General features: G+C 49.8%; 1 protein-coding gene, 1 long non-coding RNA gene and 1 other non-coding gene across 6 annotated transcripts; 1 reads left to right on the top strand and 2 right to left on the bottom strand.

The window, feature by feature from the left end:
* Positions 1 to 1,270: 1,270 nt before the first annotated feature.
* Positions 1,271 to 10,154, bottom strand: Zc3h12a (zinc finger CCCH-type containing 12A). 2 transcript variants are annotated; one of them, XM_005084370.4, is made up of 6 exons: positions 10,020 to 10,154; positions 8,859 to 9,326; positions 4,629 to 4,768; positions 3,536 to 3,770; positions 2,975 to 3,081; positions 1,271 to 2,786 (listed from the first exon to the last, which is right to left on the bottom strand). In XM_005084370.4, the coding sequence occupies exons 2-6, from the start codon at positions 9,290 to 9,292 to the stop codon at positions 1,924 to 1,926; spliced, it is 1,779 nt and encodes a 592-aa protein (XP_005084427.1). In that variant the 5' UTR covers positions 9,293 to 9,326; positions 10,020 to 10,154; the 3' UTR covers positions 1,271 to 1,923. The 2 variants fall into 2 exon arrangements, with proteins under 2 accessions (XP_005084427.1, XP_040612600.1); XM_040756666.1 differs by lacking the exons at positions 4,629 to 4,768; positions 10,020 to 10,154 and having other exon boundaries at positions 8,859 to 8,991.
* Positions 10,155 to 40,905: 30,751 nt separating this feature from the next.
* Positions 40,906 to 50,947, top strand: LOC121143938. 3 transcript variants are annotated; one of them, XR_005881256.1, is made up of 6 exons: positions 40,906 to 41,318; positions 41,463 to 41,640; positions 42,158 to 42,325; positions 47,422 to 47,508; positions 47,973 to 48,098; positions 50,424 to 50,947. It is a non-coding gene; the product is annotated as an uncharacterized LOC121143938 (long non-coding RNA). The 3 variants fall into 3 exon arrangements; XR_005881254.1 differs by having other exon boundaries at positions 40,909 to 41,318; positions 47,311 to 47,508; XR_005881255.1 differs by lacking the exon at positions 42,158 to 42,325 and having other exon boundaries at positions 40,916 to 41,318; positions 47,311 to 47,508.
* Positions 47,228 to 47,334, bottom strand: LOC121144221. The gene has a single exon (XR_005881540.1). It is a non-coding gene; the product is annotated as a U6 spliceosomal RNA (small nuclear RNA).
* Positions 50,948 to 60,948: the final 10,001 nt, after the last annotated feature.

Raw genomic sequence — 60,948 nt, 5'->3', positions numbered from 1 at the left:
GGCACCAGGTGTTGAGCAGTGAACTCCATGCGCGATTGGCTACATTCCCAGCTGCCCGAACTGCAAGTGTAGTTTGATTGTTAAGTGTAAGTCAGGCTTTACCGTCTCCTCATGCTGGTATAACCTCTTGAGGAGGCTGGGAGAAACCAGCTTGGGACAGCCACCTTGAATGCCTGTGGGAGGGAGGCTCTCAGGTCACACCTGACAAGGTACCTGATGCCTGCTTTCAGCAGGGACTTCGGAAAGGCTGGTCAGGAGCTGGTGGGCAGGGCCCCTGGGGTGACACTCTCACAGCATCACCGCTGTTCTGTACTGAAGTAGTTTTTAAAACAGAAAACAGCTGCACCGACCATTAAGTACAAATCAGAGGAATTGTTCAAAGGAAGGATTATTAAAGCTGTATTTTTTTTTTCATTTTCCCTGGCTGATAGTATTTGTTTGAGGACTGCGTGACAGGTAGCCTTTCATTTAAACTACTTAATACTCATGTTCATTTCTGAGGTTGGAGCAGGGAGGAGGAGGAAGGGCAGTATCATCTTGCCTGGGCTTGCCTAGGCTGGTGAGCAGTCTGACATGGCGGATGGGGTCATTCCTGTGAACCCACCCACAGGAGTCACACTTATGGAGGCCTCTTAATGAGCAGTTCTTGTGTGGCAGGCAGGAGGCAGGTCACACACCCAGCACGAATTATCTCACTGAGTCCTTGTGACAAACCTGTAAGGTAGCTGCCATTAGTATTCCCATTTCATAGCTGAGGAAACTGAGGTCCGGGAGGGGCAGTCCCTTTGCTCCAGCTGGCAGAGTCAGTGGCAGGGTTCTCCATGGTGCTGCCCCTACCCCAGCTCTTCCCAGCCCTGCTCTGCCACCCCCATTCTTTGGACACAGCAGATCAGAGAGGAGGGCCCGGAGTACAACACCCAAGACTTCTCACAGCCACTGAGACACCAACCCTCTAAGGCCATAATCTGGCAGGTCGTCTCCCCATTTCCTACCCTCAGGTCTCTCAGCACAGAAAAGGGGAACAACTCTGTCCTGCCACCACCCTCACCCTATCCGCTGAAGCCCGGGTCCTGTGCTGTTACACTTCTGCTTCCTGCACCTGTCACCTGCCGGGATCCAGGCTCCGCCCCCAGGGACCAACCAATTCTGGACACCCTCCTTTCTGAGGACATGGAGTAACATCAGATGGTTCCCCCAGGGCGAAGGCTTGATGGCACCCGCCCTGCCGACCCCTTGTCACTCCCTCAAGCATGTCAGAGACAACTACCTCTTCAAGGACTTACGATAGCCTTTATTTTCTGTCACTCGTTCCACTTAAACTTTTTTAATTTTGTATCTGTACACAGCATACATGTGTCCTCCCACCCATGGGGAAAGGTAACAGGTATGGGAACAGAGGGCTTGGGAGCCCTGGAGGGGGGACGGGGTAGACGGACAGAGCGGGCGGGTGGGTTATAAGAAGCATCTTGCTTACTGACATGAAGCCTCACGCCCTGTGAACAGGGATGAAGCCGCATTGGCTTGAGGGGGGCCTCGGAGGGCAGGCACATGGTGCCCAACTAGCCGGTGGTACCGGCGTCCCAGGGACAGGGTGGAGGGTGGGGTCTAGTTCAGGCCTCTGCTCCCCCAGGCCTCCCTCCCCGCCCTCTGAGATAAAAAGGGTTTGGGCATCAGCCACGGATGGACGGCCTGACCGGCAACGTCTCCTTAAATGACAGAGATACAATGTGTATCAACAGGGTGATCGCTTCTGACCCATGTGGGATAGACAGAGTTGCCACAGGGCCAGAACCAATCCTATGGTATCTTTGGTTTGAGGATTCTCTTGCCTGTTCTTCCCAGCCCTCTGTCCAGCTTCAAGGGTGGGCCAGGGGCTGGGGACTGATCTGTGATGCCTGATAGCCCCTTGGGCCACCTTCTGGCTTACTCACTGAGGTGCTGGGACTTATAAGAAAGGATCTCAGCGGCCAGCTGCTGGGGGTCCAGGACCTGCGGGAAGCGCCCCATCACAGCTTCAACCAGGTGTGGGTGGAAGACCCCACACAACTTGGTGTACACACCAGCCCTTTCTTTGGCCCTTTCGTTCACCCTGCCCCAGGGGTTCCTGCTAGCCCCTGGGCTGGGCCTCTGGGGCTCTTGCAGGACTGGGGTAGGTGAGGGCAAAGGGTATGGCTCAGACCAGTACTCTCTGGCTGGAAAGGTGGCAGGCTGGGGCACATAGTCGCTGGGGACACTGAAGTGGCCTGCACCCATGGGCTGTCTAAAAGTATAGGCGGGTGCTGCTGGGAGTTCAGACCCATAGGTATTATAACCAGCATAAGGGCCCCGAGCAGGGCCTGTCTCCCCAGGGCTGCCTCCTCGCACCCCCCATAATTCTGACATCTGGCTCTCCAGGGAGCCAATGCCTGAATCAAGGCACTCCTGGGAAGTGTATGGGAGTGAGTCCAGGGTGTGTGGGAGCCACTCTGTGGGTCCAAAGTTGCTCCCACTAACAGGGAGGCTTCTGCCGGCTGCAGTAAAGGACTGTGTTGACCCTTCTTGGTGGGGGCCTGGGGATGATCTAGCCCCCAGTTTTTTCCCATCCAGGCTGCCTTGCTCAGCTTCTGGAGACACAGAGCTGGGCTGAGAGGCAGGGGAAGGTCTCTGACTACTTTTGTCCTTGACTGGGGTCCTGGGGGGCGAGAGGAGGGCATTAGCACGGAGCTCATCAGCCACAGAGCGCTGGGGGCGGCTTGGCCTCTCAGGGTGGAAGAATCGGCACTTGATTCCGTAGGTACACTTCCTCCCTGCAAGAAGGACAAAGAGTGTCTCTAAATGGTGCCAGAGAGGAGAGGACGAACAGGGACTTGGGGTCTAGGTGGTCTACTACAGGTGGTCCCCACAAGGAAGCCACCAGGGCATGCAGGCCTAGGTGGATGGGCACATAAGAGGCAGGTGGGGTGTAAAGACTCCTGAAGACGGGGCAGGGTCTCACCATAGGGACATGGCTGTTTCCTGTGCTCAGAAGGCAGCGACTTCTTACGAAGGAAGTTGTCCAGGCTAGGCCCATGCCGTCCCAAAGGGTCATCAGGGGGCATGAACCTGTGGGAGATGAAAGGAACGATAGGAGAAGGAAGAGGGACCAAGGAAAGGGCTAGATAGCCACTTTCCTGGGGAGAGTAGGTGAGCCCCCAAACTGCCTGTCTGCAGGAGGCCCCCAAATCTTCTGAGTCTGCATTGGGTCACCCCAAAGGAACAGGGGATCCCTCAGTTCTGAGGGTATAGCTCAGTGTTACCTTTAGGGCATTCCCCGGGCTGGGAGCGCTCAGGCGATCAAGAGGCCACAAGCTAACTGCATCTTGGGATGTACACTGCCATAGACTTGAGAGAACCATCTAGGAACTCAAGCTAGCTTCGAGACCCAGCCCCCAATCGCAAGCTCCCCTGGCCCCAGCCTTCTCCCCGCTACTCACGCCACTCCCGAAGCTGCAATGCAGGCCCTGGGCCCAGCAGAGTCCACCCCAGCATCTCTCCCAGTCCTCCAGCAGTAACGTACTTGTCATTGACGAAGGAGTACATGAGCAGCCGCTCCTCAATGAAGCGCTTCCACTCCTGCCTCTCGCCTTGGAGGTCCCGGTACGTGTCGTTGGAGACTACCACCCCATCGGACTCATAGGCCAGCTTCACAATGAATCGGTCATCATAGCACACCACGCGCTTGCCACCTACACGCCTGGATGGCGTGAACACCAGGATCTTCTTCTTCTCTAGTTCCCGCAGAATGTGCTGGTCTGGGGGATGACAGAGGTGCAGGTCAGGGGCCACTGGGGACCCTGAGACACCCACAGGGCTCCATGGCTCACAGTGGCCGGGCTCAGAGGCTGTTCATACCAGTTTCAAGAGGACAGAAACCAGCCAGCCATGTGGAAACCAAGTGCAGGACCAACCCTTTCAGCGACAGTGCTGAGCCTGCAGGGCTCCTCCTGCTTCCCTCTGGCTTGTGTGCCCTGCCTGTACCACAGGGGTCCTGGAAGAAGTGGCGTGGCCATGTCCCTTGCCCACTCAGAACAATGCTCCCAGCCTTGTTCAGAAGAGGCCCAGGTGTCCCCAGCCTGGCTCAGACTCGCAGACTTCTAAAGAGGTTGTTCTGTCACCCCTCCTCCTCAAGGAGGTTTTCGTGAGGGTGGTGGCCACAGCTCAGCCATACCAAGCATTCACACTGCGCTGGGGTAAACACTCCGTACCGTCTCTACTGCTCCTTCAGCGGTGTTGGGTGGATGGTGTCTGCACACCTCCACCCTGCCCCGTTTCATAGCTTAAGAGTCCATGGCTAGAGCATAGCTACTTAAGACCCTTACCTGGGTTACTCGGGCCAAGCCTCTCACCCTGTCCTCTTGGCCCAGAACCCACAGTCTCAATTATGAAGCTACACTGCCCCTCTGTTACTGGGGTTGCTGAACCAGTAGGATGAGGGAGACACCCAAGGCTACACGAGGTGACTTTTGGCCATTCACATCTGAGCTGGTATTGGAAAAAGACAGGCTGGTCGTTGGTTATAATCTAGAGGGTGCTGGCCCTACTCAAGAACTCTTTTGTGGAGCCCCAGGGTCATCGGTACAGTGAGGCCATCTCACTTCCAGCATATATACCTGTGATGGGCACATCTGGCCGAGGCTGTTCTTTCCTCCAAGATGGAACAAACACAGTGATGTCTGTGTGGCCTCGCTCCAGAAACCAGTTCACAGCCAGCAGAATGCCTCGACAAGAGAAGACTTCCTTGTTCCCGTGGCTGGCAGACGAGAGACACATTAGCTCACAGAGTAGCCAGTCTGTGGTCACCCAGGCTGGAGCACAAGTAGGAAGTGGGCTACGCTCTAGCCGTGCTGGCCTTGTCGGGTAGCTGCAGGACTCAGCCCTTGGTCCTCTGCCAGTAGGGCCTAAGGCCTTGTCCCTGGGCTGGTTCCCACAGCGCCTGGTGGCCAGCTCCAGATGGGACTTTCCCTGAGATTCCCATCTCCTCAAAGTGTGGATCCACCCAGGAATCTGGCCACACTGGCTCCCCATGTAGAGGGGGAGGGTCAGGCCACTTGCAACATACCTGGGGGTGGGGAAAGGTGATGGGAGACTTGGGGCTCCTGCCCTACCCAGGAGTTACAGGGACCACGGGGACACAGATGTACACTTGTAGGCTGAGTCACCTCAACACTACATAGCAAGGAGGTACCCTCGGAGGAGGTGGGGGAGGCACCAGCCATGTTAAACAGGAGAAAAACCAGACTGTTCCAGATTAAAGTTCAGTTTGTGCGCAAGCTCTCAGCTTGGGTCTCCAAAGGGTGAGGGGAGGGAGCACTGGGAGTCACCCTTCCACAGGGGTCAGGAAATAACAGCCTGGAGGTACTCCAGGCCCTTTTCAGGGTGAAAGTGAAAAGCTACCTCTTTTCCTCTCAAGAGGCCAGTTCCCTGAAGCCTGCCCCTCCCTGCATGTCTGCCTGCCGCTCCCCGCTCCCTCACAACCCTAGGGAGGGTGTGGCTCCTGGCAGAAAGATGGGCAGGAAATTGCCGGGGAACTCTGCTTGCTCACAAGGAGGGCTGGGGCATCAGGGCCTTGCCTCTGCTCTACCTAAACAGGGCTCTCAGAAGCAGCCTAGCTGGCTTGTCCTAGTCTGTCTCTCTGCCCATGAGCTTGGCGGACAGCACTTTTCTAGACAAGTCACTTCATACCAGGGTACAAACTTCCCTAAGGCTTGAAGCTGAAGACAGCTGGGAAGGTGGAGTTCCTGGAAGTGCTCAAGGGGGACTCTGGTTAGCCCCAGAGTGAGCAACTCAGACTGATATTTGGCCAATAAAACAGAATAAATGTTACGCAAAAGAGGCAAGTCCACGGCAGACCACATCCTGTGTGTAGCTTTGGGGGAGTGATGACTGGAGACCCAGGAGAGTGCAGAGTGGGAAGTGGGGCGACTGTGGGCATGGAGGCTATCTGGGGGTGAGGCTCCAAAGTCTAGAAGTCTCTGAATTGTTCATCTCCAAGGTAGCACCCCTCCTTCCCTGTCTCCCATGTAGCCTGCTCGTAAGAGCTAAAATTCACTGGAGCTGCAAACCTGGCCATTCTGTGCTCTCCCTGGAATCCTAGCAAGCCCACAAGAAGTACACTGCTATGACCCTCCCTTCCCCTCTGTTCAGGTGGTCCAGAGAGGGTAACTTAGTCACCAGGGTCACACAGCAGCCAGTGAGCAGAACCATTTCCATCAGTGTTTAGGTACCAACAGCCCTGAAGGTTGGGAAGGGCACAGAGTTCACCTAGACCATCACTCTCCGTGCTGGGAAGGAAGACTCCACATGTACAAGTTACCTGGCTAGTGCTAAGAGGTGAAAACCAAACTGGGTTGTGGGGCTGCTGGATTGCCATCCTGTCCCTTACAGAAGACCCAAAGTTTATGTGAGAGATAAGCAGTTTCTGAACTCAAGCATCAACGATGTGTATTCTGCATATGAACAGGAAGGAGCAAGCCTGGAATCAAGAGAGATGATGGACTCGGCAAATTCTTACACTTCCTCTGGAAGCCATGTGAAACAAAACCTCAGAAACCCTCCCTCACCTTCCAGGGCAGGTCCCAGTCTGTGGTTTCACAACGCCCAGGGCTGCCACATCATACTGTCTGTCTCCTTCCCTGGGCAATCTGTTGTTGCCCCCAGATGTGAGGTACTCAACTGCTCCATGGCTCACTGTCCTGAGTGTGCAGTGCTCTCTGTGGATTCAGGGGCTCCTCCAGGACCAGCAAAGTCAAGCTTGAGGATCACCATGCCAGGGATCTTAGGTCGTGTACTGCTTCTGGGTATTTAAAACCCTGGCTGGGGACAAGTCTACTCTCAGCAGTGCTGGCACTGGAATGTTCCCTCAGCAGGTAGTCAGAGCCTAATTCTTGGCAGGGAGAGCACTTGAGGCCTGAGGCCCAGAACAGCTCATTCAGCTCACTGCAATGCAGGAAGCTTGGTTGGCCCAGGAAAACCAACTTCCTCCCACTCTCAGAGTCCCGTAGGCCCACAGGTCAGGGCCCCTAGCCTGATGGGCTGTGTATGTGGAAGACTCCAGCTCCTGCCCAAGGACAAGGCAGGGCTGGCCTCCCCAGGTGAAAAGAACTGCCTGGGCTGGGCCTAATGAGCGGAGGAAAATTCCCTTAGAAGGAAACAGAGGTGAATTTCCCCACGATTTGCATATGGTGGGGGCTAGCTGGCCTGCCCTTGTGTGTGTGGGGAGCAACAGGGTAGGAACCAAGCAGCTGCTGAGACAGGAAGTGTGAGGCTGGAATTCCCCTTCCGTGGCCACCCCAGCTCAGAAACCCCCACCAGATAGGCAGGCGGGAGGCCCGCAGACAGTAGCTGTCTGCCTGAACCCCTCCACTACTGCCCCTCCTCCCGTGCAGGCCCCTCCCTCCCCTGCCCAGGATACAAATACACATAGCACATGGCTGCCCACGAGACTCAACCCCCAGCCCGTGACGCCTAGGGGAAGTCAGACCCCTCTAATGCCTACCCTATTTCAGAACCTCAGAGACAACTCTAGACTCTGAGAGTGTTAAGTCTGACCTGCTGCCCTCTGGCACGGAAGCAGTGTTTCTCAGCCTCACACCTAAGATCAGCCCATTTTAAAGATGTGAAGATGGGCCCAAAGGCGTACAAGAGGGCTGCACCCATGTACCAGCTAAGTAGGGCCAGGACCAGCCGGACAGCTCACTTGACCCAGCTGGGCTGAGAGTAGGTGGGGCCAAATGCCAGGTAGGGACGAGGCTGACATCATGACTAGGTCGGCAGTCCACTTGGAAGAGCCCTCAAGGCATCTAGGAAGACTCCCCTCTCTCTGCTCTCTTGCTGGGTCCCCTCTAGGAAGACTCCCCTCTCCCTGCTCTCTTGCGGGGTCCCCCCTGGTCCCTGCCAACAGGAACTTTTCCTTGTGTACGATCCACCCAGTCCTGACTCACCAGCCCGTTGTGCAGGGAACTGGGAGACAGCAGGGTTGGAGGGTGCGGCCTGGATGGAAGGGAGAAGTCAAGGGCTCCTTAAGGTCAGAGGCAGCCTGGCTCATATTCTGCCTCCACCCCACTCCAATCCCTGAGAGATCGGCAAATCGGACAAGCACTGAGGTCTGGGAACCCCCAGGGATCAGTCCAGCCCAAGCAGCGTTAGTTCAGTCAACACAGATTCTATCAGGGCTCAAATGAGCCCAGAGCATCAGGCCACCTGCACACACCCATCGAGAGCCAGATTGGGCCAACAGTTCACACCTGGTTAGGGCTAGGAAGTTCTCAATAGCTAACCAAGCCTTGTTTCTGTGGGAGCACAACTCCAGGACAAGGAGGTCCCAGAGGAGTCGGCCACTGAATGACAGCTGCTTACTTAGTACTTGCAACTCCCTACATTCTATGCATTCTCTCCCCACCAGGGCCACTTGAGAGGCAAGACTGACAAGAGTGTGAAGAAATGGCTCAGCTGGTTAAGTGACTGACTCCCCAAAAGCTCAAGCCCATGGGCTAATCCCCTGCATTGTCCTGCCTCATGTGATACGCAAGGAGAGGACTGGTCTCAGGAGAGACCATGGTACAAGGCACGCTCCGGGCACAGAAGGCTGAGTTTGAAGCCCCGCTTCCCATTTATCAAGGAGTGTGACTCTGGGCAAGGGTTTGAGCTATTTTCCTTCTTAGGACAGTCATGAAATACCCCAAGGAAGTCTTAAGGCTTCGGGGAGCCTCCTAGCACATGGTGGGGCCTCCCAGAGAGTGTTTGCATTCTGTCACCAGTCCACAAGGAAAGCAAGGCTTTCTTCCCAAAGGAAGAGCCGCAGACACTTCTCCACAGGCCCTGTCCACAGAAGTGACACATACCTCATGGCCACATTGCTTCCATCGATGACCACAGGCCTCAGGTCACTGCCGTCCTTGTCCTCCTCTGGGAGTGAGGGTTCAGAAGGCCTGGGGGTGCTTCCACCCCGGGGCACCAGAGGGGGCTGGGGGCAGGGGTCCGGCGAGGCCTGGCACTCTTGCTCACTAGCTGACCCATGCTTCACCAGCTCCCCCAGCACTGTGTTGGTGTCTGCTTGGACCCCCAGCTTCTGCAGGACACTGTGGATCTCGGAGGACGAGTAGCCCAGTTTCCGGAAAAAGTCCACCTTCATCTGCAGCTCAGCAGAGGCCTCTTCAGCCTCAGGGTCCTGGGCTGGCTGAGGGTGACCCCGGCAGCTGTGGCTGTCCTCAAGATCCCACAGACTCATGGTGGGGCTGGCTTCTTGGACAGACTTCTTTCTACAGGGGTCACTCATATCTCAGATTCTTGCAAGGCGTCCATCACAGCTCCTATTGACCAAACCACAGGGTTAGAGGCAAGGAATACGCCATGTAGCTCTCTGTCAGGCTCTCTCACCACAGGATGAGGCAACATGAAATGAGGTGACACTATCCAAAGCCACCCTCATGTGTCATCTCAGGCTGTGCCCTCAAGAGCTCTCCGCAAGGAGGTATTCTTATGTGGGGGAAACTGAGGCACAAGTAGTAAGAATTTACTCAAGGTCATCAACTCATAGTTTGTGACACAAAAAAATTGCACTTGCCTGACTCCACCCCCAAACCCGTCCTCATCCACGCCAACCCAAGGGGCCTAGGAGGCAGAGGCGGGGCTCTCAGAAGGAAACTGGGGGCTGGAAGTGCGTAGAGGTCCCAGGGGCTTCCCCGTTGTGGCCATCGCCTTCGTTCTCGAGTTCTATACTAAGAGCCCAGGACCGGAGTCACATTCCGGGAAGGACAAGTTTCCGGGGTGACCCATAGGGAGAAAAGTTGCTGGGCGACTCTGGTTGGCTACCGGGACCGGTGACGCGAGGGGTTCCCGGCTAGAGCCTTGCGCATGCCGGGTGCCCCAAGACACCCCTCACCACTCACCAGAGTGAACTCGGTAGGGTCCCGGCGATCCGCGATGGAGACGCAGCCCGCGACCCTCCCGAGGCCGGACTCAACGAAGCGTCCCACCCGTCCCACCCCGTAGCACTCACTCACCCCGCCGAGCGCCGGACGCAGCCCGTAGCATGTCCATGGAGCCGACTTCTGGGCTCGGACGGTACCTTCGTAGCGGCGACAGGCGGGCAGGTGCTTTAAGGGCCGTGACGCGGAAGCCAGGCAGGGCCGCCGCCCCTTCCTGCTCCGCCCCGCTCCTGCTCCGGCCCCGCCCCCGACAGACCCGCGCTGGTCCCGCCCCTCCCTGGCCAGACCCCGCCCCAGATCCTTAGCCACGCCCCTGGCCACGCCAAGTCTGTGCTGCCTGGAGCTTGTGCCACCAGACTGCTTAATTAAGGCAGGCGCTGCAGAAGCAGGTTCTGCGCACTGTACAAAACCGGAATAGCACGGGCTCCATAGTTTAACTCAAGGATTTGACAGATCTACCAGCCTGGTCCAGATTTCAAGTGCACAAGTGAGGCCACAGCCATCGGTGGTCCTGTTTGATGGAGACCAGGCCCTTCCACTTCAGTCCCATAGGCTGTCTGAAGTCGGTTCGGAGATGGAGGCACACTCAGGGCCAGGGACACTTTTCCTGAACTAAATACCTTCCCAATACGGGAGGGCAACCAGCACCACAGATGCACTGTGGTGGAGGAAAAGTCACGGAAAGGAAGGACATTGACACCAGTCTCTATGGGAGAGTTCATGAAGAGTACTGTTGAGCAAAACTCATCCTATCCCTCACTCTCAAGAGGTGACATGAGCACAACTCTTTACTGTATCTACTTGGGGACTAGATGATGGGCAGATCCTTGTGCTCATGGACCTTTTATTTCCTTTGGGTTTTGTTGTTCTTTCTGATGCAAGGTCAAGCCTCACAGCCCCTACTGGACTTGAACAACCCAGTGGCCTCCTGCTTCAGCCTTCTGAATGCTACAGTTACAGGCGGGAGCTATCCTGCCAGCTCCGTTTACCTCTGAGAGACGCAGAAAAGGCTAGATGGCATCAGGCAGACAGACCAAGACCATGAGATTCCATTCCAGAGCATCAGGGACCACTGTAAGCATTCTGGGTGCCACTGCTAACCCAGAGCAGAGGGAGCCTGACTGTCTGTGTGTGTGTGTGTGTGTGTGTGTGTGTGTGTGTGTGTGTGTGTACCAGAGAAGAGAGAGGGGCAGAGAAGAGAGAGAAAGGGACCCCAGGACATGCACATGGAGGACCAGCACCAGTGTGCTTGTATATAGGGAAACTGAGACCTGGGAAGCCAAAACACTCAAAACTGAGTGCTTATTACCATGTATCGATACTTTTGCCATGTTATACCTGCCTTGTCAAATGTAGGGTCCACTAAGGATGCTGGTTGTTAAATAAAATGGTTTTATAGTGAAAGACACAACATATACAACTGCACATGTTCAGTCTAAAAATTATAACAATAATTTTATTGACTTTGTTTATTTTTAATTATCTTATTTACATGCATGGGTATTTTGCATACCATGTAGTGTCTGGTGCTCTGGAGGCCAGAAGGGGATTAAGGAGGCCCAGAACTGGAGTTACAGATGGTTGTGAGCTGCCATGTGGGTGTTGGATCCTCAGAAAGAGAAGCCAGTGCTCTTAACCACTAAGCTATCTCTCCAGCTCCCCAAAATAATTTGTAAAGCTGTGTCTATGTTATTCTTTGTGTTATTTTTAAAGATTTATTTTGTCTATGTATATGAGTGTTTTGCCTTCATCTAATTTTGTGTACCACCTGCATGCCTGGTGCTGTTAGAGGTCGGAGGAGGGTATCAGATCCCCTGGAACCAGAAATATGGACTGTTGAGAGCTGTCATGTGGGAACTGAATCTGGGTTCTTGGCAGTAGCAACAAGTGCTCTTAACGGATGAGCTGTCTCTCCAGCAGAGGATATCCTTGAATTCTAATCCTTTCCCTCCTATTCCTACATGCTGAGGTGACAGGCCTGTGCCACAATGCATGGCTCCAACTCCCACATGCTGAAGTGACAGGCCTGTGCCACCATGCATGGCTCCAACTCCCACATGCTGAAGTGACAGGCCCGTGCCACCATGCATGACTCTTCATGTATCCATCATTTAACATAACAGGTAGGCCAGTGTGGTGCCTTTGAGGGCTTCTGGGTACCTCCACCACACCTTTTCCCTGGTCTGGAGGAACTGCTGCGACAGTCTTTCCCCTGTGTTGCTCCCTTGTGTTAACATTATATTGTTCAGCTGTGATTCTGTTTGAATTTTAGGTAAATAGACTCCTTCTGTAGTGGCATGGTTTCCCTTTTCACACAGGCTTATGATGGTGAAAGTCCATGTCTTTGCCAGAATACTAAACTTTATTTGGTTTTCTGCTGAAAAGCATCCTACTTCATGAAAAAACCCAGAACTATTTTCCCTTTACTTGGATGTTGTTTCTATGATTTGGATATTATCTGTTTTCTTCTTTTTCTTTTTTGAGACAGGGTCCCACTGTGTAGCCTTAGCTTACCAGGAACGCACCTGTCTGGTCTTGAACTCACAGAGATCCGCCTGCCTCTGCTTCCCAAGTGCTGGGATTAAAGGTGTGACCACCATACTGGCTTTCTTTCTTTTATTTGCACACCTATCTATTGACAAAGTCATGCTGTGTAGACAAGGTTTGATCACAACTTGTGATCTTCCTGTCTTTGTGTTCTGAGTACTGGGATTACTGACACACACCACCGTGACTTGCCCTCATATTGGAGAGTTGAGAAAATGTCACTCAGAGGTTGGGAAGGGTAAAGTTAAGGCCACGAGTTGGTGGGGCTGGAAATTATGTAGCTTTCCCTACTGCATCCATCTCCCTTGGATACTTACTTTGTGAAGTTGCGGGGAGGAGGGAGTCCACATGGCTCACTGGTCCTGAGGTTGTTCCTTGAGGCTTACTAAATGTCACCAAAACCTGTAGGCATATGCTTGTCTGGTTCCTGGTCTTATTTACTTATGCTGGAGGGCTGAACAGAGAGGGAATCGGAACCCTCCTAGCCGACTGCCAGCTCATGGCAGGTGCTGGGCATGTGGCATGCTCAGGGTCACTCCTGCTGAACCCAGCACGCTGTGCCCTCATCTCCTGCATCCCCTCTTTCATCTGTGCTCAGTGACAGTGGGTGTCATTCTCTATGGCAGCCAACTTTTAGATGGTGAAAATGTTAAGTGACACATCTGAGTTAAGAACTACTTCATCTGCCTGGGTCGTCCTCTGGTGAGGGTCTAGACAGGGGTTCCACCAGGGTTCCCAAACCCTGTGCTGTCCAGTACTTAACAGAGGCAGCTGGCAGGGCCAGCGATGAGTCATACAGTTCCCCATAAGCCACAGTCTCCCTCTCTTCCGGTTTGTGACGATGACTCCTTCCTGAGACACCCCCTTCTGCAGAAAGCCCTGGCTGCTCTCGAGAAGCCATGGTCCTTTTACAGCTGGGTTTTGCAAGCCTTGGCCTAGTTCCCAGGAGCCCTGTGGCCCCGCTCATCCCAAACCCACGTCCCACTCTGCCTCTTGCATGCCTGTCTTGAAAACTAGGCTTTGCCACTTCCTTTCTAGAGTCATCCTGTCCTTTGTCACCTGGAGAAGGTCTAGAAACTTCTGAACTGTCACCCCTTAGAGTCAAATGGGGAAGGCTGGAGATGGAAAGATTCCAGAAACGACTCCAGCTTAGTCTGGGAATGACAAAGGAACTTGAGCCCTCTCTAGAGGGATGATCAGTGACTCTCATGCCTTCACTTAGTGACTACAGAGTGGCTAGGACTCCTGCAAGTCAAGAAAGAACATTGCTGTGCCCTTAATCTTTATGTGGGATCCAAGGATAGAATTCAAGTTGCATATCAGGTGCCTTTACCTGCTGAGCCATCTTGCTGGATCTGGTGTATGTTTTATTATCTATGTATCTATCGTCTATCTGTTTTCGAACTCACAGAGATCCACTTGCCTCAGCCTCAAGAGTGCTGGCACTGAAGGTGTGTGCTACCACCACCTGGCAAGATTTTTTTCTTTTTTCTTTCTTTTTTTTTTTTTTTGTTTGGGTATTTTGCTTGCATGTATGTCTGTACGGTACATGCATCTAGTGTTCACAGAGCCAATAGAGGGCGCTGGATCCCTCAGAACTGGTGTTATAGACTGTTGTGAGCTGCCACCACCATGTGGGTGCTGTGTCCTCTGGGAAAGCAGCCAGTGCTCCTAACTGCTAAGGCTTCTCTCCAGGCCTGGTTTTAAACAGTAACTGAACAATTAACTTTTTATTTTGTTTTATTATTATTTTTTAAAATCTCCTAGGCAAGTTTTCTTTATATAACAGTCCTGGCCGGGCGGTGGTGGCCCATGCCTTTAATCCCAGCACTTGGGAGGCAGAGGCAGGCAGATCTCTGTGAGTTTGAGGCCAGGCTGGACCGACAGCCTCTAAAACAATACAGAGAAACCCTGTCTCGTAAAAAACCAAACAAAAACAAAAACAAAAACAAAAACAAAAAAACAGTCCTGGTTGTTCTGGCACTCTCTCCGTACGCCAAGCTGGCCTGGAACTCACAGAGATCTGCCTGCCTCTGTCTCCAGAGTGCTGGGATTAAAGGCATGCACTACTACTTCCAGGCCAATTAGCTTTTTTTTTTTTTAAAGTCAGGTTTTCAAATGTAGCTCAATGTATTTGTATCATTAGCTTGTTTTAAAAATACTTTTTTTGTTTAGGTTTCTTGGTTCTTTTGAGACAAAGTTTCACTCTGCAGCCTTGGCTGGCCTGGAACATATTATATCAGTGGACCAGATTGCCAGTGTTTCTCAACCTTCTAATGTTGCACCTCTATACTACAGTTTCTCTTGTTGTGATGACATCTAATCATAAAATTATTTTTGTTGCTACTTCATAACTGTAATTTCGCTACTGTTATGAATTGTGCTGTAAGCATCTGATATGCAGGGTAGCTGAAGGGGTCACAGCCCACAGGTTGAGAACCACTGTGTAACTGTCTTCAAAACTGTGGCAATCTTCCAACCTCTACCCCTGTCTCCTGAGTGCTAGGATCACGGCATGTGTCACCATGCCAGGCTGAGAGATTTGTTTTTTTTTTTTTTTTTTTTGGATCAGTGTCTGATCCTAGGGTTGGGACAGGGAAAGGTGAACCTGTGGCACCTCCTAGTGCCAGACAGTTAGGACACACCTGACCATGGAAAAAAGGGAGAGGGGAAAGAGGGCTGGGCTGGTGGAGCTCCAGCAGCTACAGCTGTAACAGCCTGGGGGGACACAAAGCAGGACTTTTGTTTGTTTGTTTTTGTTTTGAAACTGGGTTTCTCTGCATAGTCCTGGTTGTTCTGGAACTCACTAGGTAGACAAGGCTGGCATTGAATTCACAGAGATCTGCCGGCCTTTGCCTCCTGAGTGCTGGGATTAAAGGTGTGGGCTAGCATCGCTGACAAAGCAGAACACCTGATTCTAGCTTCAGCTATCTCAAATGATAAGCTGGAGGGGACTAGAGAGATGGCTCAGGGGTTACAATCACTGACTCCTCTTCCAGAGGACCTGCATTTGAGTCCCAGCATCCACATGGTGGCTCACAATCTTCAACTCCAATCCCAGAGGATCTGATGGCTCAGACACCCTCTTTTCTTTCTTTTTTCTTTTCCTCTTTCTCCCTTCTTTTTTTTTTTTTTTTTTTTTTTTGGTTTTTCGAGACAGGGTTTCTCTGTGGCTTTGGAGGCTGTCCTGGAACTCGCTCGGTAGTCCAGGCTGGTCTCGAACTCACAGAGATCCACCTGCCTCTGCCTCCCGAGTGCTGGGATTAAAGGCATGCGCCACCACTGCCCGGCCATGCGCCACCACTGCCCGGCTCTTTCTCCCTTCTTTTCATCTTCTTTTTCTTGAGATAGGATCTTTCTGCATCGCCCTGGCTCTGTAGATCAAGCTGGCCTCCCAAGTGTTGGAATTACAGGTGTCTACCAGCTCACATGATCAAAAATAAATAAATATTAAAAATAGGGTGGATAGTGAATGAGGAAGACATACAATGTGTTTTTCATACATGCACAGGGCTTGGGTGCACACATGTTTTCTGACTTGTCCAAAAGGTGTACTTTGGTGATTGGCCCGAGATGGTCCTGTCATCTCTCAGTTCTGATGGCTATTTGTCCTGTACCTAAGTCAGACCCACGTGGGGGACAACATTCAAAGTCTATACTTGAGACCTCTTTGTCTGGGGGCTCTGATTAGATGACCCTTTGGCCTGCTTTCCTCCTTGCTGCCCTGGTCCAGTTACCCCAGCTCCCTCCTTTAGGACCTTGGAATGACCCAGTAGTCTGGAAAGTCCCTGCAGACTGGTCCACCCGAAACTGTTTTATAGACCAGAGACTGGAGTCTATGGGAGGCCTTGCCTTGCCAGGTTCATCTAGGTCATGCTGGGAACAGGGTGAGGCTGACTTTCTCCACCTCAAGCATCCCTAGCCCTATTTGTACAAAGTCAACTGCACACTGGGCCCCATTCCCTATGACTCTCCGTGGATCTCCCCACCCCACCCTAACCCTAGAACAGCAGGTGTTGCCTGGAGAGCAAGATTGAAGACCTTACTGTTGACATCAGTGTGTGTCCTTCATAGGTGAGTCTTACCTGGTTTTGAACCTCCAAGAAGAGAGGGCCTGAAGGTAAGTAAAAGACTGAATGTCTGTCACTGAAATCACTGCCTGGAAGGGTTCAGAGAGGACCGTGGGAGTCCTGAGTGTGCACAGCAGAGTTGGGCCCCAAACTAGAGGTTGAATTCCCTAACTCTGGTAATACACAGGAAGCTTCTAGAAGACATGTGGTCCTCCTAATGGCAGTTAGTTGGGGTCTGGCTGAGTTGTCCTGCTCTGGGTACCTGGAGCTTTCCTTGCTGAATGGCCAGGAAGGCACTGCCCCCTTTGCCCATCTCTGCTGTGTCCTCTTTCCAAGCCCGGCTAATAGATTTCCTGTTTGAGAAGGCTATGCACATGCCTGGGAACCAAAGCTGGAAGGGTGCTCAGGGCTCCAGTGGGGCTCTAGCTAATCTGCCTGTGAAGAAAACTACAGGAATGGAGGACCGAGTGTGGCCTGAAGGGACAGGTCACACGTCCCTATGTGACCACCTCGTAGGGTCTGGGGGCCTCCTGTGCTGACATCAGCTCATGTGAGTGTGGTTCATGGTCACACTCAGATAAGTGTCATCGCTGCAGTACCCCGAAAGCCCTGGGGTTCACCCACATGTGATTCTTTTGGGTAGAAGCCAGCTAGCCAATAAAGTTGCCAGTGTTTGCCTCTAAAGCTCCCTTTGCCCCACACCCTGCCTAACAGGGGATTTCCTAGTCATGTGACTTGGTCAGAGGGGACCTACTCAAGGGGAGGGGTCTGCTCTACATAAGCAATTTAGAAAATCTCATCCTGCAGGTTGTAGTCATTGGTCTAGAAAAGATGCAAGACCAACCTAGATGAACCAGAGTTAATGGGTATGTCTCAATTCTTGTCTTTTTTTTTTTTTTTTTTTGATAGCTGGGAAAGGAACTGCTCTCTGCTCGTTACAAGTGAGGAAAGCCAGTGATGCCTGGAATTTCTAGCTTCCTTGGAATCATCACAGGTGAAGCTGACAGGAAAAGTATGGATCCTTCATAGCAGCTGCTGGATCAAGCCTTACTAGCTATCGAAGTTCTAGGCTTTTAGGTGGTTTCTGCCTGTAAATACTGTTACTCATAGTTTTAAAATCCTTTCTAGTGGGGCAGTGGTGTCGCACGCCTGTAATCCTAGCACTTGGGAGGCAGAGGCAGGTGGATCTCTGTGAGTTCAAGGCCAGTCTGGTCTACAGAGTGATGGGGGATGTCCTTCTGTATGTGTGTTTCTCTTATTGGTTGATGAATAAAACAGTTTGGCCAATAGCCAGAATAACCAGGCAGGAAGATAGGAAGGGCTACCAGACCAGGAGAAAGCTGGAAAAAGGAAGGCAGAGAGGGACTGAAAGAGGATGCCTTGCAGCAGAGGAAGGAGTAACGTGCTCAGACCCTTCTCCGGTAAGATAAGACCACATGGAAATACTTAGGTTAATAGAAATGGGTTAATAATTAAGACAGAGGTAGCCAATAAAAAGCCCTAGACATCGGCTAACAGTTTTATAGTTAACATAGCGTCCATGTGTTTATTTGGGGCTGAAACGGCTGTGGGACCAGGCTGGAAAGAAACTTCAGCTACAACAAAGTGAGTCCTGGGACAGCCAGGACTACACAGAGAAACCCTGTCTTGAAAAAAAAATCCTTCCTAATGACAGGTAATTACTTGATAACTATTAAGTATATAATAATTACCTAAATAGAGCTTAAGGTAAAATCTCACAAACTATGAAGTCTGTGTTTGGAAATAATACAACAGATGCTTAGTAAAAGGCAGCAAACTGGTGGTGTGGTTTGGCCTTGGCTGTTTGGTGCATGGTCAAACTAGAAAAGTCATGAGACTTACTTAAGGATTTACAGCTGCTAGCAAGCCTGCCTCCTTTTCCATTTATTATTATTAATTATTATTGTTGTTGTAGTTGCTTGTTTTTTTTGAGACAGTTTCTGCTTCCACCCACTGGGATACATGCTTGGGCTACTGTGCTTGATTTTAAGCTGTGCTGGGAATTGAACCAAGAACTTTATGCTTGCTAGGCAAGTACTCTACCAATTCATTGGCATCCCCAGCCTCCCAACCACTAATTATTATTTATTGAATTTCTCTGCATCCCCAGAGAAATCATCATCAGTACAGCTTCTCCTCCTCCTCCTTCCTTTTTCCAATAGGAGGATGACAACAATTCCTTTCAATTTCCAAATAGGGAAGCACAAGCCCAGAGAGGCTGAAGATTGACCGAAGGTCACACAGCATGGTGACTGTAAGACTGTGCAAGGACTCAGATGTCCTGTTTGCATTTTGCCCTGTCCCCTTGTGCTAGCTGCTTCTTCTCCATTCAGGTGGCTCTGGAGACTCAGGGTCTGCTGTGGCCGTCTTCTGCAGCTGGTCAGGAAGGGATTGTGGCACTGTGGCATGGGAAGGGTTCATTAGCCCTCATTTAGGAGATCTGAAGTTCAGAACTTCTCCAGCCTCCAGCAGGGAGGTCTGGAGCCTGGCTTCTTAAGCTGCCATTACCCTACACAAGGTTTCCAAACACACAAGGATTAAAACTCGGAATCAAACTTGCAAGGAATCTGAGTTTCTGGCAGAGCACGCCCGAGTTGCACCACAGCAACTGTGCACCACGAAAGCCTCAGCACCCCAGCGAGCTCTTCCTGAATCACCCCTGTTCAGATCCAAGTGTGCTGTGTACAGCCGTGCAGTGTCCTATGGTGATAGGTGCAAGCCTTTATACTCCTATAGAAACATGAGGGTTTTCTTACAGAAGACGAGCAAGCATCAAGTCAGGTTGCCTTTGGGCTGTGTTGTGTTAGGATGTTTTATTTTACATATTGCTGTTTGAAGGCAGACATGATGGTGCGTGCTTTTAATCCCAGCAGAGGCAGGAAAATTCCTCAGTTTGAGGCCAGTCTGGTCTACTCTGATTTCTGAGTTCCAGGTCAGGACTACACATTGAGATCTTGTCTCAAAAACAGTAATTTATTAAACTACTTCTTGGGTTGCTGACTCAAGTTTCACAAAAAAAGTTGCTAAATGTGTCCCGGTTTGCGATTAGGACAGAATTCCCAACTGTAGTAGGTCTTTCTTGTCAGATTTTCCTTGGACTGCCAGCCCCCAAACAATGACACAGAAACTTACTAATTATGGAAGTTTGGCCTTTAACTTAGGCTTGCTCCCGACTAACTCTTATAGCTTAAATTAACCTGCTTTTGTTAATCTACCTTTTGCCGTGTGACGTTTTAGCTCTCCTGCTCTGTATGTCCAACTTCCTCTGTATCTCACTGAAGCCCCGTATCCTGCCATATCAGCCATTCAGACAAGACTCAACTCTTCACGTGAAAGTCAGCAAACACAATCATCACACACACACAACACACACACACACTTTCTCTCTCTCTCTCTCCCTTCCCCCCACCCCCTCCCCATGTGAGCTGGTACCATGGCATGAATACATGTGGCGGTCAGATGACAGCACGTGGGAGTTACTTCTCCTTCCACCAGACAGGTTTTCTTTAGGCTTGGTGGCAGGAACTTTTACCCACTGAGTGATTCCGCCAGGCCAAAGACTGCTTTGGATTGTTTTCTGCTTTGTAAGTGAAGTTTACTGCTTAATAGACCTTAAGTGAATTTTGTAAGGAAAAGCAGGGCTTATAGACAAGTGGACAACTGGCCACACGTGATTAGGGAACTGTGTTCTGACATCCTCATTAAAGACTGAAGCCGTACACCTAAGAATCTGAATTGTGATGTCTTGCCTTTCACACGAAGGTTTGGCATCCCTGCCCGTGTGCTTCAGTGCTGTGATCCGCTCCTGTTGTTTCCAGATGAGAGGATAGGGGAGAAGCTGCAGCTTCCTCAAATTACCCACGTGGCTCTGAGTGGCTGTGATTTCCCAACGATGAAAAGCAAACACGGCTGCATTTCCCAGTCCGGTGCCCCAGCTTGAAGTACTAGAGATACCCTGATGCTCTCTGTGAAGGTTTCTGAGCAGATGAAGCATTAACAATGCAGGTGTGTTGTGCCCAGTGCCCTTAAAGTAGTTCCTTCTATTCCAGCTGGGGGGCTGGGGAGGAGCCGGACTCTCAGGAAGCGTTCCTACAGATGGGCACACAGACAAGTCCTTCTTTGTTCTGTTGTTGTTTTAGACAGAGTCTCACTCTGCATCCCAGGCTGCCCTTGAACTCATGGCAACTCTCCTGTCTTGGTCTCCCCCAGTGATGGCATGAGCTTCTGCTTCGGTTCTATTTCAGTTTCCTAATTTTGTAGTGTTGAGGACATTTTCACATCTTAGACAAGTGCTCTACCAGTAACCCGTACCCTCCAGACCATCTTATTTTTTAGTATTTGTTTTATTTTTAATTTAATTAGGTGTCTGTGTGCAGGTATAAGCACGAGTGTAGGTTTCCCCAGAGGCCAGAAGAATACAGGAGTTACAGGAAGTGGTGAGTTCTCTAGCAAAGCAGTTGGCACTCTTAGTCACTGAGGCATCTTTCTAGCTCCTGTTTATTTGGTGTGGTGTCTGGTTTTATGCCAACTTGACATGAGTTAGAGTCAGCAGAGAGGAGGAAGCCTCAATTGAGAAAGTGTCACCTTAAGATCCTGCTGTAGGCAAGCCTGTAGAGGATTTTCTTAATTAGTGATTGATAGGGGAGTGCCCCGCCCATTGTGGGTGGTACTATCCCAGCACCTGTGGTCCTGGGTTCTGTAAGAAAGCAGACTGCAGGCAAATGGATGGTACTAGAAGAAACCATCCTGAGTGAGGTAACCCAGTCACAAAAAGATAAACATGGCATGTACTCTCTCATATATGGATTTTAGACATAGATCTGGGGAGTGCCAGCCTACAATCCCATGGCCAGAGAGTATGGGAAACAGAACCTTCATTCAGTGGCTGATGGAAGAAGAGGCAGACACCCATGGCTAAGCACTGAGGTGAACTCAAGAAAGCCAGTAACAGAGAGGGAGGACGGATGACCAAAGGGATTAAGACTGGGCTGGTTTAACCCCGAGAAACAGCTGACCTGACAAGGGTTAACTCTTGAATCCCAGACTGATGGCTGGGAATCCAGCATGGGATTGATCAAGACCTCCTGAATGTGGGTGTCAGTGAGGAGGCCTAGGCAATCTCTTGAGCCTTGGGCAGTAGATCAGTATTTATCCCGAGTACACACATGGACTTTGGACTCCATCCAACAATGTGAGATGCACTCTCACCCTGAACTCTTGGGGGAGGGTCTAGGCCCTTCCCTGGATGAAATGACAGACTATGGACACCCCCAAGGAGGGCCTCGCCCTCCATGGGGAAATGAGGGGATATTGGGGGGCTGGGGGGGAGGGCACGGGAGGAGGGGAGGGAAAGGGAGAGGGACCTGGAACTGACTTGTGAAGCAACCTTGTTTCTAATTTAAATTTAAATATAAATAATAAAAAAAGAAACATGCAATAATTAAAAAAATAATAATTAAGACAGAGCTAGCCAATAAGAAGCACTAGTAATCGGCCAACAGGTTAATAATTAATATAAGTCTTTATGTGCTTATTTGGGCCTGAAAGGGCAGTGGGACCAAGCTAGGACAAGAAACTCCAGTTACATACTGTGTTTTTGTACAAATAAATTTCTCCATTTTTTTCAAAGTCTTAATTAATACGGGGAAAAAAAAAAGAAAGCAGACCGAAAGCGTAGCGGTGGTGTATGCCTTTATTCCCAGCACTCAGGAGGCAAAGAGGTGGATCTCTGTGAGTTCAAGGCCAGCCTGGTCTACAGAGCGAGTTCCAGGCCAGTCCAGGCTCCAAGGCAATATAGAGAAACCTTGTCTTGAAAAACCAAAAAAAAAAAAAAAAAAAAAAAAAAAAGTGGAAGTGTAAGCCTAATAAACCCTTTCTTCCCCAACTTGCTTTTGGTCAAGGTGTTTCATTATAACAAGCAATAATAACCCAAAGTATGTGCACATCTGTGTGGATGTACATATGAGCATGTATGTATGTACATGTAGGTGCCAGAGGATGACCTTGGGTGGCATTCTTTGGAGCCATCCAACTTGTTTTTGAGACAGGGTCTTTCACTAGGACCTAGGGTTTTCGACTAGGCTAACTGGCTGGCCATTGATCCCCTGGGATCTTAATGACTCTGCTTTACAGGAGTTGGGCTTACAAGCACACACAATCCTCCTGGCTTTTTACATGCTGATTCTCAGCCCCTAATGAGGCTCTCTATCCAGCTAGGATGCACTTGACTGTTCTTCCTTGAAAACACACCACTGAGGCACTTCTATGCAGTCCAGGTTCCCCAGCCTCAGCTGGACAACATTGTAGTCAAGGCTAGCCCTGCTCCCTCTGGCAATGCTGAGCTCTGGGCTCTCTCTAGTCTTGAGCTGTCAAGAACTCATGGCTATGCAAAGGCACTGGAGCACAGCAAGTGTGCCCTGCAGTTCCACATCACTGTGACAGCGTGCTTGGGATGAACCAACTTGTCAGGAACAGAGGTCGGCTCTTTCTGTTGGAGGTTTCAGCCATGGTTGCCAGGCTCTGTCACCCTGGGACTTGTGTTTAGGCATTATAGCATGGAAGGAGAATGGGACATGTGTTGGTCAGGGTTTTCTAAAGGAAAGACTGATAGAATGCATACATATGTATATATTAGAAGAGCATTTATGAGGCTCAGTGGTTAAGAGCACTGGCTGCTCTTCTAGAGGACCCAGGTTCAATTCCCAGCACCCACATGGGAGCTCACACCTGTCTTTAACTCCAGTTTCAGTGCTATTGCCCCACCCCCAGGCATCTATGTAGGCAAAACACCAATGCACATGAAGCAAAAATTAATAAATCTTAAAAAAATAAAAAGGATTTATTAGATTGGCCTACATGGTAGGTCCAGGTAGTCTAACAATGGCTGTCACACTTGAGAGGTTGACAGAATTTCCAGGAGTTGTTCAGTCCACAGGGCTGGATGTCTTGGTGGTCCCAATGTGGTACTGAAGGCTTGGAAGCTGACTGGAGAGGTGCTGGTCTTCAGTCTAAGATGGAAGCCTGAAGAAGTTGGCTCCAATATCAGCAGAGGAACGACACAGCAACAGGATAGATGGACCTGGCAGCTAAAGTGAGGCCAAACATGCAAAATACAATTTCTTTCTTCCACGTCCTTTGGGCCAAGGACCAGAAGGTGCCACCCATATTCAGGGTGGGTCTTCCCTCTTCAAATAATGTGATCAAGAAAACCCTTTTTAGGAATGTCTGGAGGCTTGTATTTTAGTTGATTCCAGAGCCAGTCAAATTGACAACCAAAATTAACCGTCAGAGAGTGTGAGCGTGAGGTGTGAGCGCTGGGTGGGAAGCTGCTCTCCTCACGGTGGCTGGGGAGCAGAGAGAGGCAGACAGGGCCAGGGTCTCAGCAGCCTCCTTTAACCCTAGTAGGCTCCACCACTCACCATAGCACAAGGAGCTTCAGACGCAAATGCAGAGGAGGGTATCTTGGCTTTCTGGGCTGTTGGAGCATAGGACTGGCATCTGGGTAGTCTGAGCCACCAGGATGATGTTTCTGACCCACTGCTTGGGAATCTTAAAACCCAAGGCATCCCGGGCCAGCCTCTTCCAAATGTCTCACAGAGGATTTGCTACTGACATCTGTCTGGCTGGTCACTGCAGCACTTCAGACTCTGCCAGTGTCTGTGTGACACTGTCCTGTGGGTTCCCACACCCTGACTTCCTTCATATTTGTGCAGTGCTGAGGTTTGGACCTAAGGTCTACCTCAGACCCACATTCCCAGCTCCTTCCTTCCTTCCTTCCTTCTTCCCTCCCTTCCTCCCTCCTTTCCTTTCCTTTCCTTTCCTTTCCTTTCCTTTCCTTTCCTTTCCTTTCCTTTCCTTTCCTTTCCTTTCCTTTCCTTTTTCCTTTCCTTTCCTTTCCTTTCTTTTTGGTTTTCCAAGACAGGGTTTCTCTGTGTAGCCCTGGCTGTCCTAGAACTCATTCTGTAGACCAGGTGATCTGCCTACTTCTGCTTCCTGCGTGCTGGGAGTAGGACTAAAAGTGTGTGCCACCACTGTCCAGTTTGGTCTTTTTTTTTTTAATGAAATGCTAGGAATGTTAAATCATGGGCCCAGTCCACTTCTTAAAGGGCCTATTTCCAAATTAGGTCACAGTTGGAGGTACCAGGGGGATCCAGGATTAATGTCTAAATTTTGGGGAATGCAACTCACCCCATAACAAAGAGTATATGCATATATGCTTTTATTCATTAAGACCACTTTTTGCCAGTGCTATGGATAGAACCCCACGTCAATCTAAGTGAGCACTTTACCACTGAGCTATGCCTCAGCCTGGCTTTTCTCTAAGAAAAACATTACTAACATACTCTTTTTTTATATGTTTTTTTAAAAATTTTGTGTGTGTTCATGTTTTGCCTGCATATGTCTGTGTGTGAGTGTTGGATCCTGGAGTTACAAACAGTTGTGAGCTGCCATGTGGGTTCTGGGAGTTGAACCCAGGTCCTCTGGAAGAGCAGTCAGTGCTCTTAACCACTGAGCCATCTCTCCAGTCCACTAACATACTCTTTATAGACACTGTGTTAGTGTCTTCCCACCAGCAGCAGCGATGATGGCCTCTATTACATAAACCCAGCCCAGCCAGCCCACAGGCCACCAGACTTAGATTTCTTCTTCACCCTTCAGAATGGGGAATCAGACCTGGGGCTTTGTGCACAGGAGGAAAGTACTCTACCACATTCTCAGTCTCCCTTTTCTTGTTCCTCTTTATTTTGAGACAGGGTCTCATTAAGTCGCCCAGGTAGGGCCTTGAGATTGCTTGGTAGCCTCAGCTGGAGTCTCTGAGTAGCTGGGAATCACAGGCCTGTGTCACCATGTTCAGCCAGACCTTCTGGGTTTTGTCTAACTGGTTGGTGAGAAATAATCTTCATTGTGAGCCAACTTTTTTCCCCAGCTCTTCATTGTCTGCTTGAGGCTGGCTCATAAGGTGCCTTGGACTGGTGGCTTTAGTCTGGTGTCAATCTGGCTGTTGAAGTATTGGTCTTTTATGCTCATCAAGTCCCAGGAACCCTTTAAAGACAAGGGAAATTAGCTCTCTTTATGAGAGTTTTCAAACATTTTCTTCTGACAGCTATTGTTATTTGACTTTGAATATGGATTTCTGTTTTCTGTTGTGTGATGTTTGGGGGCGGCCCGCCACCCAGCTCCCAAATAAATGGAGTCTTATTCTTAGTTAAGAATGCTTGGCCTTAGTTTGGTTTGTTTCTTGCCAGCTTTTCTTAACTTAAATTATCCTATGTACCTTTGACCTTGGGGCTCTTATCTTTCTCTATTCCTGTATACCTTTTCTTTCCTTCTGAATCCGTGTCTGGCTGTGTAACTGGGTGGCTGAACCCTAAAGTCCTCCTTATTCCTCTTTCGTTCCCCATCCTCAGATCCTTTTCTCCCAGATTTATCCTTACTGCCTGACAACCCCATCTATTCCTCTCTCCTGCCTCATTATTGACCGTTCAGCTCTTTATTAGATCATCAAGCGCTTTTGACAGGCACAGTAACACAACTTTACAGAGTTAAACAGATGCAGCATAAACAAAAGTCACACACCTGAAAGTAATATTCCCCAACAGTTTTCTTTCTTAAGCGCTTTTCCACAGAAATAAATGTCATTTTCTTTGACTGCTTTGGGGGTCATGTGTATGAAAGCAGGGCCCCTTGTATTCTAGGCAAGTACTCCACCATTGAGCTGTATCTTGAGTCCTTTAAATAATAAAAAAATCATACTTTATTTATTTGTGTGTATATGTGTGCCTGCACATGTACACACATGCATACAAGTGTGAGTGTGTGCGTGTGAGGTCAGAGGACAACTTTTGGGAGTCAGCTCTCTCCTTTCACTGTGTGGTAGCTGGGACTGAATTTAGGTCATCAGGCTTGGTGGCAAGAGCCTTTACCTGTTGAGCTTTTTTGATGCCTCCTTTAAAACATGTATATGTAGATGCATATGTATGTATATATATATACATATATTTGTACACACTACAAATACACACACATATATTTGATTTGATTTTTATTGCGTACTTATGTCTGCATTGGTGCAGGAGCACACAGGCCACGGCACACGTGTTGAGATCAGAGGATAGATCTCAGGAATTGGTTTCTTCCCACCAAGGCATCCAGAGATTAAACTCAGGGTGTTAGGGTTCCACTTTTACCTGCTGAGCCATCCCAGCGGCCCTTGCTATTTTTGTTTGTTTGTTCGTTTTGTGGCAGGAGGCAGGGATAAGCCAGGGTGTCCTCAGACATGCTTTAGCTGAGGGTGACCTTGAACGTCTAGTCCTCCTGACTACCACACAAGTGCGGGGATTACAAGCATTTCACCACCACCACACTGGGCATAGATTTTTTAAAAATTTGTTGTCTTTAATCAATAAGCCCTTATGGGTATAAAAGCAATTAGAATTTCTTACCATGGGGAATGACTCTGGGGTAGGCTGTGTTGTACTGTATTCCATGTGTCAGTGGCTAGGATGGCTCAGGTCTCCTTCAGACAAATGCAGATTCTCCAATGGGTCAATTGGAAAGATTGATAGGGAAGGGCTTAGCAATTGATTAAAATGTAGAAACAGAGGTTAGTGCTATCCATAAAGTAGGATCCCAGCTACTGTTCTTGAACCTCTGGCTTCATAAAAAGGGTCTGGGGACTCCCTCAATGACCTGTCACCCAGTCAAACTGACTTTATCTCTTTCTGTGGCCTTTACTTACAAGTGGATAATAACAGAGAGGTTTTGGAGTTCCTGAAGCTTATGCAACTGACAAGTGCATCTTACGATTATAAAAATAGAGCTGGGGTTGTACCAGAGCATTTGCCTAGTATATGCTAGGCCCTGGGTTCATTGAACCCTAAGATCGCCAAACAAAACTACAAAATATGACAATAACATGTATAAAGCCTTGGATTCAATCCCCAGCACTGAAAAAAATGGGGGTGGGGAGGGAGGTCTCTGGAGAAATGGTTTAATGGTTAAGAGCACTGGCTATTCTAATAGAGGACCCAGGTTCAATTCCCAGCATGGTCACTCACAACTGCCTGTAACTCTAGTTCCAGGGGCTCTCACACCCTCTCCCAGCACCTACAAGTTCCAGGCATGCACACTGGCACACAGACACATGTGCAGGCAAAACATACAAACATATAGAATCAAATAATAAAGGCTTAGAAGTGGGGCTGGGGATGTGGCTCAGTTGGTGGAGTGATCACCAAATAAATGTGCAGCCCTGGATTCCAGCCTCAACACAGCAAATACTAGACACGGGAGTGTACAGCCTTGTAGTCTTGACACATGGGAGACAGAGGCAAGAGGATATGGAATTCAAGTTGTCTGTAGCTACATGGTGAGTTTGAGGGTAGCCTGGGCTACATGAGACCCTGTCTCAAAAAGAGAACACAGAAGCCAACTATGAAGTTAAACCTTCCCCAGCCTTGGAGTAAACTCTCCCAGCTTCATTACTAGTCATCTGATGTAGCTTTGGAAGTGTGGGACTGGCCCTTGGTTGTTGACTCTGCCCACCTGGAGTGTACAAGAAGTGACCTTTGCATGTGGCAGCTTGCCTGGAGTAGGGGTGCTAGCATGCTAACACTCCCCAGTTCAAGGATCGGGCAGACACCTCCTTGCAGTCATCCTTGAAGGGTGTTCCCACCTTTCTAGCAGGGCCAGGTATTGGGGGGAGGGTACCCATCTGCTTCTCTTTGAGTTTTAGATCTGGCTTGAAACTCACTCTATGACTGCAACCCTGCCACAATCCTCCGGTCTCATCTTCCTGAGCGCTGGGACTGCAGGCATGAGCCATCATGCCTCCTGTCCATGCGCTGTTGTTGAAAGGGCCCTTCCTCCCTCCTGTGAGAGGTGGAGTGGCCTGCTGTTGGAGTACGTGTCTTGGCTTGGGGAGGAAAAAGAAAACAAACTAAGTAAGAAGAATGCAGCTTTCTCTTTTTCATGAAGTCATATTCAATCTGTCGAGTCCATCAGTGGTGACTTTCCACCTTGCACCCCTCCCTCCCGGTCTGAAATGGAATGGAGAAAGGCTATTAAACGGCGTTTAACAAATTCAGAACGGCAGGTTCTTGGCTGGGGGAATGAATTCCACTTAGGAGAGCCATTCTTCGTCAAAGGAGGCCAGCGGGCCTGGAGAAGAGAACCTGGAGGGGCTTTTGTTCTGAGGGGACCGCATCTGGATCTCAATGCGTCTCTGCTCAAAAGCAGACTTCTCATAATGGACCCAACTCCAAACACTCGGAGGACAAGGACTGGCAAGCTTTTCAAAAGGAGAAACACTTGGCTCCACTGGAGGCTGGGAGGGCCCTGGTCCCTGCTGGCAAGCCTAGGGCTTGGCAGGTGGGTGGAGGGCTCCTGGGCCAGGCTGGTCACCTTCGTACAAAGACTGCTTCCTCTCCTTACCCCTCCTGGGAGCTGGGGGCCTGAATTTATTTGCAATTCCCATGTGAGGTTTTCTGCTAAAGCTGCCAAGTGAGTTCGGACCTTGAAAGGCATTTTAGGGGACAGCGAGCCAAGGCCGCCCTCCCGGCAGCTTTTGTGTAAAGGAAGGGATCGAATGACCACGGGGATGTGGGGCGCTAGTGGGCCCTGCCTCCACTCCCAACTCTGCTGGTGCCTCCCCTGTGACTAGAGGGAAGTTGTGCAACCTTGGTTGGCCCCTCAGGCCTTTCCTGTAGTGGAGAGCTGGAGCCCAAACCCTGACATCAGAAGTGACACAGTCATTGCAATCATAGCAGGTCATGACTCGGCTGAGGATACGCTACTGCCTTTTCCATGTCTGCTTGTGTGGGTGTGTCGCCTCCTGCAAGGCTCTCTGACTCCCCAGTACTCTAATTTCCTCACACCCATGGGGGTTGGGGGGTGAGCAGAGCCAGTAAGGACCTTACTAGCTATTGGGGACACTATCAGCCTTTAACTGATGGGTGGCCTTTGGTTGCTTGAGGGGGTCAATCCAGGTGGCCGACTGTCCTCTGCACCTTACAAAGAGACGTTTCATGGGCTCTGAGCAACTAGGGATTTGACCAGATGGAGAGAACAACCTGGAAGGAATTTCTATGCCTAAGGCCCCTAGACTGTGAGAATGGGCTTGTACCTGGGGCCAGCAGGGCAGGACTCCCGGGGAGAGAAAGGTGGTGAGCACGGTTCTGAAGGGCTTTTGGACCTGGGTGTCTACTCACTCTTGGGGCTGAGTGTTACAGGCAAGCTTGGCACAGGTTGCCAGTACCCAGGCACCTATTCTCCCCAGACAGCTGACTGGGAAAATGAGTGTGTTTGGCGCCTCCCCTCCCTGGCAGCAGGGAGAGCCTGTAGACAAACCTTCTCTGAGAAAGCAAGAGGGCCCCGGGAAGGCAAGAGGCAGCTCAGCTGGAGGCTATGGGTCTGGAGAGGGGGTGAGATGGCCCCGAGACTGTCTGAAGGTGCCATGCAGGGTGCAGTTCCTGGGGGTCCAGGTTGGGAGGCCTCTGAGGTTCTTGGCAGCTGTGATGATTGGGGCTGGGATGATCCTGGCAGGAGAGAAAGGGCAAGGGGAGAACCTGGAGCCTCGAACCCTTATCACCCTGATATTGTTTATCTGATAGACTGCCCTTCTCCTTTCACAGCTCATCTTCTCTGTGTGCTTCCTGGCCCAGTGATAGATAGACCATGCTGCTCCTTTCTGTGCTCCCAGTGTGCTTGTGATAGACCATGCTGCTCCTTTCTGTGCTCACCGATGTGCTCTCATCCCTGTACTCCCTACACCGTGCTTCCCACTTCCTGAGTTCCCTACTGTGCTCCCGCTGTATTCCACCGTGCTCTCTTCTGTATGCTCCCATCCATGTGTTCCTCTCCTCGTGCTCCCTCTCTGTGCTCCCCTCCCTGTACTCCCCACTGTACTGTCCTACCCCGTACTCCCTTAAATGCTCCTACTGTGTTCCTTTTAGTGCTCTCTTAGTGCTCCCATCCATGCACTTCCTTCTGTGATCCTGTGCTCCCCTCAGTGTGCTCCCTACTGTGGTTTTCCTACGATGATTCCTTTCCAGGTGCTTCCTTCTCTGTGCTCCTCTCTGTGCTCCTCTTCCTGCCCCCTTCCACATGCTACCCGGAATCCCTTCGTGTGTTCCATGGCCAACTTTCCCAGATCCTCTGGTGATGTCATCACCTCTGTCCTCCCTCTTGGCTGTGCTCCACAGGCAGCCCTGGCGCTCAGGGGATATTGCAAAACTTGAAGTGACCCAGGCGGGGCCCACAGGGTCATGTTTGGCCTGTTCAGCTTGGCTTTGGAAACGGCCCAGCAGGGTGCCCTCCCTTTTCAGGTGTTCCTCCTCAGCCCTTATGGCTGTCCACTCTATGGGGATGTGAGGACATCAGCTTACTTGGGGATCCTGGCAGTCTGGGTGCAGGGACTCAGCAAGGGAAGAGAGTGCTTCACTGTGGAGGGTTTATGCAAAAAAAATTCTGTATCAGAATATGTAAACTAGAGCTGCTGGGTCAAGGGGGAAGTGAGGGAGAGAGAGAGGGAGAAAGGGATAGGAGAAAAGAGAAGGAGAGGAGAGGGAGGGAGGGAGGGAGGGAGGGAGAAAGGAGCTGGGGACAGGGAGAGAAGGGAAGGACACGAGAGAATCCCCAAGGTTGGTCATCTTCTTTCTGTCTCACTCCATCAAACTTCAGATGCCAGTGAGTCCTAGGGCTTCCTTTAGGAGCTACGCTGGGACAGCTGCTCAACCCAGAGTGCACAGAGACCAGGCTGTTCCTGCCTGGAGGGTTGGGGGTCTGAGGTGCTGGGATGTCATTCAGAGCCTGGGATGCAGCCTTGGGTCTGCCAGGCACAGCTGGAAGTTCTGGAATGTGCAAATAGACTAGAGAATTAGGAGGACACCCTTGACTGACCCCTCCCTGTGAGTCCAGGTGTCTCAGGAGCCTGGAGAATCCATCTTGCCTTTATTTCCTGTAGTCCTCTGTAATGTGTAGACTTCCTGCCTGCCGCTTGGGCCTTGCTGAGCTGTTTGAACCCCCAAATAACACACAAGACACTATATTAAATATGAATCTGTTGGCCATTTGTTTCTCATTGGCTAGCTCTGACTTAATTATTGACCCATAATTGCTAATATTTATTTTTGTAAGGACTTATCTTTCTGAGAATGCAGACTTGTGTCCCTCTTCCCAGGAATCACATGGCGACGACTCTCTCCACCACATTTCCCAGGATCCTCCTAGACTTCTAGTCCCACCTATCTTGCTTCCCTATTGGCCGACAGTGCTTTTTGACATATACACAGAACTTCCTCCATCAGTCCTCAGACCGGAGGTCTTTGCAGTTCCTGGAGAGATCTACTCCTTCTACCCAACAATATGGGGCTAAGGGTCATCATTTTCCCTCAGCCTCAGCCCCATACTCCCATTGTTCCCCAGGCCTTGTCCATCAGTGTAATGGGTTTCTTGACTGAATCATGGCCAAGGTTAGTACTGGGAAACGAGGGTTTGGGCACCTGGGGTAGGAGGGCTACGGCCCACCTCCTGGAGTCTAGAACGACACAGTGTGCGTTCGCACGTGGCAGTGGCTAGGAGCTCTTTACCCAGTGCAGTCACTTGTTCTCTCTACTCCTACGCTATAGACTCTTAAAAGCTCCTGCCTGCTGCTGGACTTCCAGCAGATGCCACCTTGGTGTTATCTGTGCCAGGTGTTGCACAGGTCCTGTTGTTTTAGCCAATTGATTTATGATTCTCTGTCTGTCTGTCTGTCTGTCTGTCTGTCTGTCTGCCTGTCTGCCTGTCTGCCTTCCTTCCTGCCTATCTATCTATCTATCTATCTATCTATCTATCTATCTATCTGGTTTTTGAGACAGGGTTTCTCTGGCCTCGAACTTAGAGAGATCTACCTGTCTCTGCCTCCTGAATGGCAGGACTAAAGATGTGCACCACCACCACCACCACCACCCAATGTGATCCTTCTTTTATTGATGGAGAGACTGAAGTTCAGGAGAAACTTTCCCAAGAACACATAGCTGAATCGTGTTGGAGCTGGGATTTGAACCCAGGGAGATTATTTTCCTTTGAAACAATTATAATAGGATTTCTTAAAAGATTTACCATTTAAAAAACTATGTATACATCATAAGGAGCCTGCTCAGATCCAAATACCCAGTAGCCACTCCCCAAATCACCACACAGAGGCTTAATATTACTTATAAATGCTCAACCAATAGCTTAGGCTTATTATTAATTAGCTCTTACACTTTAAGTTAACCCATATTCCTTATTTATGCTCTGCCATGTGGTGGTACCTTTTCTCAGTATAGCCCTCTTGCTCTTTCCACATCTGACCTTTATCTCCTGACTCTGCCCTTCTCCTTCACATCATTCTTAGTTTGGACACACTGCCTATACAAGCAGAGATAAAGTGAGAAGAAGGGTGGAGCCAGGGGAGACGCCAGTGAGTCGCTGGAACAGCAAAATGCACAGACAAAATATAGATGAATAGGAATGGGTTAATTTAAATTGTAAGAGCTAGTTAATAATAAGCCTGAGCAATAGGCCAAACAGTTTGTAATTAACATTAGTCTCTAAATGAATATTTTAAAGGCAGCTGCCTGACCAGAAGGGACAGAAAAGCGTCTGTTTACAATACATGTGTGCCTGTGTGTGAGCATGTGCATGCAGGTGATGGTTGAGGCCAGAAGGTGTTAGATTCCCCTGGAACTAGAGTGACAGGTGATTGTGAGCTGCTATATGTCCAGTTCCTCTGCAAGAGCAGTGAGTGCTCTGAACTGCTAAGCCATCTCTCCAGCCTTAATTACAATAGGATTTTAGTGAATGTGTCTGAGCCACCAGCATCATGTCTTGGAATGGTACCCCACACTCTTGGTCAGGCCTTCTCCTGCCTCTCTTCCCTGCCTTGAGCTCAGAAACTTGAATGGCAAGGGAGAGGCAGGAAGGATGTGGGTGGTCTGAGATAGGAGGGTAGCAGCAGGATGGGAGTAGCAAAAGCTAACAGTTATTAAGCACCTATTGCATACAAAGCATTTTAAGGGCCAATGGGACAGCTCAGCAGGTAAAGGTGTTTAAAGGAGCTTATGCGCAAGCCTGATGACCTGGTTCAGTCCCCTCAATCCCACAGTGGAAGGAAAGGATTAGCTCCCCAAAGCTGTCCTCTGACCTTGACACACATGCTGTATGAGTGCAGGTACACACACACACACACACACACACACACACACACACAGAGAGAGAGAGAGAGAGAGAGAGAGAGACTTTCTTTCTCCCTAGTTAAGACAAAACAAAATTCACAGTTGTTTTAAATGGTTTCATTCTATTTAATCTGTCTGTCTGCCCCCCCCCGTGTGTGTGTGTGTGTGTGTGTGTGTGTGTGTGTGTGTGTTTGCACATTTGGAGGGCAGAGGACACCCTTGGGAGATGGCTCTCTTGATTTCTACCTGGTTGAGAAGGCTCCTTTGTGGGCTGCTGTGTAGGCTAGGCTATCTGTGACTCTTCTGTCTTCACCGCCCATCTCAGTGCAGGAGTTCTGGGTTTAAGACAAACATGCCTGCATGCTGCTTTTTGTGGATTCTGAGTATTTGAACTCAAGTCTTCATGGTTTCAAAGCAGGTACATTACCCACTGGGCTATCTCCCCAGCCCATTTCCAAACTATTTAATCCTTATAATAATCGACTTGACTTTAGAACTATCATTATTCCCATTTTGAAAATGGCAAAACTGAGGCTACTGCTCCACCCCCGCCCCCATGCAGCTGTCGACAGAGCTGAGAGCATCTAGGTAAGCCAGATGTAGGACCTGGCTTAAGGGATGCGTGTTTTCCTGGGGAAGAATGCAGTAGCGGGTTGGGACCAGGTCCCCTCTTCCCTCTTCCTTCAGCATCAGCAGCCGGCCAGTGTTCAGCGAGTGGCGAGCCCATGATCTGGTCTCCCGGTCCTCACTTCCTGCTTGGCTCAGCTCTGCTGTGTTTCCCCAAGAGGCTTAGGAGGGAAGCAGTGGTGAGAGCTGGGGTCCCCACAATCCTCTGCAGAAGCTCATTTTCATTCATTTTCTTTAAATGCTCCTCGCTCTCTGTTTTTAAATCTAATTTTTCAGCTTCTTTTTTATCTTCACTCAAGTTGCTTTAATGAAACAAAAAAGTGTGTCTGTTTCCTTCTGTTCGAGCTGCCCGGGGAATTTCAATATAAAACAAACAAGTTGGCTTTTAAAATTAAAATTTTATGGGTGGCATTTCCTCATTTAATGGAAGGCACAAAAGGCTGGAGTAAAACCAATTAACGTGGGGTCGGGACTTGGTGTTCAGCAAAATTAAACAACAGAACTGCCACACACCAGCAGGAGCACAGCGCAGAGCTAGGAGGTGTGAAAGAGAGGCTGTGTGGAGGCAGGGCAGTGGCCCAGGCCTGGCCTTATCACTAGATCCCCACCCTAGACCCTCTGTGTGCACATCTGCCCTGCGTAGTGGTAAAGGGAGATCACCGGGATCGGAAGACTAGCCGAGCTAGGAGGAGGGTCCCGGACAGCGGGGTCAGAATGGGACTGAGAATTCTGCCAAGGCTAGCATCCACAGGGATAGGGGCCCCTTAGAGGTGCAGCATAATCTTCATGTGTTCCAGGGATCACACAGGCTAGGAGGTGGCGGGTGCCCCACGCAGGTCTCAAGATTGAGTGAAAGGGCAGGTGAGGTTAATGGGACTCGTGCTTTGCTGTGAGTCCCCCAGGGTGCCTGTTACCCACTGAAGGTTGCATTTGGAGAAGAAATGGGAGGATGCCCCTGGAGACTCAAGAAAGGGAGGGCCGTGTGGGGGATGGCGCGGAACCGTTTTGTACACCAGCGAGGGCAGAGTGCCCAGCACTGGAGGAGAGGTTGTCAGGGTGGGGACTGGACAGAAAGGGAAACGTGAACGGGGCAGATCTGCAGCAGCGGGTCTCCTTGCCTTCATCACAGGGGCACTGGGATGGCAGGGAGTGTCCACAGGACTTGGCCATCCAAGAGAGGCTCCTGAGAGTTCAATTGTTAGGACCAGCCGGCAGGCAAGGAACATTCCAGCCCGGTTTGGACAAACCTGAGGTCTGGCTCTGGGCTTAGAGGACAGGGATAAAAGGAAGATGTCATCTTCTCTGGCTGGGGGTTTGCAGGATAGCAGGACAGAGGGGTCAAGAGGTTGTTTGTGGTCCGACCATGTGGGGACACTGGGAGCAGATTTCAGAATGACAGGCATGTGTATCTTGCAGGTATTGGGAGGGCAGGGAAGCATAGCCCCCGGGGAAGACTCCAGGAAACACTAAAACACCTTTCTGCCCTCTTCCCCTAACCTCCCTCTACTGGTCCTTTTTGTCCTTGTCTGTGGTAGCTTTCTGCCCAGCTTCCTGCTATGCTCTGGCTCTACGGAAAAGGCCACTCTGGTTGCTAAATGGGGCCCTTGAGGCAGTCACTGGTCCTCAAGGCCACACAGCATCTTTCGTTCACCCACTGAGCCTTCAGACAAGAGTCATAGGCTACAAATGAAGATGGGACTCTGGCAGAGTGTAGACATTAGGTATCAGGTCCCTTTTCTGGGGAGGAGAGGAGTCTCTGAGGGAGACAGCCTCAGCTCTGTCCCTATGCAAGCAGCCCTTCTGTCTGAGGGACCAATTTTAGAACGCATCTGAGGCTTACCTGAAAGTCTCTTTGAGGCCTGTTTGAAGGCTGAAGGGCTGTGCTGGCCTGAGGGCCAGTAACCAAAAAAAAAAAAAAAACAAAAACAAAAACAAAAAAAAAAAACCAAAAAAAACAAAAAAAAAAAACGATACATAGATGGCCTCAGGCCGAGGCCAACTTAGACTTTCGCCCTCCACTGACAGAGATGGTAGGAGCAACGAAGCTTGAGTGGGTTCTTACAGCCGGGACGCTGGCGCTTTCCCAGGGCCATAGGTGGGGTCTATTTCGATGTCACTTTATTGGGACAGAAAGTCGGCTGACTTTGCCAAGCGTGACAGGGTCGCCAGTCACCCCCTCACATCCCACTGGGGAAAGAGGTGGAATCCTGTCTTCAGTGGGTTTTTAAGTATGAGTTGGGGCTCGTGTGATGAAGAAGTTTAAGTGGGAAATGTCCCTCACAGGTTCATCTGTTTGAACACTTGGTCCCCTGCTAGCGGGGGACTGTGGAACCTTTTGGACCTGAGGTCTAGTTGGCAGGTGTAGGGCAGGAAGGGGTGGACTTGTGGTTACAGGCTGACCCTACTTCTGGTCCTAGCTCTGTTTCCTGGTTCTCTGGGACAGGAGCATCTTTTGCTCCTAGTGTGGACCATGAGCTGTTCCACCTCCACGAGCTGCTTCATTTCCATGGTCTTCCTACTGAGAGACCACACCCTTTCCAACCACAAGGCAAAATAAATTCTTCTCTGAGCAGAGCACGTGCCAGCCGTAGAGTGCTTGCCTAGCACGTGTGGAGCCCTGGGTTCGGTCTCAGCACCACACTAAATGGATGTGACGGCGCATACTCGGCAAGCGGGGGCAGGAGGACTGGAAATGCAAGGGGGTTTGAGGATAGCCTGGGCTACAAGATACTCTGTCTCCAAAACAAACAAACAAACAAACAAACACTCGAGTAGGTTCTCCTTTAATTATGAGGCATTTGGACACACGATGAGCAGAAGACTGGAACAGACTAAATGGCATCAGTGATGTCAGGAACCGGAGACACTAACGGCCCAGGAACTGTAAGTGTGCGGTTTTGTCGGAGTGAGGAACTTTCGGGGCTAGACATCTCAGTGAATGTGAAATAGTGTGTTCCAAAGCCTTGTACATTGTAGTGTACCCACACCATAGCCTCACTGTGACCACTCACCCTTTCCTTACGGGCGCGGGTAGAAACCTGTGAGGCTGCCTTATTTATGAAAATGTTAATTAACCTAGAAGTAGGTAGATGAAGTGTGACTGTAAATACGGAGCAGACAATGAAAAGACCTGCTAATTTCTCTCTTGAATTCACATTTTGGGAAATGTTTATAAACTGAGAATTCTAATTACTCTTCTCACTTACCCCCCTTTTCAGATGGCTCATTGCAATGGAATGATAGTCCCTGTGAAAAATATCACCTTTTTTTAAATTTTTATTTTTTACAATATTGGCTTGACTCTACAAATAGCAGAGACTTACCCTTAACCAGTACAAGCGGTTTGAGCTTATTTGGCTTAATGGTATCAAGAGAGATTTACATTGAATGTGAACATCTGGATGGACTGGATGTCAGGCTTCTTCCTCTGAATCCTGGCTTCTCTTGGATAGGCCAATCAAAGCCTGAGCTTCATTTATGACCTATAGTTAGATGCATTATCCATAAGGCTTTTAAGTATGAACAGGAGTTCGCACTCTAAACAGGATAGAGACAGGACTGAGTTTCCTCACTGAAGACAGAAATGGACCCCTCTCCATTTTGTACTTGCTTGGAGCATGCAAATGAGGATTCCTGGATCTGCTTGGTTTAGGTCTGGGTAAAGTCCCCAGCATGACAGCTGTCAGTGTGGTAACAGAGAGAGATGCTGTGGGTGCCAGGAGACCATCACAGTGCCTGAGGGCCTGGGCATGCTGCTGGCCCACGGGCTTCAGGTGAATAGACCCAGATGCATGCTGAGCTGGCCAGCCATGCTGTGCATCCCCGGAGGAGCTCACTTCCAGTCCTGGTCCAGCTTTGCACCATCACCCCATCCTCTGCCACTGCCCCAGGCTGTCATTTGCCTGTTAGTCACTTGCTTCTGCTTGCTGACATTTTTTTTTCTCCTACAGCTACCTTGAAGTCTGGCATGTCCAGGCACAGCAAAGAGCTCAGAACAGTGAGGCAACAGAACAGAGAGCAGAACTATGGAATTTATGGGAGAATTGTCATCATTTGTCAGAGATGTAATCTTATTACTAGAAAATCTAATAAAATTAACTAAAACACTTAATTATGGCAAATGTGAGAGTTTAGCAAGATGCCACACCCAAAATAATGAAGGTTTAAGGTTTTGGAAAAATAATAGCTGTAACTAGTTTAAACATACTGCATGCTGCTGGGTGGTGGCAGTACATACCTTTAATCCCAGCATTCAGGAGGCAGAGGCAGGAGGATCTGTGTGAGTTCAAGGCCAGCCTGGTCTACAGTGTGAGTTCCAAGACAGTCAGAGCCGTTATGCAGAGAAACTCTGTCTCAAAAAAACCGGCACACAAACACACACACACCAACCAACCAAAAACCAAACCAAAAAAATACTGTAGGCTGTTAAAATTTTTTACTTTGATCAACATATTATTTTTATTTTGAATGGTGTGCACATGTGTATGTCTGTAGAGTTCAGAAGAAAGTGCTGGATTCTTTGGAGCCGGAGTTACATGCAGCTGTAAGTCACTTGATGTGGGTGCTGGGAACTGAACTCAGGTCCTCAGCAATAACCTCACATGCCCTTAATGGCTGAGACATCTCTCTAGCCTTATGTATTCACTTATTTATTTGTGTGTATGGGTGTGGGTTCAAATGTGCCGTAATGACCTTGTAAAAGTCTGAGGATAACTCAGGGAATCAGCTCTCTCCTTCTGCCATGTGGATCCCAGGTCAGCGGGGCTTCTTACCTGCCCCAAATACAGTAGCAGCTGGAGGGCTGGAGAGATGGCCGAGCAATTAAGAGCACTTTCAGCGGACCCAGGTTCAATTCCCAGCACCCACATGATGGCTCATATATGCCTATAACTACAGTTCCAGGGGACCTGACTCTTCAGACAGACTTACATGCAGGCAAAACACCAATGCACATGAAATAGAAATAAACTGAAAAGAACACAGTAGCTGGAGAAAGCCTTTTATTTTTATTTCTGTCCTTCTCCCCTTCCTCCTCCTACTCTTTTTGTTGTTGTTGTTGGTGGTGTTGTCTTCTTTTAGGTAGCTATGTAGCTCATATTCGCCTCAAACTCCTCATAATCCTCCTATCTTGCTTCCCAAGCGCTGAGATTATAGGCACATAGCAACATATCTGGTTTCATTGAATTTTTAAAGATATTTTTGTTTGTTTTGTTTTGTGAGACAGGGTTTCTCTGTGTAGTTTTGGAGCCGGTCCTGGAACTCTGTAGTCCAGGCTGGCCTAGAACTCACAGACAACCATCTGCCTCTGCCTCCTGAGTTCTGGGATTAAAGGTATGCACCACCACTGCCTGTCTAGTTTTAAAGATCTTAAAAAAAGAATTTATTTTTATTTATGTGTATGTGTCTGCCTGTGTGTATGTGCATGTGTGTGCAGTTGCCGATGGAAGCCAGTAGAGGGCATCAGATCCATTGGAGTACATCCATATTGGCTGTGGCCATCACATCAGTCATAGTGATGGCATTTGCTTGCCATCACTATTTACTAAATACTACCAGACCTGGTCTACTTACTGTGCTTTTGAGCTTAGCTGATCTAGGCACTCTTCAAGATGGAATCATGTGATGTTTTCCCATGTGCACCTGTATTCTTTCGCTTGGTACAGTACCTTTGAGAATCACCCATGTTGCAGCTGAGTGGGAACTAACTTCCTTTTAAATGTATGCCGTCTGCATGGAGCTGAAGTTCTGTATTCACCCAGGCATTTGTTGATGGACATTTTTAGCTTACAACTCCTGGCGACCATGGCTCCCTCTGCTAGTATACATCACTACACAAAAATCAGTTTAAAATTGCTTGCCATTCTTTTGGTCTGTCTGCAAGAGGAGTTGCTGGACCATGTAGCCTTGACAGTGTGTGTTATTGCTGCTGAAGAAGACTGGCCCTTTGCAGTTCATTGGACATGGCTGACCATAGCTTGGCTGGTTTCTCTGGGGTTCCTTCCTGTATCAGTTGGGCTCACAGAGGGATAAGGAAATGTCTCAGGGGTGTTTGGACCTGGTGGCTTCTGCCTGGGATGAGGGAGGTAGGATGACAGAAATATTTAAAGAAACAGCTTCACAGCCAGGGTAGGGGTGGGGGGGTGGGGATGCACACTTTTAATCCCAGCACTCAGGAATCAGAGGCAGGTGGATCTCTGAGTTCAAGGCCTGTCTGGTTTATAAAGTGAGTTCTGGGACAGTCAAGGCTACACAGAAACAAAAAGCTTCCCTTTGAGGTGTGTGATTGTCCCCAGCTCACCCCCTCTGCACAGGTCCACCTGGACTTGGTGACAACTCGGGCTGTCCAGGCTGTTGGTTTTAGAGGTAACGGACTGGGTACAGCAGAGGGAGAGGGGGAGAGCAGCTTTGGGTCAGTCCAAGGCTAATGGGGGCCTATCCTGTTTCTCTCACTCTCAAAGGAAGTGGTGGCAGCAATTTCTCCAGTCATTTCTTCAGTTTGGAGTCACAAGGTATGGCAGCGGGCCCAGCGCAAAACCATCCGGAAGAGCTGGCTGCACTGTCACTCTGAGCTTGGGCCAGCAACAGCCTGCAAAAGGGGAAGCAAGAAACTTCCCCCCATTCCTCCCTTTCTACCCATTCATTGCTTCCTGCCTCTTCTCTTTGATGACCTCAGCTCTCCCTCCTTCTGGCTGTTGTGTGTGCCAGGCCAGAGGCTCAGTGGAGTCAGGTTCTGCCTGTCCTCAGGACTTCCCTGTCAGACATGGTAGAGGCATTAAGCACACCTTGAGGGGCATCAGAGCCATGGAGCTCTTGGGCCAGCTTTTGGTAAGTTAGGGAAGCCTTCCTGGAGGAGAAAGCACAGCCTTCAGGTGAGGCTTCTCAGAGTGAAGCTGTTTTTGTGGTCTTTCTAGGTGAGTATGAATTTCTGGGATGGGAGGATTTCAAGCTGAGCAACAGCCTAGGGAAGGGTCTGGAAGGAGAATACAGGAGAGGGGAGGTGTCTTAGGGTTTCTAGTGTTGTGCTAAAACTCCATGGTTTATTATCCCAACTCTAGGTCACACTCCACTGCTGAAGGAAGTCAGGACTGGGACTCAAACAGAGCAAGAACCTGGAGCTGGAGCTGACGCCAAGGCCATGGAGGGGCGGTGCTTACAGGCTTGTTCCCCATGGCTTGCTCAGCCTGCTTTCTTATAGCTCCCAGGACTGCCAGTCCAGGCACGGCAACACCCACAGTGAGCTGGACCCTCCCTCATCAGTCCCTAATTTACATAGTACACCCAGCATAATCTGGTGGGGCATTTTCTCAGCTGAGGCTCCCTTTTCCCAAATGACTCTAGCTTGTGTCAAGCTGACATAAAGCCAGCTAGCACAGGAGGACAGGGAAGACAGCAGCAGTAGTGTGTGTGTGTGTGTGTGTGTGTGTGTGTGTGTGTGTGTGTGTTTGTGTGTGTGTGTGTTGAGGGGTCTGTAAGATCACTGCAGACCTGGGGCTTGATCCAAACCTCTGTGCCTGTGTATGTGGCTGTAGAAGGGCTCAGGAGGCCTCTCTTGGGTAGCAAGTGCAGATGTGCAGACAGAGCACACACCATGGAGTGGCTGTCCCACACATGACACTAACCATGAGCACAAGCTACTGAGCCAGCACCCGTGGCCAAGGCACAGCCATGTTTTTAGAGACATTGAGCTGAGTTATGCGAAGCAGAGGACCAAACACAGTTATCGCCCACTTTACACCCCCCCCCTTCCCAGGTCATACTCAACACATAGAATCCACAGACGTAAATGCATCTCTGAAGGGCCTGCTAAGGCTAGAAGTGTGCCCAACTCCTGGATGTTGTGCAACAAGACCTTTCCTGGAGGAATACGACATACACATCTGTCTGCTCACCCCAGATAGGGAACGCACAAGAGACCAAGGTACAGACACCACCTGGGTCCAACATGGGGAACCAATGAGTTTGACTGGGGTTACTTAACAGGAATATAGGAGAGGGGTCACTTACAGGAACAGAAGTGACTCAAAGCTGCATCACCTACACTCACCCCAGCGTGGGTGACAGCTCACAAAGCTGGGAACCCCGAGTACACTACACTGCACACCCCAGAGCCTGCAGGCAGCTCAACAGGTTGGAGAATGTTCTTTCCAGGTGTCTCTGCTGGTTTCTGCTTCTCTATGCAGCTTGAGTGGTCTGTCTTCTTTGTCTGAGAGTAGCACTCTGCCTTTTATTGCATACTCTGGGAGGGAGGGGCCTAGTGAGTCTGATTAGTCTCAGAGACTTCCTGAAGCTATTTAGTGTTGTTTATCTTCTGGTTTAAGAAGCTCCCCTAGGGCTGGAGGGGTAGCTCAGCCTTTAAAGGCTAGGCTCACAACCAAAAATATAAGAAGCTCCCCTGCAGCTGGGCGGTGGTGGTGCACGCCTTTAATCCCAGCACTTTGGAGGCAGAGGCAGGCGGATCTCTGTGAGTTCGAGACCAGCCTGATCTACAAGACTAGTTCTAGGACAGCCTCCAAAGCCACAGAGAAACCCTGTCTCAAAAATCCAAATAAAAAAACAAGACAAAAACAAGAAGTGGCCCCTGCAGGGTGAAATGTTTCAGTCTTAGGAGGAAACTTACACAAAGTTGGGCATTGTTCTCTTACCCCTGTGGGCTATGGGCGGCAGTCCTGGCGCTAAATCCCGGCAAGCCCCTTATAGATCAACCCTGCAGTCCCTCTGTAGTTGGCACTGCAGCTGGAGAGACTGAGGCCTGCTCTAAGGAGGAACTGTCTGATCACAGAGAAACTTTCTGCAGTGTGTGTGGGTGCTACTTATCCTCTATACTCCAACGACTGGTGAGGCTGCCATACCAGGCTTGGGGCAGAAAGCTGTGCCACTACATCTTCTAAGATTTGGGGCTGGAAAGGTGGGCTCAGACAGAAGGGACCTGAGCAGCGTGGGCACATCACATATGGTGAACTTCCCATCTGGTAAAGAGGGCCTTGCACCAGGTGGAGTGGAGCTTAGATCTCAGGGGTACACTGGAGTGTGAGTCTAAGTGTGACAAATGAGTAAGGGGAGTGTGGGGGTGTCCCTGGAGCTAGCATTTGGTCTTCTCCTGGGTGCTGTGAGTGGGAGAAGGTACTGGCCACGTACCAGGCATTGTTCTAGAGCGCACCACATGGGTCAATCCACTTAAGCCTTCTCACACCGTGGAAGCAAGACCATTAGCACTGCACCATGTGGGGGAAGGATATAGGTGCCTGTGCGGTTGGCATGGATCGTCAGCAGTGGAGGCTGTGCCCCAACAGATGGGCCTCAGTGTCTGCACCACTGCAGCGTCTCTGAGTCTGCCTGGATGGCCTTGAGGACAGTGATGGGCCCGTGTCAGCCTTTCGTCCCTGGAGGCTGGTGCAGGCCGGGTGCCTGATCAGGAACTGGAGGGAAGGCAGAGAGGAGGGAGAAAGGAAGAGGGGAAGGAAAACAGCGACGGGGCAGGGCTTAGCAGACCCTCCACTGGCGTCTGGGGCCTCCTGTCCTGTCCCTGAACCCACCTCAGCCTGCTTGGATCCCATCTGTACTTGTCACCCATGGGTTCTCCCTGTCTCCTGAAGCTCAGCAGTCTCCTTGTCCAAATCCATTTTTCCACCAGACAAATGAGGGCTGGGCCCGCCTTCCTGTTCAATCCTACAGGCTGGCTGTCAGCTGCTGTGGCATCTGCTCTTGTCAGAAAAATTAAGCAGGAAGCAAGAGACGCCGTGGCCCCAGAGTTGCCACCCGGCTGAGACTCCAGGCTGACTTGTGCTGGAAAGGGACTGGGAAGCTGGCCTGGGCCCGTGGGCACATAGATCCCCATTGCTTCATTTGCTCTCTTCCCTGAAGAGGGAAGGGTGGTTACCAGTGTGGTTTTGTGAGCCGACCCCTGGGCTGAGACCCAGCTCTGGATTGAGCTGCTGTGTGTTTATTTGGGTCTCACTTAACCTCTCTGTGCCTTAGTTTTCTATACATTAAAGAAAGGATAATTATGTGTGAATTAAATGAATTATTATTAGCAAACTGCTTAGAACAAAATAAGTACCTGGCATTGAGTGTGAGGAGTACAGGTGACAGTTTACTGAGGTCTCCCTTGCCCTAGTGGTAGGGGACCCACTGGAGAAGGCTTTCTGTATCCCACGGTCCCGTTCCCTCTGCCCTGAGGACTCCCAGTGGGGTGCTGGAGGTCAAGGCATAATGGGAGACTTGCTGTAAGTAGGTCCTTCAGGGAGGAGAGGCACAGGAGGAGCATGGTGACTGGTGAGAGGGCTTTCTAGAAGGCTGGGAGAGGCTGAGATTGGCAGGACGGTGCAGAGGTGTGAAGGCAGGAGCTCACTATGTAGCCTTGGCTGTCTTGGAACTCAGTCTGAGATCAATTCACAGAGACACTTGCCCCGGCTCCTGAGTGGGCCGCCACCGCTCAGCGAGACCTTTGTTTTTAAATCAGAGTGCCCCCACATAGCCCTGGGTGGTCTGGAACTCACTATGCAGCTCTAGTTGGCCTCTAACTCTCCTTGATTCTTCTGCCTCTGTCTCCTAAGTGCTGGGGTGACAGGCATGAGCCCTCATGCCCAGCTGGTCTCCTTGAAAAATTGTCTCGTTAATGTTGCCCATGTTGGCTTCAACAATCCTGGGCTCAAGTAATGCCTCTTGAGTAGCTGGTGCTGGGGTCTGCCACCAAGCCCGACTAAGGCCTTGTCTGAGGGACTCCCAACACCCAGCTTGCAGAGGCTGAGCACCGCAGGCTCTTTCCAGCAGGGGGCAGTCGCGGTGCGTGAGCGTGCGCCCGATTTGCTGCTTTCCTTGGTGCTTCGAGAAGAATCTAGGTGGTGAGGAGAGGTCAGACCAGGATGTCCAGCGATGGAGCGCCAACGTCACATCTCAGGATCAGTCCTGCCAAGACCAAGAACTCCCACAAACGCAGGGGTCTTTAGTCATTCTCAGTCCTGGGACAGTGTTGAAAACCACGCTGGCAGTGTTTATCTCCTGAGCCTGTTCCCTCCCCAGATCACTGTTAATTAGTCTCTAGGGGCGGGACCCAGGAACCCCAATTGCAAAAATGTCTGACTGCTAAAACCTGGTCGCCAGGATTTGAGATTGAGCAGACACATTCCAGGGTTACCTTTTTCTCTCCTGCACGGGATGTCCTGGGTGGGTGGTGGTCCCAGGAGTGAGCAGGGTTAATTTGGAGGGTGAGAGGGGATGGGATGGGCAGCAGATACAGTAAGTGCCTGCTCCCACCCTCGGAGTGGGGAGTTCTCAGAGGGGATGGAGTACGTGAGTTCTTAAGCACGTGTGCATGGGCATTCTTTGAGGGTTCAGGGTGACTGCATGTATGCACACACGTTTCTCTGGCCTGTATAGGTGCTGCATATACATGTTGGTACAGGAGAGCTGAGAATGCCCACAGCTACTGAAAGATTCCTGTGCTCATAGGCATGTATACACATGCACACACACAGGGCCGTGTACACACATGCACTCACACACACAAAGCTGTGCTTTCCCCTAACTTACATGTCCCACAGTATGAGGCTATCTCAGGGTGCCTGCATGCCTGTATCCGTGGAACTTTTCAAGTGTCGGCGGACATGGGAGCTCTGCTGTGTGAAGGTGTTTCCCTTTCTTCTCTCATCCCGCCTGATAGCTATGCCTCCCTAGCACAGGTGGGATCTGTGCAGACAGAGTCAAGTGTGGGCTTAGAAAAATCCACAGCCCTCCAGGCACAATTGCTTCTTCAGCCAGCCTCTAGGCGAGCAGTTGGCCCTGCTGGTTGCAGCCTCCTCACAGCTGATGCAGCTGGCCACAGGCACTGGATACCCACCCAGCCAGGCTCATCCTGTTGGAAAGGGTGAGGGAAAGGGTGTGTCCCCAAGCCATGCAGAGCTGGATGGGGGCACAGAACTCCTAGACAGACCAGTTATTGGACGTCTCTTGTTATCACTATTCTTTTAATATTTGTTAAATATTTATTTAGCGGAGAGAATAAAGGTGATGTATGTGCTTATTGGACAGAATGGCTGACTGAATGGCCTGAGTGTAACAAACACCTTGGTTTATTCAGTTTCCTTTGAGATCAGAGTTCAGTCATTTAGAGGATGTGGTGTTGAGTCATCTTCATTGTCACCTTGGTGGGGATTTGGAATCACCTGGGAGACACACTTCTGGTTGTGTCTGGCAGGGTGTTTCCTGAGAGGTTTGACTGAGCAGGGAAGATCCTCCCTGTCCCCAGCTCCTGAATGTGGGCAGTGCCATCCCACTGGCCGGGGCCCCAGACTGATAAAAAGGAGAAAGTAGGACTGGAGCGACGGCTCATCAGTCAAGAAAGAGCACTGCTCTTGCAGAGGATGCGCATTTGGTTCCTTGCACCTACAAGGGACAGACTGTGCTTGTAATCCCAGCTCCAGGGAATCCAACGCCATTCTCTGGCCTCTGACACGATGTGCATATCTCCTACCCACTACATATTCACGTAATTATGGAGAAAGTTTTCTGAGTAGTACTTGTCTCTTTGCATCATGGGTGTGAATGCTGTGTGAGCCTCCCCCCGCCCATGGCTTTGCTAACCACACTTTTGCCACTGCAGTGGGATATGTGTCCCCTTAAATTATGTAAGACCAAGCTCGTTCTTTCTTCTTTCTTTCTTTCTTTCTTTCTTTCTTTCTTTCTTTCTTTCTTTCTTTCTTTCTTTCTTTCTTTCTTCCTTCCCTTCTCCCTTCCTCCTTTCCTCCCTCCTCCTTCCCTCCTTCCTTCCTTCCTCCTTCCCTGCCTCCCTCCCTCCCTCCTTCTTTCCTTCCACACTATGTCAACAAAATATGAACGCTTCATGAATTTGCCTGTCATCCTTGCGCAGGGGCCATGCTAATCTTTTCTGTATCATTCCAATTTTAGTATCTGTGCTATCGAAGCGAGCACAGCCCTTCTTCCTTTAAGTTGCTTCTGGCGAGGTATTTTATCACAACAAGGAGAAATATAACTAGTACAGCTTTGACCGTCATTTAGGATGGAGGCAACCTACACCGCTACAGAGAACTTGTCCATGGACGGGACCCTGCCAAAGACCGTCTCGGCTGAGAACTCGGATTCTTTGTAAGAGAAGCAAATATGCCTTTCTGTGAGGTTAAGCAGACCCCACCCCTAGACACATGGCCACAGATGGGGGAGGGTGTATGCTCATCTGTCTGTAAGCTGTGAGGCAAGCCAGTTCACAGGAGTGAGCGTGTGGGCATGCTGATGCGTGATGCATTATCTGATGTTTGTATGTTGGGTTGTATGGTGTGTGGGTCGGGTGCCTGAGTGAACATATGGTACCCGGGTGTTGGGTGGGGCGGGAATGAGCTTGGGTGGGAAATGCTTCTTTTGGAGAGGAAGGAGGTAGGCTTAGGTGTGTATTGGGGCTGATGGGAGGTACAGCGTAGGTGAGGCAGGTGCTCCAGTGTTATCTGTTGGATGGAGTAAAGTGTGTGTGTGTGTGTGTGTGTGTGTGTGTTGGCATTCCTGAAGGCTGGCTTAAGGCTTCAGCATTCTGATCAAGTTTTTGCATTCATGGACAGGCTCCCCAAGGCCCCACCCAGCCTCAGACTTCGTGGATAGGGGCGAGCTGGGCTGTCCTGATGCTGCTTCAACTATACTGCCCTGGGGACGAGAGGCTAGCAAGGCCCTGTTTGTGAGCTTGTCCTGTAAGTAGGAAGGATGGTTGGTTGGCAGTTTGCACTGGAGTTTTGTCAGGGGTCCCATGGCCTCTGACAAGCCTGTCTTGTGACCTCAGTCTAGGTTTACCATGAAGGTCAGCTCAGAACCGGAGGTCTATGCTCTCCATGCTAAGGGACATCACTTCTTTTGACCCCTAAGGTTAGGTTAGCTCTTTCCTGTACCTCAGCCCACTGGCCCTTGTCACTCAGCTGGGCCAGCTCTCTGCCTCTCTTCCCAGGAAGCCTCGCTCAGCACCAACTCCCAGCTTCCACTGAGGTAATGGCTAGTGTGTGTGTCCCCACCACACTGTAGTTCCTTCAGGAGTCTCAGGGAAGTGCTGGGGGAGCTCAGTACCAAGGATCTGTCTTAACTTCCATGTGACCTCCCTGGGCAGATTCCCAGTGCTTGCTCATACTGCTGAGGGTGAACATGAAGAGGGTGATGTGTTTTCTGTCTGATGAGCAGGCTAGCAGCCTCTTGACAGACAGAGAGTGATGCCTGCAAGTGACACAGCTTGTTGTAGCTGACGCTCACCCTTAGGATTAGGCATCCTGACAGGAAGGGTGAAAACCACAAGGAAAGAGATGGAGTCACTTTTTCTCTTCATTTTTAATTTCAATTAGAAACAAACTTGCTTCACAAGTCAATCCCAGCTCCCTCTCCCCCTCCTCCCCTGCCCCCCATCAGGCCCCCCATTCCCCCCTCCAATCCCCACTTCGATTTCCAGGGAGGGTGAGGCCCTCCATGGAGGATCTCCAGAAGTCTGTCATTTCATCCAGGGCAGGGCCTAGGCCCTCCCCTAAGAGTCCAGGCGGAGTCACTTTTAAAAAGAACTTTTGCCTGTAGCTCAGGCTGGCCTTGAACTTGTGTGTGTGTGTGTGTGTGTGTGTGTGTGTGTGTGTGTGTGTACGGGCACGCATGTTTGCATGCACATGCACCCATGCGTGGTACTGGGGATGGACCCCAGGGCCTCACACAAGCTGCGCTGCCTGCTTCTCGACCCCTGTACAGTGGCTGTGTGTATGGTCGGGAGGTATACGGTGGGCAGATGAGGCCTGAATAAGAAGTCACCCTCTTGATGCCAAGACTGTTGAGAGAGACACAGTCAGTCCTAGCTGCCAAGTTTCACAGACTCTGCCCATCACACGTGGAGTTGTAGTCCCCTCCCATCCTAAGAGCAGGCACCCTTTGTCACCTGTCTTGGGGGGAAGAGACTAAGACAAGGACTGTTGTGGAATATTATTTTAGCTAGGCGAAGAGGTGTGGCATTTGTTTATGCTGCAGAATACTACTTTCACTGTGTAAAGTTGTGTTACTTTTGCTTATGCTGTATTTGTTTAATTATGAAAAGATGGGTTGCATTTGTTTCCACCTTGCCTGCTCAAGGCATCTGATTGGTCCAATAAGGAGCTGATTGGTCCAATAGCTAGGCGGGAGGAAGGATAGGTGGGGCTGGTGGACAGAGAGAATAAATGGGAGGAGAAATCTAGGAAGAAAAGAGAAGGAATAACAGGAGGAGGAGGAGGAGGAGGAGGAGAGAAGCAGGGGAGACGCCCGGGGCTAGAAGTCAGGCAGCCATCAGCCAGACAGCCAGAGAGACAGCAGGAAAGAAAGCTAAGGTAAAAAGCCCCGAGGCAAATTGTAGATGAAGAGAAACAGGTTAAGCTATAAGAGCTAGCAAGAAAAGAGCTAAGCTAAGGCTGAGCATTCAAAATGAATAATAAGTCTCTGTGTCAGGATTTGGGAGCTGGTTGGTGGCCCAAAAGACAAAGCCTGGTACAAGGGACTTGTTCATGGTTTTATGATGGTGACTGGGCTGACACCTGACCTTTAGCTCTTAGGCACTGGGTGATTGCTGGGGATACTGAGTCCTTGAGAACAGTAAGAGGCTGGGGACACAGAGTCTTAGGCTAACAGAAAGAGTATCATAAGCATTAGCGTCATACAAGGAGGGGGGTGCCTACCATTAGTAACGTCTGCCTGGGAGGCATCAGAACAGAATGCTAAGTTGAAGCCAAGACCCAGAAGCAGCCTCCATGTCTGCCATCAGATGAATGAATAAAGAAATGCCCATGTGCTCATGCACACACACATGTTTTCTTTATTGTAAAGAAAATGAAATTAGGTCCCCGTTGCCTCTTCCTGCAGCCATGGTCAACCCCACCCTGCTCTTCCACATCACGGCCGATGGCCAGCCCTTGGGCCGCTTCTCCTTTGAGCTATTTGCAGACAAAGTTCCAAAGACAGAGAAAACTTTCATGCTCTGAGCACTGGAGAGAAAGGATTTGATATAAGGATTCTTCCTTTCACAGAATTATCCCAGGATTCATTTGCCAGGGTGGTGACTTCACGTGCCATAATGGCACTGGCGGCAGGTCCATCTACGGAGAGAAGTTTGAGGATGAGAACTTCATCCTGAAGCACACAGGTCCTGGCATCTTGTCCATGGAAAATGCTGGACCAAACACAAATGTTTTTTATCTGCACCAGTTTTTTTTTTTATCTGCACCGTCAAGACTAAGTGGGTGGATGGCAAATGTGCTCTTTGGGAAGGTGAAAGAAGATATGGACATTGTGGAAGCCATGGAATGTTTCAGGTCCAGGAACGGCAAGACCAGCAAGAAGATCGCCATTTCCGACTTGGGCAACTCTAATTCATACCCACCAGACCATTCCCTCTGTAGCTCAGGAGAGCATCCCTCGCCCCCATCTGCTCGCAATTCCCTTTAATCTCTGCTCTCACTGAAATTCTTTGGGTTCCATATTTTCCTCATTCCCATCCAAGTCTAGCTGGATTGCAGAGTTAAGTTTATGATTATGAATAAAAACTAAGTAAGAAAAAAAAGAAAATGAAATTATGTAGTATGCAGGTGTGGTGGTTTGAAAGAAAATGGTCCCAAAGGGAGTGGCACTATTAGGAGGTGTGGCCTTGTTGGAGTAGGCGTGGCCTTGTTGGAGGAAGTGTGTCATTGTGTAGGCCGGCTTTGAGATCTCATATATGCTTAAGCCACACCCAGTGAGACATACCTTTTCCTGTTGCCTGCCAGTCAAGATGTAGGACTCTACATGCTTTTCCAGTACCATGTCTGCCTGCACACCACCATGTTGCACCATGGTGATAATGGACTAAACCTCTGAAAATGTAAGCCAGCCCAATTAAATGTTTTCCCTTTCTTAGAGTTTCTGTGGTCCTGGTGTCTCTTCACAGCAATAGAAATGCTAACTAAGACAACAGGGAAATGGCAGGAACTGGATAACATCATGTTAAGTGAAACAAGCCAGACTCAGAAAGACAGACATTTTGTGTTTTCTCTTGAATGAGGAATCTAGACTTAAATATAATATAAATCTGTATATGACATAAAAGTAGAAGGCTGAATCTTAGCAGAGAAAGGATCTGAAGGGAGATGGAGAGGGGAACAAGAGCGGATAGTGGGGAAGAAAGACAAAGTCAATTGTTTCTCATTTGAAGAATCTAGATTTAAGTACACACATATGCATGAAAGCAAAAGAGGACTCTGGGAGAGGAAGGGGACAGTGAGGTTGCAGGTGAGGGAGAGTCACAGAGTAATGGCAGCCAGATGCTATGACAGATATGCATGACCATGTCATAATGAAGCCCATTATTTTAAACCAAACATGGTATTGAACACTTGTAAACCAGCACTTGGGAAGAAGAGGCAGGAGAATCAGGAGTTCAGGGCCAGCCTCAGCTACAGGACAAGCTTGAGGCCAGCCTGAGCTACAGGAGACACTATCTTAAAACCCAAACCATTATTTTGTATGCTTCCTAAAAAGATTAAGAATGCAATAAAAAAGACAAAAACCAAAAATCAACCAAACAGAAGGCTTGTGTCACATGGGTCACACCCTCACTGGACTCAGCCAGAGCCAAGGCACCTGCCTCATCAGCTGGGTGTGCACCGGCTTGTCAAAGGACGCTGGCTTTTGTCCAGTGAAACGGTCATGGACTTGGCCCTTCCTTTCTTGGCCTTTCCTTTTTCTGGTGTTGAAATCGTGGGTGCTCCGTGCTCAGATTGTGTGGTGGGCGTCTTCGCAGAAGGCAGACCCCTGGCCTGTCAGGTTTGGTTTTGCTTATTCTGTTCCTATTTACCCCTGCTTCTGATGCTCTTTGTTCTGCTCCACGGAGGTTCTCAAGGAATGTTCTCTGAGCTGGGAGTCTCCGCCTACAGATTGAGGTGCACTGGAAGAGTCACACTGTTTCCTGCTTTCATGTAGATTTCACTTGGGTTATGGAGCCCCCATCCTTCCCTTCCTCAGGGTTGTGGCTGTAAGACAGATGGATGTGGGTGGGGCTTCTAGCCATAGGCAGCATAGAAATGAAGAAGGGAGAAACAGGTACCCTGGGGAGTCACTGGAGGTCCCTGGCAACGAGGAATAGGTAATAGGGACTCAGTGAGTTGGTGCCCTGGCAAGTCTAATGAGCTCCTGAGCCAGGGCCTAATGTTGCTTCCTGTTAATCTGTGCCCACCTGAGGCATCCGGTCTGTTCTTACCTCCCTGGATCCCATCTCCCTTTGACCTGGGAACTTCCCTGAGGATCTCGGTCACAGCCTATCTTGGGTGCTGTGTTCTCAGACTGCTGGATTTGATTCTGCTTGATTCTGTCCAATCCAACAGTGTTAGACTGTATGAGATCTGGAGGAACAGCGGTTTTGGCCCACTGGAGCTGGGGCCACAGATGGGTGGTTCTAGACTTAGTACTGCTGGGAACTCCAAGCCAAGATAGCTCACCAGCCTGCTGACCTGTGAGGCCACGTGAGGGGTCCATGTGCAGTGGGAGAGACAAGGGCTGAAGGGAGATAGTGGAGCATGAGGGGCCTGGAGATGAGCTCTAAGATACAGAAGATTCTGGAAGTTCACAGGGAAATGGTCATGGGAAAAGTGAGAGAGGCAGGCTGCAGCTGGGAATGTGGTAAATTTAAGGTGGTTTTGTTTATTTATTTATTTTGGCACCTGTGATGGAAGCAGAGGAACAGAAGTGTAGCTTATCTTTGGTTATGTTGCAAGTTCAATGCCAGCCCAGGATAGTTGAGATCCTGTCTAAGGAGAGGGCTCTGGCACACACACACAGGGCATGAAGGGACTGAGAGGAAGGGGTGGGGAACAAGAGACAGGGAATGTATGTGACATAATAATAGGAGGAGGGACTGTTTGTGGGGAGGAGTGGGGGGAGGGAGGAAGAGGAAAACACCACGTTGTGTATGTGTGAAAGTGTCACAGTGAAACCCATTTCTTCGTATGTGTTTGTAACGCGTGTGGCAGTGTCCATACAGAGTGTTGCAGATATTCCTTTATTTGCAGTTTTCCAAGACTACCTTGGATAAGTTTGAGGATGTGTTGGCAAGTGTGCAAATGCTGTCACTCTGGAACAAAGGCTTTCTCCCCTAATTTCTTCGGTGTAAATGCCCATTTCAAGTTATGAGTCACTTCGGTGAATACGTAGCTGTGGGGAGGGGATGACAGTAGCTCTCCTAATCTGACACAGGCTGATTATCACACAGATCAAAGGGAGACCAGTTGTTATGTGCTCTCTCTCTCTCTCTCCCTCTCTGTCTCCCTCTCTCTCTCCTTCTCTCTCTCTCTCTCCTTCCCTCCCTCCTTCCTTCTCCTTATGTATTCCTGACTCGTCTGAAACTCCCAGAGATCCACCTGCCTCTGTCTTCTGAGTGCTGGCATTTAAGGTGTGTGCCATGTCCAGGCCAGCTTTCTTTTTTTGAACACAGTAGGTGAGGCCACTCCTCTCCAGAGTTCCTCTGTCTCCTCAATCTCTAGAGTGGGCTCACTGCTTGGAAATGTTCCAGGACAAACCGGACTGAAGGACCCTCTTGAGAGTCTTGTCCTGTTTCTGGAGGGGACCTTGAAGACAGGCTCTTGGGAGAAAGTGGGTGTCAGGAGAGGGTGCTCATGTGATCAGGGTTTAGAGCTGAGGATGGGAGGCGAGCATGCTGGGATGAGAGGCTGATGAGCTGATGATAATAATTATGACAATTATGCAAAATACACAAATAATAATTATGAGAAATCGTGGTTATTATTTGTGGGTGGGAGATGTCTGCAGCTTTTTGGTGCTGGGTGCCCCTTTCCAAGTGGGTGACTGAGTGTCACAGCCAGGCTTGGGGCTGGTTGGCAGGAGCAGGGACTTTCCCCCTACCTAGACAGCTGTCCTGGCTCCTGGGTCTTGGAAGAATCTTGTCTTCTCAGCTGTGCCAGGCCTGGACATGAGGACATTTCTGGTTCTGATTGGAACCTTGCTGAGGACAGGGTCACAAGAACAGGATAGCTGGGATAGGCCTATGAAGAACACAGAGAATTCAATGTCACAGTACCACAGATTTTCTGATGGGCTGGGCTGAATCACGGCCCACTAGAGGAAGGATCCAAATGTGGTCAGATTCTTTTTCTACTTGTTTATGTTATTATTGTTGTTGCTGCTTTATTTTGAGATAGATTCTCACTCTATTGTCTTAGATGACCTGGAACTCACTATGTAGATTGGGTTGGTCTCAAATTCATAGAAATCCTCCTGCTTCTGCTTCCTGAGCTCTGGGAATGAAGGCGACTGCTACTGTGCCTGTGAGTTGATCAGTGAGCGAGGGGCCTCTCCTTGCAAAGCCTGTAATGGAAATGGACTGACTGACCCCCATGCTCTGGTTGCTTCTGCTCCCACAAAATTCCACATCCCTGCAGTAAAGTCCCGTTTCGCGACTAGCTTCACGTGAAGTAGGTTTGTACAAAAAGAGCCCCACACTATGAATGTATACAGTTTCAGCTATAGGAAGGCTATTGGAACAACTTCATTAAAGCCCACAGAACACACAAAAAAAGGCATTCGTATGGAAATCCAATAGGAGAAGCAGTCATCCTTCTGGAGCTCAGGGAAACTGAGACAGCCTGCATCCAGGATGGTGTGAGGACCTCAGCATCTGGATGTTCATTAACTTTAAAAAAATTTTAAGTTATATGTTTATTTACATAGTGTGTGTGTGTGTGTGTGTGTGTGTATGTGTGAACTTGCTGGAGTCAGTTCTTTCCATCTACCTTGTGGGTCCCAGGAATACAACACTGGTCATCAAGCTTGGTGGCAAGACCTCTTAGTCATCTCTATGGCCATTTTTGTTGTTAATCATATTAATTATTATTATTATTAATTATTGTATGTGTATGATGTATGAATTTGGGCACACATGACAAGGTGTGTGTGTGTGTGTGTGTGTGTGTGTATGTGTGTGTGTTTGGTACTGAAAGCAACTCTGTGGAGTCAGTTCTTTTGCTGTACCTTCAAACAGGTTCTAGAGATTGACCATCTTTTATCAGGCTTGGTTGGAAATGTTTTACCCAAGTAGCCTTCATTCTGGCCCCCTCATTAACTCTTTCAAGCATGGCTTTTGCTTCTGTTGGCTTTTGCTGCTATCAGTGGGCTCTAAGTCCTCCATATCCCATGTGGTTTAAAATTCTGGTTGACTTAGTGAATGGCTGGTAGGGCCTTTGTGTCAGGACAGATGATAGGCTCACAGCTGGCCTATGGATGAGCTGCATTTGGGTCAGATGATCATCTGTGGACCAATCAGCTGCTATCTCTAGCTGGCGGCATTTGGCGGGGTAGTTTGTAGAACAGAAGAAGCTGAATGAGCAGTGGAGTAGTGGGCAAGTCCTAGGAGGTGATGGGCTTGCGACTTAGTTCTGAGAGGTGATGGTGGAAGTTTTCCTGCATTTGATGGAGGATGCTGGCAGAGGGCAGTGAGTAGCCTGGGGGGGGTGGGGGTTGGAGGGGGGGATGTTCTGTGTCCTCTTGTCCTGGTAGAGGTGTAGAGTGATAGGTCTGTGCTGTGCTGACCCCAAGGTCAATGCTTGCAGGGGTCCCAGACTTCCTCAGTAACATTGGTGTGTGTGTGTGTGTGTGTGTGTGTGTGTGTGTGTGTGTGTGTGCGTGCACTCTGTGGTTGAAGGAGGCTCCTTTAGAAGGCTTGGTGTTGGCTGCCATGGTGCAGCCTTAGCCTTGTCTGCAACAGTTCTCAGAGTACCAACACCTGTTTGAGAGCGGAGGACCTTGGGCGATGGGAAGATGCCTGGTAAGCATCTAGAGATCACACCTGCTCACTGGTGGCGCTGACAGCCCTCCCCCTGCCATCTGTATAGAGTCCCTGGTCTCTCAAGGTGACCTTGTGAAGGTGCTCAGGGCTGGCCACCTCATTTCACAGAGAAAGTGAACTAGTTTAAGTAACTCACTGAGAGTCACATAGCCAGTCAGGAAAGCCTGGGGGTGGAACCCTGGGCTGCTGTCCATCAGGCTGTTTTGGAATCTGGACTTTAGCTGGTCTTGCCTGCTTTCTCTACATGTTTGATAAGACATCAGACATGATCCAGTGACAGGCCAGCATCCTGAAGACTTACCCTCTGCATGCTGTGTTTTATATTTGAAACTCATTTATCTCCGAGGACAGTTCTGCAAGGAAAGTGCTATGCACATCTGTTGATAAGAATGAAAAAGATAGGTTATGCTCAGGTCTGGCTGTGACCAGAGAGGGGGCTGTTTTGTACATTGCTGGAGAATGAGAGGCACTTTAAACACCAGAAACAAGATCAGAATTAAATTTTAAAAAATGTCTGTTTGTGTGCATTGAGTGAAGGCATGTGCATGCCCTGGCCCATGCGTGGAAGGCAGAGGACAGCTTTCAGTGTTGGTCCTTGCTTTCTACCCTGTTTGAGACAAGGTCTCTTGTTCACCACTGTATGCCAGACTAGCTTCCAGAGAGCCTCCCTCCCATCTTCTGTCTTGTTATAGGAGTGTGGGATCACAGGCCCGTGCTACTCTGTTTGGCTTTCCCTGGGTTCTGGAGATTGAACTCCAGACCTTATGTTGTTGTGCCAAGTGGCATACTCACAGAGCTATCTCCTCAGCCCCTAATGAGCTTGAACAGCTACACACCCAGTGGGTCACCAGTCCCCCCTTGAGGGAACACAGGGGTCTAAGCACAAAGGGAGCTTCCTCTCCCTGTCTGTGGCTTGTCGATTATTGAGCTCATTTCCGGTGTGTGTGTGTGTGTTTAGGTGGAGGTCAGAGGTCAACTTCAAGATGCTGGCCTTGCTTCCTTTTTGTGACACTGCCTTGGGACTTGCTTGTAGGAGCAGGCAGGCTGTCTATCGACCCTCAAGGACCTGCCACCTCTTCCTCCAGAGCTCTGGGAATACATCACATATGGTCACACCTGGATGTTTTTTAAATATGGGTCCTGGGGATCAAATTCAGATCTTCAGGCTTTATGCTCATGCCTGAGATTCCTTTCCAGTGCCATCCCTCATCCCTAGCTTCAGTGAAATTTTGTATTTTGAGACAGGATGTCAGTGTATCCCAGACTGGCCTCAAACGCACCGTGCACTGAAGATGACCTCACCCTTCTGATCCTCCTGCCTTCACTTCCCAAGAGCTGGGATGACAGGCATGCACCATCATCCCTAGCTTTTAGGCAGTTCTGGGGACGGAACTGGGGACGCATGCATGGTAAGCTAGCACTGTACTAACTGAGCTACATTCCCAGCCCTCCACCCGCAACTCTGTTCCATCAGGAATTACAGACAGTGTGGCAGCGTCCTGTCTCCCAGGAGGAAATGGTGATGGTCTGGCTGGCAAGTGGCTCAGTCAGATGTGTTGCTCTGAGGCTCAGCTGGGAAAGCTCACGTGAAGAAAATAGGGCCGGTTAGAATCTGAACCACGGTTTTCGCCATTTGGAACCGTCTCTGTGGCTGTGAAGATGAAATGGGAAAATTTTTGCTTCTTGCACTGAACTTATAACTTCCTATCTGCCTACTTTCAGCCTGGTTTTGGAGGACCCTGCAACCCCTTGGGCTCTCTGCCATTCCTTTGTTTTAGGGGTTTTCATCCTTCTTGATTCCTACTGAACCTTGAATTGTGAATTATCTGTGTGCGGCAGAGCCAGCATGGCAGGGTAGCTCTGGGAGGTTGGAGACATGACTGTTTTTGGGTGGGTCACTGGGCAGTGGCAGGTGGCAGGGAGGTTAGAGGCTGTAACTTCTCAGTACCCTCAGGAGTCCCTCCCTGGTTCCATGCAGGTGCCTAAAGGATCCTGGGAATGAGAAGTGTTCTAAGCTATTAATAGTTCATTGCTGTAAGGTCTGTGAATGGGGCTGGAGAGATGGCTCAGCAGTTAAGGGCACGTATGAGATCTGAGCTCGCTGCCATCTTCCTGTGCCTCCCTGTGTACTTCCTGCCGCAGTCAGACTTTTGCTGCTGTATGAGCAAGCCGATGATGAGCCCGAGGCGGGCCCTGTGAGTCAGGTTCCCCTACATGGCACCCTCTGTCCCAGCAGTCTGGGAGGCTTGCCCCTGCTTCTGGCGGGTCTCTGCTCACACAGCCCCTGCTCATAGGCACCCTGGTCTAGAACGTGCCTCACGCTGTCTCCTCGTTCCCGGCTCTTTTGTAGGACATTTATGGCGTTTCCTTTTTTCTCATCTGCTTCTGCCTCTAGACAGAACGGTTACAGGACAGGGACTGGGTATTGCTTGTCACGGAGCCTCTAGCATTTAGCAGATCTCTCAGCTCTCAGGATGTTCAGAGGTGTTTGCTGATGGAGGAAGGGAGAGCTGTGAGGCTGGGTAAATCCAGGTGACCTGGCTCACGCTATGTATACGAGGAAGCAGCACCAACGCAGGGAGAAAGGCAGGATGGACTTTCCCTGAAGCACGCCTTTGCTGTCCTCCTGCCCTCACCAGGAGGGGCGATCCAGGGGCTACCTGGGATCTTGGCTGAGTTATCAGACCCTACCATACAGGAGCTGTGCCACAGGAGGAGTGTCAGCGTGCTTGAACTGACACAGAATGAGGAAGGGTCACACAGGTCTTCCTGTAGATGTCTAGATTCTATCTCAGGCATGTCCAGCCTGAAGCCTGAAGCCATACGTGACTCAGGATAACTGTGATAGCAAACCAACACAAAATCATACCTTCATTTAAGACAGTATGAGATTTCTGTCTTGTAACTGGATTGCATGGTTCCGAAGAGCTTCCTAGATGACAGTGTCCTGTCCCAGTGTCAAAAGGTTGGAGATGCCTGTGACATGTGTCCACAGATACATCATGAGGTGTGTGCTGTGTTGGCTTGCTGTGTGAGCACGGGCCTGACTGTTTAGCATGCATTATTTGTGAGTGTGGATGAACAGTAGTATCATGCATGACTGAACACAGATGCTGTAGAAGCTGGGACCCTGTGCGCGTTGGGTATGGATTGCTATGTGCTTTTGCTTGGGGTGAGCAATGGCTATCCTATCATGTGGTTTGTGGAAGGATGTGTATGCGTTTGTATTCTGGGTTTGAACATATTTCATGAATGAGTTCAGGGTATGGACACACAGATTGTATGTGAAGGTCCGAGTGTGAATGTGTCTATGTGACTGGGCACACTGACATGTAGCTATGGAGGAGAGGTTACGGTCCCAGGAAGGTTTCTATTGATTGTGACTGCCTTATTAGAAGCGTGATTTCTTCAGAAGCTGGTATATGGGGGCAGAAGCAGCCGAGTGCAGGGCTGTAGCGGGAAGACCACATCCCATTTGATACTAATTGGTTTGATGATGATAATTGTCCCATTGCAGACGGTGTGTCTATCTCCTCATTTAATATAATCAATAAGGTAGCATAGTCCAATGCAAATGAGGTGTGGGGAAGCATGGGGCCATTTGTAAGTCATGATCTAAATGTGTTTTGCTAATTAGCTGTAGCGGGGCTTCCTACCCTCCCCCACAATGGGAGTGGGTAACCACCCAGATGCCATGTTATCTTCCAAAACCAGGGAAGATTCATCAGGGAGTTTCAGGGGACCCCAAAACTGTCTCAGGACCAGATGACGTGAAGCCAGGGAAGCAGTGTTTCTATAGGAGACTGTCCCTCAGCTCATGATTCCCCAGATTGAACCCATGGAGGTCATTGCCTCTTCCATCTGACTGGGAAGTGCTTCAGGGCCACCTGGGCCTGGCTGAGAGGTGCTCTGGAGCCTGGGGCATCTGGCTGGGAGATGCTCAGTGGCTAGGACTGTGCTTTCTCCATCAGATAGGTCATTCCTCTCCACAGGACTCTGTCACTGAATCAAAGCTTCCGATGTTCCCTGCTCTGTCTTTCGTTTTTCTCATACATTAGCTCAAGGCCTCATGAAGGCCATGGATGCTTCCAAGTTAGGATGCCCTGTAGAGCAGGACTGTGACTCTGCTGTCAGCCTGGTAGTTGCTCAGACCTCAGGTGCACATGCCTGGGATGGCCAGTCAGGAATACAGTGTGCTGGTACGGGAGGCAGCTTAGTACAGTGGTTAAGAAAGAGACTTCCTATCCAGACTTAATGGGTTTGATTCTCTGTCCCACTATCTGCTTCCTGTGTGTCATAGACAAGTTCCACTGCCTCCTTCTGATGAGTCCTCCTCATTCCCTAAATGGGGTTTCTGAGGAGTAGTGCCCACTCACAGGTCTCTTGTGAGATTTCACTGAGTTAATATAGTCAATTAATAAAGTGAATGAACATATTCATTTTAATATTTGCCATGTGTATGATGACCAGATGACAACCTTGGGTATTGTTTCTCAGGAGTTGTTTACCTTGGGTTTTGTTTGTTTGTTTGTTTTAGAGATTTATTTATTTTATTTTATGTGCATGGGTATTTTGCTTGCATGCTTATCTGTGTACCATGTGTGTTGCTGAGGGAATCTAGAATCTCCTGGACTGGACTTACAGATAGTTGGGAGTCACTGTGTGGCTTCTTCCTTTTTTTTTAAACATAGATGCTGGGGAGCTCCATCTTTACCAACTGAGCC

This window comes from Mesocricetus auratus, unplaced genomic scaffold (genome assembly GCF_017639785.1).
Source record: "Mesocricetus auratus isolate SY011 unplaced genomic scaffold, BCM_Maur_2.0 Super-Scaffold_100014, whole genome shotgun sequence".
Taxonomy (NCBI): domain Eukaryota; kingdom Metazoa; phylum Chordata; class Mammalia; order Rodentia; family Cricetidae; genus Mesocricetus; species Mesocricetus auratus.
Note: the sequence above shows the minus strand (reverse complement) of the source record. Positions and strands in the feature narration are given on the sequence as shown.

What these genes read in the sequence shown, in the direction of transcription:
- Zc3h12a (XM_005084370.4), bottom strand. Translation starts at nt 9,292, where the DNA reads ATGAGTGACCCCTGTAGAAAGAAGTCTGTCCAAGAAGCCAGCCCCACC. An exon ending in GCCAGATGTGCCCATCACAG is followed by an intron (nt 3,771 to 4,628) that starts GTATATATGCTG and finishes GTCATCCCCCAG; the next exon opens with ACCAGCACATTCTGCGGGAA. An exon ending in GAAACAGCCATGTCCCTATG is followed by an intron (nt 2,787 to 2,974) that starts GTGAGACCCTGC and finishes TCCTTCTTGCAG; the next exon opens with GGAGGAAGTGTACCTACGGA.